Source organism: Cebidichthys violaceus, unplaced genomic scaffold (genome assembly GCF_023349555.1).
Source record: "Cebidichthys violaceus isolate CVI_PGR_0920_01 unplaced genomic scaffold, fCebVio1.0.p SCAF_21, whole genome shotgun sequence".
Lineage (NCBI taxonomy): Eukaryota > Metazoa > Chordata > Actinopteri > Perciformes > Stichaeidae > Cebidichthys > Cebidichthys violaceus.
This window is the reverse complement of record NW_027176384.1, coordinates 7,351,230-7,423,318: the sequence shown is the minus strand read 5'-3', so window position 1 is coordinate 7,423,318 and position 72,089 is coordinate 7,351,230. Positions and strand designations below refer to the sequence as shown.

Genomic DNA, 72,089 nt, shown 5'->3' with positions numbered 1-72,089 from the left:
CTACTCCTCAGTCCAAATATGGTCACTTCAAGTTCACTGGTTGCAAAAAACACTCTCCACTGACCTAGAACAAATAACTATGTCCAGTTCTTGTATACAGTCTATGTACATAAGAAGTAGACGCCTGCTCGCCAGGCAAGTTGAGAGTGGGAGTGTGTGTCCGTTTTTTAATAAGGACCAAAAAACTCTGCCGCCATAGCTTCCTCCTGAGTCCATCGTACGGCGTCCCTAAACTCTCTCCAACAACTCGGTGTCTTTAGAGTGTCATAGTCTTGACGCAAAGAATCGTACAAATGGGGATAACAGCGGACACTTTCAGGCGTCTCTCCTCGAAGACCTTAATGCTGTCGAACTCATTTAAATGAATGAGCTGAGATATAAACCCGCCCACTGTCACAGCTCCGGACACCTGAACGATCACTGTATAAAGTGAGTGAGGTTGTTGAATTTTTGCTTTCAGAAAGTTACAAAAATCGTTGGACGCAGCCCCCTCAATATTACCAAAAGCAAGGTTTCAGATGCTGGCCTCAGTATAGACAATACTGAGGCCAGAGACAGCTGATAGAAGATGTGGTGAAAGCAAACTTAGGTCTTTAAAGCTGAAAATATTCTGGAGAAAAGCACGCTGGATCTCCTGTCTTTGCATGGTAAGAAGAAAGAGAGTAAAGAAAATGTGGTCTTAAAATGTCCACCTGGTGTTACCCAATTGATTCATAATTCTCTCCGCCAGCCTTGGAGTTGGATTCCGTCTAACCATTCATTAAATTTTCAGGACCTTGGGTGCCGTTGTACGATATAAATATCTGGCTCACCTCAGCACCGGTGTGGAGTGTGACTTTGAAGTTGTGCCTAATGAAGCAGCTGTACAGTTAACCAGCTGAACAATAAGGCACAGGGCAGATCCTAGGCATGTGGATGACAGCTAATGAAACGCAGACAAAAAAAGCAAAGAGGTAACATCTTCAACCGGAGACACTACTGTATCTAATCAGGCTGTAGATATGAAGCTCTCCAGTATAGTAGGCACACAATGAGTACAGAGACACACATGCAAACACTGTGTGTATTAACTGTGTCTCCAACTAAATATGTTATATACTGTAAATTAGCTTTCTCAGATGTTGAGGAAACGTGTTTGCTGGGAGGATGTTGTGGTGGATGGTTGGCTGTACAAACCACAGCACTTAAGCATCAGGTTTTTTGCTGTGTCCCATGTGTTCTTATAGGTGTAGGAGACCATGTTGTGTACTTTCAACAGAAATGTCTCGTTATCTTGTTCAAAACACAATCTGGGAGTCATTGTGTTGGTTATTGGTTGTTTGCCAATGACTCTCAAAACGAATGATGGCCTTTGAAGAAAACCAGCATCAGATGCACGCTAGGAAACGGTTTCAGTTTTAAACATGCGATTTACGCTGTCAATTGAAACCAATCTACGGGGTTAGGTTTGGGCAACAGCTGCATAAATATGGATTCAATGACATTGCATACAAATGGTTAAAAAATGATATCTCCAACAGAAGACAGTTTGTTTGTGTTAATTCCAGCAAAGCCAGACTAATATGTGGGGTTCCACAGAGGTCCATTCTTTCCTTCCCTTATTTATATTAATGATTTGTCTGATGTGTCAAAAAAGTTTGCAAATGACACAACTCTTGTTCTCTTTCATTCAAATTTCAATTCACCGATTATGGAAGCTAATTCTGGTTTAATTGCCTATGCTACATGGTTCATCTTTGAATATGAAAAAATCTAGTTTTATTATTTTCAGTGGCAAAAAATCTTACTCTAAGGATTTATCTAAAATTAAAATTGAGTGTCATTTACAAAATTCCTAGGAATTATTGTTGATGAGAGCTTAATAAACATATTGACTGTGTTAGTAGAAAAATAAACAAATCTACTGGAATAATAAGGAGGGTTACACATCTTGTCTCCTTATTCTTTATTACAGTATAATTTATCCCTATCTTTCATATTGTAATGCAGTTTGGGCAAGTACCTTTCCTACTACTCTGAAAAAAATGTTGGTCCTCCAGAAACGTTTTGTTAGGATCGCAACCCGATCAGAGTCAGACATCTCATCTGCTCCTCTATTTCAGAAACTGCAGATTCTTACTATTTATGACATCAATATTTCTCAAATTTATGTTTTTATTTATAAGATACTTTTAGGTGAAGGGAATATTCCTGATAATTTCAAGACCTACTTTAAAGTCAATTCACAGTTTCACTCTTACTCAACTCGTCAATCTTCACATCTTCATCCTCCTAAATGACTTACTAGCAGAGGTCAATGTTCATGTATTTCTTGGGTTAGCTGCAGGTAACAAGGGTATATTGTAATGCCGACTAACATTCTGTGATATGCGCAACTAACGGGCTGTAAAGCGTAATAAAACACACCTCATTTGAACTGAAAAAAACCCGGTGATGTATGCAAGCAATTGGCTCAAAGTTGTCATATAATACACTTACAAACAATCTTTGCAAAAAACAAATTGATCTCACCAAGCTGTCCGCCCGCTTAGCAGCAGCTGAGTTGCAGAGAGGTGCAGTCTACTGCTGAAAGTGTTATTACACTGCTGTCGTCGCAGACTAGCGAATGGTGGGTCTGAGTGCACTTAGCTGTGATCTATATCGTTTAGGCTTTGCCCTCTAAGAGCTGTAGCTATTGGGTCCATGCCCAGTCGTGAAGATTTTTCTTTTTGCGGCCTTCTTTTACGTCCGCACTTGCGACATATAACCACTTTGCGACCATAGTTACGCTCTCATTTTTCCTTCAGCATCAAGCCTGATCGACTACATCCTGCCATCGAATCTTCATCCCTGTTGCTGAAGCTGCCTCCGCACTGTCCACGCCCGGCTAGCACTTAACCCCGCTCGCAGGCCGACTTGCCTACTGAGGAGCATCAGGGACGAGTAGAGACCCTCATGGCGCTTTGTGTTGAAGGAAGCGGGGTTGCGTGAGGATGAAGGCATCGTCATCCTGGAGGACACCACCCCTGTCAGGATATAATTCATCACAGGATAATAAAATCACTTAGATCTTTACCTCTTGCGATTTTAATCCCAAACCTGGTCATTTTCACTATTTTTAATACTTGTCATTTTGCTAAATGTTAATTGTTCAATTGTACTTGTATTGAAGATTCTGCTTTTGTTATGTTTCACCTCAAATATATTGTAGTTGATAATTGATTTCACTTGTCTGTATAGCCTATATACTAACAAACATACATATACCTAGAGACCATACAGACTATGACGTTTCTAAACCAGCATTGCCAAATGCAGAAATATAGTACTCTGTGTTCATGAACTTTTTACAGGCACTGTGCTCTCCCTGAAGACCTTATTTAGATATAAGTAAAGTGGCTCATGTCATCAGTGTATGTTTCTCAGTGTGTGTGCTACACTGATGTAACTGACTACTATAGCAGTTTGTCTGGGATCATTTCAAAATGTCTTCGGGCCGAGGAGGCATAGACAAATCTGCTCCAGAGTACAGGAGGATGTCAGAGTGTTGGTTGTGTTGCTAGCCCTTTGACAGATCAGATTGGGGGGGGGGGGGGGGGATCTGTCAAGGCAACATCCCTTATACACTGTGGAGATGTCATTGATGCTGTGGGTGGGACTGCAACGCTGCACTTGGGAAAAACCAGAGCCACTGAAGTTTCGAGCCTGCTGGCAAAACTGGGATGTGGAAATGGCAGCGCGAGGGAGAGGAAGATAAAGACAAAGCCTAAAAAAAATTGCAAACAGATTTATTTGGCCTGTACGTGGTGTGCTCTGGTTTTCACCCCGTGGTGCTCACAAATCAATAATTGAACAGAGCAAGGATAATAGCCGCTACACACATCGCACACTCTGAGCATGGTGAGGAAAACTCATTTGGAGAGAAAATAAATTGCTGCTTGTGGTCCAGAGTTGCTCATCACCTGTCTCCTTTCTGAAGGATGGATGGAGAGTGGTGGAGGTTGAGCACACGTTAGCTTGTATGCTGGGATTTTTGTCAATGCTTTACATGTCCTCCAACACATAAAGCACTCCTCTGTTTCCTCTCCCACTCCCTGTCACAATAACTCTACAAGGTGTGACCTGATCCCTCGTCCCACAGATTAGAAAAGCAACCGAGTCTTGGAGACATACCCGTGGCGAGGTCTGCTTCTCTAGTCGTTCCATAATGAGATTGTGAAATACTGGTTTTGGGAGGCAGGTACATTTTTGAGCTGTATTTGGGGATCACGACACTAGAAAAAGATATTCTCAGCTGTTCTGGGATGTGGGAATAGAGCCGATGCTCTTTGGGATTTGTAGAGCAACTTACTGTAATTCTGTTGCACACCGCTTATACGTCCTCTGCTATAAGCCTAAACACATGCTTTTACAAAATGACGTTAAAAGGACGATGACAAAATGCTCCTTCCTTGTCCTCTAGTGGTAGCCTTTTTGTTAAAAGACGAAAAGGAAAGTTTTGGTTGGGGCGATGGATGGACTTTTCTTGCCTGCAAATTAGTGGTCTGTTAAAACAACCAGCAAACACAGAGCAACATTAGCAGCAGACTCGTCTCTGTGCCGAATAAAAGTCCAGTAACCACTTCCCTTTCATCTCTCCACCATCGACTGTTTATAAAAAATGGATGTAGTCACCGTGACGTCAATCAAGTGAGAAGAAGGGTCATATTTTCTCATAGACTTCCATACAATCGGAGTCGCCCCCTGCTGGCCAATAGAAAGAATGCAATTTTAGGGCACTTCCGCATTGCCGTCTGGAGGTTGCCACTTGGTCTCCACCAACTCCTGAGAAAAATATCGGACCTTCCTCACCCACTGGTGCTGAGCAGGCCGTACAGTGGGTTCATCAAAGCACTGTCGCTCAGCTACTGAAGAATTTGTGGACTGTAAAACCAAATCAATGAGCATAATGATGCTTTAATAAAAAGCCAGGTTGCTCTTCCTCCTCTTCGTGCTCATGGCATTTGCAATATTCCACCTCGCCCAAAGAAAAACAACCAATCAGAGCCAAGGAGCGTCTTACGGAGCTGTCATTCACTGCCGGTGAAGCTCGTTAATTCCAAACAAACTCGGCCGCAAATGTTTTCAGAATCATATTTTAGTTTGCTGTATAGCTGTAAAATGAGAAAGTCTGCTTGGTGTTGGCTCTACTGTTTCCAACATGGCAGTCGGGTCACAAATCTTCTTTCTTTCATTTACAAGCTTCACGAGCAACGATTGGACAGCTGCGTTAGAGACTCCTCGGCTCTGATTGGTTGTTTACCTTCGAGCTCAGTGGAATCTTGAAAAAGCCATCAGCACATAGTGACAGCTGGAGTAAATATGATTTAAAAAAGTTATTTTATTGTTTATTTTTAATCGTCAGCATGTTGTTTGATCCACCACGTAACGCTTTGGTATTAAAGGGTGTAATGAACATCACAGCCTCTAGATGCTGCTAGTGGGAGTTTTCAACCTGAAGCGTTGTTATTCATGTCAATGTGGTGTCGTCCATTTTTTTCAACCAAAGGTCTAATCTACAAATGTATAGAAATATCTGCAGTTTTCCTTTAATCCCGTAAATACACTTCTTGTTTCTTCATTTAGCTACAGCAGTGTCTGAATAAAGTTTTCCCTGCGGCGATAATACTGTAAAAACATAAATAAAGTGTAAGAATTAGCATTTAAGAAAAGTCTTAGACTACATCCAGAGAAAATCAAAAGGGAACAGGGAAGGTTGGAAAGCAGCACAGACTAACTGCTGTGCTTTCTTTTCTTTCCACCAGCCTTGGCAGGAGGAGCAGAGAAGCAGATTCATTTTTGACGACGGGATCAATAAAAAGATTCTTGCCTTCTTTTTCCCATCCTCCTGACACAGACACGTCTAATTTATTGTTTACCTTGCACTTATTGAGTTTTGAACATTGTTAAATCATACCTTTCAGCTGTTTAATTTCACCTTGCGCCAGACCTTCATTCCCCCCGAGCATTCTGCCTTTATACGTGCTATCTGCTCCAAGTACAGAAGAGGGATGGAGAGAGACAGAGAGAGAGACAGAGAGAGACAGAGACAGAGACAGAGAGAGACAGAGAGAGAGACAGAGAGAGAGAGACAGAGAGAGACAGAGACAGAGAGAGAGAGACAGAGACAGAGAGAGAGAGAGAGACAGAGAGAGAGAGAGATGGATAGAGAGAGAGGCAGATGAAGCCACCCACAGGGTGCTAAAAAATCTTTCCTCTCCATTATTTGGTCTCTCCTCCCTCTCCTGGCTTAGGTGCTCCTGCATGAAATGCTGATGTGTTCCCCCCCTTCCCCCCCAACCCCCAGGCCTTTCTTCTCCATCTTTTCCCCGTGGCAATAGATCAGATTTCCTCCAGGGAAATCATTACTTGGCATCATTACCATTCCCAACACTTTTATCTACTAGCCCTTGTTTCCTCACTCCATCGCTTGATTAAGTTTAGGGAGGGGAGGAGAAAAGGGGAGAAAAGGAATACCTTTGTAACGCCAGCCCAATAAATAGGTCTTGGAGGAGTTTGCTTTGATTGGGGTACTTTGAGGTGTGGATGCTGTCTTATGGGACAGCTCCTTTTTCTATCCAAATTTGAAGTAAAATGTTTTCAATGAGAGCCACGCAAAATTATTTATAGGCCAACTGCCGCGAATGTTTCGGTTCAACCTTTATTAGCGATAGTGGTGAATTTAGCAGGCTGCTGAATATGTGGAAGATGCTTGTTACAGCTGAACATTACTAGAAGCTTTGGATCAGCATGACTTGGTGACAGGAGTGACAGTGAGTCTAGAGCAAGGAGGACGTCTTAAGACAGATACTAGTGGTCCAACTGGGTTGGAGGACATACAGTGTATCCATAATTATGTCTACACTGTATATCCTTATATATCCTTACACACACACACACACACACACACACACACACATCTGGCACAAAGTCTAAATAATAACACATTTTGTGAAAACGATCAAGCGTAATATTTCTCTGTATTTGGGGTGTTGCGATATGTTGTTATTGACAATTATCAGGATATTTAAAAAAACAGTAAATAGGGGCATGTTAATGTTAATAATGCATATATGATAATATTGTGTAAATAATCCAGCACCTATAAATCACGCTTTTTTTTTACAGTTATGGTATCTCTTTACTTCCTTCACTTGAATTCTCAGAGTAATTCATTAGCCAAAAATGAAACAAAATGTAAACAAAGTTAAAGATGAATTAGACTGGTAGCATTAATATTTTATTCAGATTTTTTTTAATATAAAACAAATTATATTATCCTTGATTCTTTTGGCCACAATATTTGTGTATTTAATTTTGGATACTGTGAAAGCCTGACTCTGTATTTTCACTATTAACTCTTTATCACGTAGCTACATGTTCAGTACAACACAGTACACAGAGCGATGGATAGGCCACCATGCGCACGCACGTGTCAACGCAACGTGAACGACACTGTAAGCGTTTTGGTGCAACCAAAGGACATCCTGGTCGACGCACAGCGACACATTTCAGAGACAAATCAACTGCAGATCCACAGTGAAACTCAAAAGATCCTCCAGACTGAAAAACAAGAGATGAGAAGTTTTAAACACAGCGGTTTGTATTCCACATGTGCATCAGTGAGGCTGCGATTCTAAAAGACTGTGTGTTATTAATTATTGCTGTGTATTGTATTAACCCTGTGTAAGAGATATGTCCATGTTTTGAACAACTGTTCACTGTTACTGGTTGACCTGTAAACAAACATGATGAAGTGTATTTTGGAGTAGGTTTAACGCTGAATATTAATGGGAGAAATTAGATCACTTTTAGATTTTGGTGACATATGATCACTGGTCATTACAAATATTGTGGGGGTCAGAAGTCCATATTTTGATATTTATTGGCGCGCTGTGTTTATATGCTCAATCTAGATCTAGCTGAGTTCCCAGTCAGGTTTGCTGCACGACTCATTTTGCATTTTCTCTTTGCACTGTTCTAATTCGATCCCGACCGATAGAATGGAGAAATTCAGCTTCTGACGAGATCAGTAACAAGGCCAAGACAGGTTCTTCTTCTGATGCTCTTCCTGAGGTTTCTCCCCATTTTTTTCCACTTTTTTTCCATTATATTTTAGGTTTTCTCACCATTACATTTTTTTAAATTTTGGTTTAACATTGTGCATTGTGACTTAAGGGACTCTTGGATTGGAAAGTCATACCTGGGTTTTACCCAAGCCACAAATAAAACAACTTTGACTTACCTTGCAGGTGTTAACCTATTGACCTTAGAATGGTGAGTAATGACTTCTGATAGAAGTCTGATAGTAAGGCTACTTTCACACTATATCAGGTTATTAGGACAGCGTTGGTTGGCTGTGTGGGAGCGTCACTTAATGGCCCATTAACACCAAGCGACTGCATGCCAATTACCGCCTTTCGTTACCTCATGCGCTGGTTCAAATGAATGGGCGAACTGGCGTTTTCGCCACAAACCGTTTGATTCTCAAAGCACCTAAAGGGTGAAATGCACCCTTAACTGTGCTGCCAAGCCTAAAGCGTCTTGGTGCTCCTTTGCTATTCGCACATATTTAAATGAGGTAATATGCAGACATTCATAATAGAATGAAGCCCTTAACCCTAACCCGTCTTCAGAGAGCTGGTGGTAACTGAAGCACATAAAGGCTGCCACGCTCAGACTCACCGCTCATCATGGCATATCAAATCCTAAATAGGGTTTCTCCCTGTCATGTCTAAATATCTTGCCAGAAGTTTTGAGGAATACCTTTGCACCTTATCAGTCAGGACCTGTAGCTCATTTCTCTTTTTCTATAAGCCATTGTTTTGCTTACTGTGTTTTTGGCTCAAAGGCGACATTTATACATTGTTAATTACAATCAGATATTGTATGCATTGAATGCATATGCACTCTGCTGCAAAACTTTCTTGGCGTGATTGTGCTGTGATATCATGAGCGCAGTATCTTTTGTGAACTGAATTTGGAGGTGGGGCTGATAGCAGTTAAAAAAGATGCACAAATCATGGTGCTATCATCTGAAGAGAGATGCAGCCATTTTGTAAAGTTTGGGATTTGATTTGGGGGGGACTCCACTAATTTTACAAATGACTATAATTCCAATTGTTATAAAAAAGTACTACTCAACCAGTGACAATAGTTGCATAATGTCTTCTGTGGCTCTGGCAGAGCTTTGGCAAAGCTGTGAAAACAACCCTGATGATGCCACAGTGATGTCATCAGGGTTATCTCAGGTTGGACTTGAGACTGTAGGGAATGGGGATGTGGAGTTTGAAAGACTTTGACCAGGCAAGGATGATAAGTGATGTATGTGGAACTTGTAGCATCCAGTGTTTTATGAGCTCGGCCCACACAGGTAAACGTCAGGATACTCTGCTTCTGCTCTGTCAGTTTTGCCAATTCTTATTTAAATCTGTGTCTAGCAAGTTTAGAGGCTATGTAATAATAAATAGCTCAAAATGATCTCTTAAGGTTAAGTCTAGCAACATGAAAAATATGGCATTTATTTATTTCTTTATAAGTACCAATTGTCCAAGGCAACAAGCTAACAGTGTACCAATTGTTTTCTGTTGGAGCCTGACCGATTGCACTAATGGAAGAGAGATAGATACATAAGTATTGTACTCACTCTATGAATGTGCTGTATACAGAGAGAGAACAGAACGAGTCAAGTATAAATGATAGTGATAGCACCTTCAGTGCATCGTCTTTAAGGAGAAATCTTTTATGAAACATGTTGATTACAGCTGAAACTCACTCCCTGTCTTGCTGTATTGTTAAGCAGCTTCCCTTTGTGCCACATATCTATAATTCACGCTCACAGTTTTTGGTTTCTTTGTTGTCCCTGCAGGCAGTCCCAGGTAAGTCCTGGTGCCTCAGTAGGGCTGTTCGGGGCTGGGAGGCCCCGGGGTAGAGCCTCAGGCAATGGCTTTGGCCCAGCCGCTCTCCAGAGACAGCCCTGCTCAACTGGTCCGCTCCGTCTTCAGAGACAAACTCTAACGCTCCAGTCTCCATCAGCAGCCACTCTGTCTTTGCTTTCTCTCATGTTCCGTTCCTCTCTTGCTCTGCCCACATATTCAACCCAAAGTGATTTACACCCTGCGAATGCCGCGTGTGGGTGTGCTCTTCAAAATTGCGCAAGTGGGGTCAAGGGGTCGACGGTGGAGGCGGCCAAAAGACTTCTTTCGTGGCTTCACCCAATACAAATACATCTCACCAAACAAACTCGGAGAGGAGGGACAAGCTGATAGTAGCTGTGTGAAATGTTAAAAGTAAATGCTGTAATCTGAACACACATCTCTCTTCCCTGTGGGATTGAATCTAAATCAACTGTCACAACAGGATCTCCCCAATGACGCTTTGAATCCGATGCTAATCCGAGCTAACGGGGCAGTTTTCTGGGTAATTTCTGTGACAGACCCACAATCCAACTGACTTTTCACCAACTGATCAAAAAATTGAACTCTCTCAGCCTCTTGGCCTTTTGGGCCGGGGCTTGCCGGGGTAATAGGGGTGTCAGGTTTCGTGACGGGGACTGTGAACAGTAATTCCGGCGAGACCCTGGCCCCCGCAAAGATCCCCTGGTGTCAGTAGGACAGCGCTGGATTGGCAGGAGGAGCACCAGCTCCGGTGTCTCCAGAGGACCCATTAGGACAAAAGCCCAGTGTCCCTGATCAAGCCACCCCTGTGCACTTCCACTGCACAATTCCAGCTAGGCCCGCTCAGCTGTGGAGCTCACTGTTGTTTTTAGCGTCACCTCAGTCCACAGCCTCCTTAATAACACAGTCAGTAGCAAGAGCTCGCACACCAGCAGCCAGCAGGGCGAGACGTGCAGGTTGACTTATTGATGAGGGTTACGGCTTCCGTGTGATGCTACATGAGATCTGATTGGAAGAGAGATCCTGACCTCGTGGTGCACCGGACCTGTTGTTGAAAAAGCCGGCTGCAGGCTTTGTAATTGCTCAGGGTTTATAAGGATAGTTTGGGTTTCTATTCCATTTAGGACACATTCTGGCCGTCTTGCTACTGAAATAAAGACACATCAGCTTTCTACTGAGAGTTAAAGGTATTATCTTGTTATTGTTTGCATCAGTTTGTCAACATTGCAGAGACATGCAATAGTTGAAGAAGAGATTTTGAAACCAATTGCAACAATCTGCAGCTAGAACAATATTTTGGAACCTGGCTGCAGGAATTTGCTCCCTTGCCAAGAACTGTAATTACACATCATTTTGCGTTTAGTTTATGCTTCTACTCCTCCACTACATTTCAGAGGGAAATATTGTACATTATATTTTACATGTATATAGCTACTAACTACAACATTTAATTGCTGCGTACACATTATTATATTAGTGATAATCCATTAATCCAATTTAAATAGAGATGAAAGAAAGATATGTACTTTATTGAGTATAAAAACCACAATGCAACATATACTTAATTAGAAGTAATGTACGTCCTGCATTCAATATTATACTTCAGTGAAAGTTCACATAATATTATCAGCTTAATTTAACTAAAAAAGTATCAAAAGGAAGCAATATATAAATAATAAAATAGTCATTATGAAGAAGGATTTGCTTCATGTAGACGACACACAAATCAACACACAAACTATATCACCAGGAGACTATAATCCCATACAAGGGCTGGGTAAATGCATTGAACAAATCAACAACTGGATGTGCCAAAATTTTCTTCAATTAAACAAAGATAAACCAGAAGTAATTGTTTTTGGTACCAAGGACGAACGATTGAAAGTCAGCACTCAGCTTCAATCACTGATGTTAAAAACCACAAACAAAGCCAGAAACCTAGGTGTAGTTATGGATTCAGATCTCAACCTGAACAGCCATATCAAGACAATTACAAAATCAGCCTACTATCACCTGAAGAATATATCAAGGATTAGAGGATTTATGTCTCAACAGGATTTGGAAAAACTTGTCCATGCATTTATCTTCAGTAGACTGGACTACTGTAACGATGTGTTTACAGGTCTCTGTAAAAATGTCAATCAGAAAGCTGCAGCTGATTCAGAACGCTGCAGCTCGAGTCCTCACTAAGACCAAGAAAGTGGATCACATCACTCCAGCTCTGAGGTCTTTGCACTGGCTTCCTGTCCAACAAAGAACTGACTTTAAAATCCTGCTGTTGGTTTATAAAGCACTGAATGGTTTAGGGCCAAAATACATCTTTAATCTGCTGCTACCCTATGAACCATCCCGACCCCTTAGGTGGTCTGGGACCGGTCTACTTTCTGTTCCCAGAGTCAGAACTAAACATAGAGAAGCAGCGTTCAGTTCTTCTGCTCCACATATCTGGAACAAAGTCCCAGAAAGCTGCAGGTCTGCAGAGACCCTCAGCTCCTTTAAATCCAGACTGAAGACATTTCTGTTTGCTGCTGCCTTTAATTAAACCACATTCAAGGATATTAATCAATTTCTGCATTTTACTACTGTATTTTATTTCTTAAACTGCACTGCACTGTTTTTAGCTTTTTAGTGTTTTAATGACTGTTTTTAATGTTTCAATGAATGTTCTTCTTTTGTTTTTAAATCTTCTTTTCTTTTGCCTTATGTTTTGATGCTTTTAATGGTTTTATGTGAAGTACTTTGAATTGCCTTGTTGTTGAAATGTGCTATACAAATAAACTTGCCTTGCCTTGCCTTCATAATGATTCCAGAAAAAACAAGATGGAGACAGACAAAATGCTAATCTCGAGGCTTCAAACCATTAGTCCACAAATCAATGGGTGACGTCACAATGACTATTTTCACTTCATATGTAAAGTCAATGGGTGTAAAAAAGATGCAGAAGACAGCGCCCTTAAACCAATTAAACAACCAGAATCACTTCACTTCACAAGATTTGGCCGAGCAGACAATGAAGACCTCACATCAACGATTGTATCGTATTGTTGGAGAATATCTAGTCATATTACAGTAGCTTCATAGAACACATCTATTACCACAATATTAGCCATTTCCAGCTCCACTGGTCCAGTCAAGCCCATGGCAACACTGTGGCAAAAAAAAGGAACAGTCAACGGTCAGATGGCAGGGTAGTTAAACTGTAGTTTGTGTGTTTCATGTGCATATTTTAATTTCTATAATTACCACAAAGGCAGTAGAGCTTTAAGCTTGAAGATGAGGGCCAGAATATGACATCCAAGTCAAGACACGAAAAAAATGCACATTCGAAATGTATGTTAAAATTGGATGTTTAAATAAAAAAAGAAATCAAGTCCGAGGTTTTAAAACAGATTTTAGAAACAGATTAAAGGTACAATATATGACATTCTGAGCTTCTCCTTACGTTGACATAGCCTGGCCATGCATGCTTTTAGTGCATGTTAGTGCATGTGAGCGTGTCCTATTGGCCTATCAGGGGTTCTCCTTCTGTTGTGGGAAAAAATACTTCAGCCATCCGTGGTCACCCAGAGCTCTACGATAGTACAAAATACAACTCTATGTGTATAAATGGGTGTATAAATCATAGACCTATATGGTGTAAACTCCATTCAAAAAACAAGCATTTTAAAACTTGTTTTCTTGTCGTCTTGCGGACAGACCATCGCATGAACTTAGACTTTTTATAAATTTGTCATCATTATGTAATTATTTCGGCATCCTTTTTAAAAAATCTGTTTATTGCAATAAAATCACAGAACAGTTGGTTCATCGGCTCATACCGTTGTAGTAAAGCAACTTTTTAGATACAGTGAATACAGATCGGTGAAATTTCCAGATGATTTTATGAACCCAGACTGGACTATGTATCTGGGACTTCCATGACATGTACAAACCATGAACACACCATATCCCTTGAACAAAGCATCAGTAGGCCAAAAGTATACAGGGTTGTCCTCATACTTTTTGTCATATACTGTTCCTTGCACATATACCTTTTGATTTCCATTTTGTACATTTAACTGCGTGAGTTTGTGAGCTGTGTATGCAGGAGGCCTATTACTTTCTGTATTTTCTAAAACTGCACCTTTGTTTATCGCTGATACACAGTTCTCCTCAGATCCCCCATCTGTACTGTTTGATTACACTCATCCTCCAGAGAAAGAGAGGAGGAGAGAGAGGGAGAGGGAGCAGTGCCTTTGAGTCTCCTCCGCCATTTCACACAACAAAATAAGACGTTTCATCGCACAACGCGTCTCCACCAAACGAGCTGGGTGGGTTGGAAACTGAGAGAGAATTGCCTTTTGAATAATCCACTTCTTGATTTTTTTTTTCTTTTTTCCCTCCTGAAAGGTTTTCTGAAGGTTATTGTTGAGAATAATGCAGCTCCTGCCCCCCTGCAGATGACAATCATCTTTCCAATTTGTTTGAGATTAGGTCATATGGAAACAGCGCATCGTAAACACACAGGGTCGGCACGCTGGTGGTGGAGGATGGGGAGGGTGGCACCGTTTCCCCCTGTTCTGGGTGCATCCAGCCTTGATTGCCATGACACTGGCAGTAGCAGAAACCAGGGCAACAAACAAACCGAAATCCACAGATCTCTGTTACTAACTGGGAGAAGGAGAGAAGCTGACGACCCCCCACCCTCCTTCCGTAGCAGCATGACCAGATTGGATGTTTGATTTGCGGCTGGATCAGTAAACACACTACGGCTTTGGCTGTTGCTTTTGATTCAACATAAATCATATCTGAACAAACAAACGAGTTCTCAGTGTTTGAGATACGACGGCATTGACATCAGCGCCGCCATCTGAGAAGAGCATTAATATTTCTCTTAGCAATACTAGAGGCCCACTTTCATCACTAAAACACTTAAAATAGCATTGCAGTGCATGTCTTCTGTTGGTCAGCTGTGATGAGTGTGTATAGGAGGTGGATTGCATTTTCCCTGCATGGGTGAGCTGGTAGACTGAGGCCTAAATAGACATCTGGTAGAGGTTACCCTGCTACATCAAAAGACAGATTTCTGAGACCCATGAAGCTGAATGGCTGCAGAATCCTGCATCTCACCGCCCATTAGCATCGTGCTATGCATCCTGACCGTACTGTGGCAAACAGGCGGATTCCTCAGCGACGATAACTCGCCTAATGCGCTCCCTGAACGGAGGATCAGTTGACTGGGTCAGATTAGCGCTGGAACATGTTCGAGATGTATCTACACAATCAATGCGGCAGTAATTGTGTCTCAGGGACATTTGACATGTTTTGCTATCTAGAATGTCAATACTCAACCGGGTTAACTTGTGACAGTGCATCAAATGCTTCTTCACTGTAGAGACAAGATTATACCAGAAAACCTTATAGTAAAAATCTGCCTGATAATAAGACATAATACAATTCAATCTACTGCAAAAGCGGTGTAAAATATTCAAACACTGTGTGTGTTCATTGTCCATAACAGCCTGCTATGTGTTTGACAGAGTAAACAACATTCTGATGTTGCTGTTCTTAGAGCTCAGTCAGCATTTATTATAGCCAAATTGGACTTAATCACTTAATTTAAGTGGAACTTCCTGCAGTTAGTTGATCCACTCGCGAAGTGCATTCACCTTTGCAGAACTCAACTCTGGTGAACTCTGGAAGGTATCATATCAGCTGTAACTATTGCACCATGCAATTGTACATAACCTTCCTAACGACAGCACATTCAGGCCCTGTTCACACCTGGCATCAACATGCTTTTTGGCTGATCCTAAGTACTATGGTTCACACTTGGCATTGGTTTTGTAAATTTGGGTAAGAAAATGAGTGAAAAAATCACAACAATATAATTTTAATATCTCTATCCAATTCTTGCCGTGTTCCGGGCAAACCAAATCGCCAAAGATTTGCATTTGAAATATATCTCTATGGGCTTTTTGAAATTCTCAAAAGCCATGGCCAAAGCTGCCAAATGAGTACTTTTGCTTAAGCAGAGGACGTCAGTTGAGTAGGTGGTCCTTCAGTGTGGCCCAGGACACATTGGAGTACACACTGCTAAAAGATTGTGGCCATCTGTAGCCCAACATATCTTACAGTGTGGTCTGAGCCATCAGACCTCAATGCGTCCCCAATGTGTCTTTGGTGCATTCACACCTGCTCTTACAGCTGTCCAGGTCTAAATAGTCTTTAGTTACATTTAGTTATGCCACTTTCTGGTGTGACGGGGACCTAACACTGCATTGCTAGTGGGACTGTATACATTAAAACAGCAACAGCATACGGCCATTAAATGGTTTCATCTTATTGTGAGCATAAACGTACTTATCAACTTTGAAGGCAATCTGCCATTTGAATTATGAGACATCACACAAATATCCATATTCAATTCTCCATGATGGGATCTCTCTACCACTCAGTAAGGGCTGTCAAAGCAGCTGCTTTCCATCAACCGTCAAAGTCAAAACAGCTGCTTTGACAGCCACGACTGAGGTGTAGCAGCAGCTGCATTTCTAACGCCACAGCTGTTATCTCTAAGTATTGCTTATGAAATTAAAGAGCATTGTATAGAATTATTTTACTGCTCTTTGCCCCCTGTTCCCTCCCTCTGTTGCGACTGCTATGGTCAAAATCTGAATAAGACCCCAAAAATGGCTTTGACTGGCCCTGAAAAGTGCCACGCAGATGGAACGTCTACATAATTAGTGCTGAGCTAGTTCTTGAAAAACTTCAGAGATCTACAACTTTGGTACAAACAATCATTAACCAGACAATTATACAGTCATTTGATGTTTGTCTTCTTTCAATAGATCAAATGTCATCATTTGTTTGGGCTGCCGGCCTCTGATTGGTGAAGCACTAATGGTGACCTGCGTGTTATGCATTTTTACTGAGGACTGACTAATCTTTCAGAGGGCTGTACTCAGTTAGGAAGTACACTCAAATCAGACCAAAAATACAGAAAGTCCATTATCACTGCAATAAAGAGCTAATGACCCAACAACGGGAATATATTTGCCAGGGCACCCATCTTCTTGAAAGGGCCAAAGGATAAGGAGTCATTAAAGCAGTGTTATCTGGTCCAGATAGCATTGGCATGTCTGTAAAGATCATTATTTTCGCCCCTGGAGCCGTTTGGTAAAGGAGAGCAGGGCTAACTGCACAGCCAGCGCTAACTCCAGGGTCAGCTGTAACACAGGGATGAAGACGCTAATGATACGCAGCCTGGCAGCTAATGCTTTTTCTAAATGCTCTTAATGACTGCAAACCCTAATGCGGGAGAGTTCAGGATCTCTGTTTTGCTTTGTGCTTCGTCAGCTCACTGCAGCTGACAGGGACTTGGCCAAGTTGTTGCTTTTTCATTTTCTGTACTTTTTTCAGGGTTTTTTCTATTTTGATGTGTATTTTTATTTATTTTTTTGCCTCTTTTCGGGTGGAGGGAGTGGAGTGCACGTCTCACTGAAGGGCCCAGTGAGCTGCAAGCGGCTGATATTGTAATAAAGGCTCTTAAATAAAACAGTCTTGCAGTCTAGCCCTCCCTTTGGTAAAGCTGAGTGTTTATGTGAAGGACTACTCCAAATTCAGACAGACACGAGGGAGCAAGAGGAGAAACAAGTACCTTACTCAAGCAAGCTGTAGACAGAAGAAATGTTCAATGTGGTTTACTTCCCTCTCTATTGAAATACAATAGTACGTAGCCAAGTACTTTTCAAGTTCTTTCATTTAGGGCCCCTATAACAACGACAGTAGCTTGGAAAAATTGCAATACTGAATTTGATGAATTGACTGTTTATCAGAGCACAAATGAGACAATAGTTAGCTAGCTAGCACACCAACGGCCCATCTGCCTCACGACCAGCTGCTAGGAGTCTACTTTGTAGGGAGGAGAGCGGTCGGCAGGTCCAGACGGCCCTTCAGTTAGCGGCTAGAAACTGGAATTTCAGCCAGCGCAAAAGACAGCTCCAGGTTCACAGCAAACTAGTGGCCAAGGTCAGCGCAGGATCTAACCTGTGTAACGGCAGCAACAGAAAGTTTACTGATCCGTCGGGAAGTGTGGGTTAGCCGGTAACTCTCTTACTACTGACCACTCTCTTCCTGACGAGGTAGGCTCCTAACAGGGGGTGAGGCTGCGGTTAGCAAGCAGCTAATCCTTGTCTCATTTGTCCTGTCTCTTTATTTCATGCCAGTCTCGAAATAAAATTCTATAAACCTCTCCCACGGGTGTGTTTCACGGTCATTTGACATTATTGAGATTGCTATTATTATTTTGATTTTTTTCACATTGTCCTAAATGTAATCTTTTTTCATCCACGTGATTTCCCACCAACTTTTAGTTGATTAAGTATTCTGAGCAAAGTATTAGTATCAGATGATGTATTGCAATAGTGACACTGGCAATTGCTTGTTTGGATCAAACCAATATGATTCTTAAACTATCTGCATGTAAGTAAAGAATTTAGGTGAACTTAAACTTGAAGTTTAATTTGAAGACATTGTCATTTTTGTGGAAAATACATCATACTTTGGTAATTTTTGAGTCACAAAACATGAGCTATTGACAGGTTACATTTCAAACTTCCATGAACCGGTCTTGGTGAAGGTCTTAAACACGCATATATAATCTATGTAAACCTGTGTGTTGGTGGGCTTATTTTAACAAAATTCTTTGCTGCCAAAAATGATTCTCGAGGGAGAGCTTGCAGGTATCAGAAATGCTAATTTAACATCGTTCACCTCAAGGCTGAGCAAAGGGTTTCTTACATTAACAGTATATTTTGGGCTATAAGCCCAAAATCACGAATCTCAAATTTGCCTCAGAGGGCTTTACAATCTGTACACATGTGACATCCTCTGTCCCAGGACCCTCACATCAGAACAGGAAGAAGACCCCCAAAAAAAACCTTTAACGGAGAAAAAAAAAAGAAGAAACCTTATATCCTTCAGTTTTTAATATATCTTAATTAATATCATCCTTTTATATTTTACGTGTCTTCTTGATCATTTGTTTTAGTTCTAAAATAATAAATCTGATCCAATTACAGAAACATGCATGATAATATGCTATTTTATGTTTGTTGTTACACTCTTACTGGTCTATAGCTAGATAGTCATTTTAATCTGGATTTCAGGAAACCATCGTTTTCCATTTATTTCAATAGTAGGTACATCCAACTGTGTAATCCATTTCAGAGATACAGCCCTCACTTTGGTTATACAAGGGCCGGATGGCTAAACCTTTTGACCCAGCTGCATACTGTTGTGCCAGTGTGTTGCATTCAAAGGTTCCAAGATAACAAATACATAAAACTAAGCCTATTCATTTTTTTTTGTTGGTCTTATTTTTTTTTTCTATTCATGGGCTCTGGTTAACTCCAGCATGTGAAAACATTGTTTTCCGACCACAGTGGTCATAACTCCATCTGTTATATGAATAAGGGTAAGTGGTTGCAGTATTCTTCTCCTAGGCCATCCAAAGACCTTCATTTGTCTGCATACGTTGTTGCTAACAGCCATCGCTTCGTGTTGCATCATCCCCGTGACGCCAGACAACACGGCGGTAATGATGCTACTTCATCAGCAGCCGGATTCAAGGGTTAACATCTGACTCCAGAGCAGCTGAGCCATAATAACACATGACACATGTCTGCCATTAGTAAGAATTCTCCCCATGGTTGCCACGCTTTCTTTTAATTTGACTAGGCTGTAACCTCCATGTGTTTTCATCTACTAAAGAACCTCTAACAGCTTGAGCCTAATCAAAGAGTTTCTCTCCCTCCTTTGTGTCTCTGGAAAAGGAAATTCAATTAGCTTAATTGGCCTGGATATTATGCTCTGTAATGTGATGTAAGCATCAGTGTCGACAAACTTCACAGGGCACTTTGCAAGCACCTCGCTAATTAGAGCAATAACTTTAATCCAAATGTTTTACTTCGACATTCCGGATGATTCTAAATTGAAATCCAGGTAATTAGCTGAAACAACCCACGAGGAGATAGCTGCGCCCCTTCTTGAAAGCTGCTGACGGCAACATATAATTGAAGCATTGGTTTAGTCTCTTGTTCCATGTTTGACACCTGACAACCAAAGTACCAAAATAGAAAATCCACTTTTTTTTTTCCTCTGACGAGATGAAAGCCCATTGTGTTTTTAGAGCTGAACAAAGGATGGATTTGAAAAAGGAATCTCATTTGAATGGTGAATTTAAACCCTGCAACCAACGTTCTTCTTTCTGAGGTTTTGTGAGCTCCCCATCACCGGGACAAAACTGAAAGGGGCATTTTACAAGCTGCAGAGACAACAAACTGAGGAAATGATTGCACTTTAGATCAATCATATATCATAGGCTGCAACATGCTCTGCTGGTTAGGTTAATGGACAGAGAACAGGCTCTTTCTGGCGGCTGGTTTGCATCTAACGCTGTGCCCTTGAGCTGGATACTTAACCTTAGTAGTTTCAGCAAACACAGTGACTTCTAAACGAATATGAAAAGTATGAAAGTCTAAACTTTCTTCAGATATAAATGTCAGCCTGACAAATATACAGGACAGAAAAAAGACACCACACTCACAATTAACACAATAAAACTGTATTACATTTGTGCTTAAAATTATTACAATTACAGTATTTACAAGCGTTGTCCTAAAAATAAACATCTCATGCTGGATGACACATAAAAAGAAATCATTGTACAATAGCAAGCAAAAATGAATATTTCTTTTATGTACACCCACAATTTACAAATTAAAGAACTTTTTTTTTTCCAGCTAAGAAATGGTGCTGAGCGCTGTTGCACACGCTCAGATGCTGATATTCACTACTGGACGTACTCCTCTGCAGCAGTGAGCCACCGTGACCGAGATGAGCGGCCCTTAGGGTGACTGACCTGCCGCAGGGTGCAGTTACCTGAACCCATAGCCGTGTTGAAAATCACACAGCCACCCTCAACGTAAGCCAAACGTAAATTGAGAAACCCTCAATTGGATTCAAGTATCAGCATGTCAAACAATGCCGAATTTTGGACAACGGGCGATGCACTGAATGCTTATCAAATAAATAGTGTACAAAAAGTAACCAACCCCCACCATCCCGACCAATCCCTACACCCCTAACAACCGCTACAACAACCTGCCGCCATGGGCATTTCCCCACATTTCCGTTTTACCAGTGTGAAAGAAAAGGTTTTCATAAATAGAAAGACTGTCTCCAGCAAAAAATACACAGTCCTCTCTCAGAACGTAGCCCGGGCTGCCCAAATACTGCTGAAAGTAGCTCTGACGGAATGCATTTCAGGAATGGAACGGTGACTCTTGTCACCCCATGACAGTCTCGCACAACCACGTGTTTGTCCACAGGCATTAGGTCTGGTCCATAACGTTTAAAAAGCCGCTTTAATTGTCTATTTTGATCACCTGGGGGCAGTAGAGCTGAAAACATCTGAAAATACTGTATCGCTTTTGTTGCGACGTGTTTGTTGCCTCTTTACATGATTTACATCTCCTTGAAGCTATCTTTGTGTACACCTGATGAATAGAAGTCCAATGATTTAGCTCTGTTTTGGTCTCCATATGTGGCTTTTTAGCTGCTAAATGCTTCAAGCAGTTGCTAACTTTGACTGCCGTTGCTGAGCAGGCGAGATAACATAAAGCTCAGAGGAGCTGAAAGTTGTGAGGATTTTTTGGGGCCCAATCCAAAAACTCACTTTTCTGTGCTTGTACACATACATTTGCCTGGGGGCGGTGACGCGGGTCGTCTTCAAATCGGACGATTTTTCTTGCAAGCCAATCAGGCGGGATTTTTCTCGGGAGGGGGCCTTAAAGAGACAGGCACGCTACAAACGGAGCATTTCAGATAGAGGGTGAATACAGGTATATTCAGATACACAGTATGAGAAAAATAATGTGTTTTTTGAACATTAACACATGTAAACATGTTTTAGTAGTAACCCAGAATAAAAGTATGACCCTGAAAATGAGCATGATATGCTCCCCTTTTAAATAACAATCAAAACAGCTAAAAGCATGTTAACGCTTGCATGTGACACTAGTCTCCAAGGATCAATTGTCTTCTAGTGACATGATGGTCTCAAATATATGTATGTAGTGACTGTGAGAGATTCCATCCATTCAGAGAACACTGATTTTGTCACAAACTCTTGATGTTTTTGGCCCGGGAGCCAACACAGCTGTGTGATTTGGAAGTATGGCAATACTACTTGATATTTGTGATCACTTTTGGAATTTTAAGGTTCTGTAAGGACTACATGGACCAGACCGAGCCAAGACTGCGAGACGGAGAAGTCCTCAACACGCACACACACACACACACACACACACACACACACGCGCTCGCACACACACAGCAACAAATTAGTCATCAGCGTTAGTTTTGCCACTCTTTCGTTTACATTCACTGTGTTTTAAATCTGATATCATACAGTAAAAAGGTTGTTACCTCAAATTTACATTGACAATACCTCAGTGTATTTTAGATTCAAGTAGAAGTTGTCTGTCCTTTTCAGATAAGAAGAGACAAGACTGCTTTTGGGTGGGTTAATATATCTTGTTTTTGCTTTCCAACAGTCGGGATCAGCCGTTATTTAGAAATCGCTCTGAGGCCGGTGTCTGTTGGCCAGAAGGAAAGAGGCAGGATCCGTCACAAACAAAGAAATGGCCAAACAATTTTTTTTTCACACTTGTAGTTTGTTGTAGGCTCCCCGGGCCTTTCCTGCCACATGTGGCGTCTCTATGGCTATTCTGTACAGCAGAGTGTGTCCCCTCCCCTCCCGGGGAAGCTTGCTTAGTTATGTACATGTGGGGGACAGGAGCTGGACAGGAGGCGATAGTGCTTTTTGTTGTGTGATTGCAAGCTCTCCTTCAGGTCTCTCTCTTGCTCCCACTCCTCTTCCTCTTCCTCCTCCTCCTCCTCCTCCTCCTTCTCGTTGGCCTACGAGGGTCAGCGGACCTGGGGAGCGTAGCCCTCCTTCATCAGCCCCTCCTCGTAGTCGGTCTGGCACAGGATCATGTTGTTCTTCAGGAAAAACTTGTCTCCCACACAAAACCTGTGCAACACAAAGAGACAGAATGGAGGGGGGGGGGGGTTACAATTTACATAAGCATCAAAGCAAGAATCTCATCATTAGCACGGAGCTGTAGGCTAGCAGGCATAGCCAGCTGCTAGCTTCCTGACTATTGTGCAAAATCTCTACTTAAGCAAGCATAACCTCGGTGCCAACCCCCCCCCCCCCCCCTTCAGCTACAGCCGTATGCAGGCAAGGTTCTCCTCCAGGAAACAGTCAACTCAATTACAAGGGGGCGAAATGCAGGGTTGGGAGGGGGGGGGGGGGGGGGGGGAGAAAGAGAGAGAGAGATTATCTCTGTTCCAAGCCGGGGTTCCTTTCCACCTGCAGCTCTTACAGAAACCCCCACCGACCTCAGCGGCCGCCGGTCCCGTCCAGCTGGGGGGGTGGGGGGTGGGGGGGTTGTGTACAGTTACGCTTGACCTTTCAGCGCAGTGCCAAGTGGAGATTATGTTGAACGCGTAAGAGCAGTAACTCTCCCTGTATTGTCCTGAGGGCTGCTTATCTCCCTCACTGTGCAGGTTAGACAAGGTCGGCAAGCAGCGGTGCCAGTGTTTACCGGGGGGTGGTGGAGCCGGGGGTTTGGGAGGGGGGGGCAGCGAGCCTCGCCCCCATTTGACTTCCTTGGATGTTGAGACTGCCGAGTTCAGGGCTTGGAGCTGCACACACAGAGATGGAGGTACCTGATGAGCAGCATTTATTCAGGACTGCAGGGCAGATCGAGAGCATGATTTGTTGCATCCATTCGGGACCAATTAGCAGGATTCAAATACACTGTAGGTGTTGGCACAAAGTACCAAAAAGTGTGAGTGAATGGCATGTTTCTGGAAATGAATTCCAAATGCTCTGAGGAAGAGCTGACATGAATCATGTGAAGTTGCACACACTGACGCAGCTCCTTGAATTTAGTATTTCAGCGACATATGACATGAGCGTTACAGTGGGACTGTCACCTACACAGTACGTACAGTAGGTCACTCCAAGCTGATTTCACAGCACTGTAGGAAATGAATCAAGGGCCTAGTTGACTCCTTCTCAGAAGCTTTGTACACAAAACTCCTTGAAATGTCCTAAATTTCAGGAAGTACTTTGAAAGCTGTGGCCACATCCATAAGAGACATGCACATGAAATTAGTCGGTTCGATTCCTTATCGATACTACTTATCGGTTCGATTCCTTATCGATAATACTTATTGGTTTGATTCCTTTTCGGTTTGATTCCTTATCAATACTACCTATTGATTCGATTCCTTATCGATACTACCTATCGATTTGATTCCTTATCGATAATACTTATCGGTTTGATTCGTCATTGCTTTATTATTCTTGTATGTAAACAAATAGTCTATCTTGAGCAGCAATACAAGAAGATCCAAAATCTTTAAAATACATTCTCAGCTTAACAATTAGCTAAGTGGTTAGCGTTTATTATTAGCTCATTCTTATTAGCTGACTCCGTAGTTATCGCTAACGCTACCTGCAGGGGACGAGGACGGATGGCTGCTTTAGTTGGACTAATTTAGAAGCAGTTCCCGTTTAGAACCTGGTTTAGATTAGCTATCTTTTTCATGCAGAGAGGAAAGTTTATTCTGAAATACAATTCTTGTCTTACACATGTACAGTATTGTGGTTAATGCCGGGATACTTGCACTCCTTTATTACCAAACTTAACACTAATATCCATTCATGTGGTCTGTTTGACATAGTGATTAAGCCGAGGCAGAGGTGCGTTTCATGTAACGCTGTCATCCACTCTAATAAAAACGTCCTGTTAAAATGACACATTCTCTCCTCAGAATCTATTAGTGTCTGTCTTTTCTGAGGCCCAGCCCACTCCCACTTTAACTTGATTTCCCTTTTCTTTTTTTTATTACACCCTCTCTCTCCACTCGCAGTGTCACTCTCTCCCTCTCTGTCATCCCCTTCCTCCTCCCCCTCCTCGCAGCTCTTATCCCAGCCCTCCACTTATTTCACACGGCCAAATTGTTTCTGCTCGGTGAAATGTCAACAGCATATGTGACATCTGTGCACCAATTATGATGAGGATATTACACTGGGCCCAACACAGCCGTGTCTAATAAAGGACCTTGTGTTGCCCTAGTATTTCCACTTTCTTAAAAACAATTGCATCTTTTATACAGATCTATATGCTGACATATTGGTATGGTACGACTGGACGTTCAGTAAAAAAATAATTATCAGCTAGTTATTGGTGCTCAGTGCTGATATAATAAATGATGAAAGGATTTTACTGTATCAGCTTCAGCAGTATTGGCCTATAAAACCTGCATTGAAGTCTGATTCACCCTGCATTGAGGAGCTGATCACCCACTTTAGCCCAGCTCTCAGTGGACAAATACAGTTCCAGTTCCACATTGACACATGCACACGAAACAAAACATAACTGTAAAAACTGAAACAAAAAGATAAGGCATATGTCTTTAGGAAATCAAATCATCAGACACCTTTAAATGTAAATATTGCTGTCGTATTATCTTGTTTTATATCTGTTATATTATATTGTGTTTTTATGAATTTAAATGTCCGTAACTATTGTGTATGAGAGAATATCATGGAAGTGTGCAAAAAACACAATACGAACTCCATCTGCTTATGAAACAGTGGAAGGGTTAACACCGGTGGTTTTGACAACTTTTATTTTGTTGTTTTGTTATCTGTCAATGTAGTCTGTTGGCTTTGAAGACAACGTATAATGTCTGTTTGTATTCACATCTAACTCTGTGAATTATGGGTAAATTTCTGCCAAACCACAGTTGGTGATTGTTGAAACAGTGGAAAGACTAACCAAGTGTGTTTTGATGAGTTTTCATTTGTTTCTGTTGAGTTTGAAGTGCGTTTCGATGATCAGCGCGATAAAAACACTGTCAATGGAGTCTGTGGCTTTGAAAAGAGCATGTTAATTATACGTTTTGTACGTTATACATTTTGTACGTTAGTTTTGTACTTAATACATTTTAACAATTGTCCAAATCTCTGTTGATTTTTTTAATTATATATTCATAAAGGCGCGGGAATTAGGGTGTCCACCATGGTGTCATGTTTCCATCACTGCAGGTCGGAGCTGAAGCCGATAAATACCTGTGAGTCATTTGCATTGGAATTGATTCTGATTGTCACCTTTTCCACTGAAGACACGATCTAGATCTTAGTGGGTGTTAGTGTGTTTTTTTTCCAGTGGGAAAGGGGCTTAAACGTGTGCATTGTTATCAACAACTGCAACACGTCTCAGCTCTACCAATGTAGGTCTGTACTCACTGTTTACATTGTGTTCATTAGAAATATCTATATACAGTTTTGCCCTTTAGAGCCTTTTACACATTTTTGTAGGAACTAGTTCATTTGAAGCACGCCATGCTGCGCCAACATCTGAAGTTGGTGTTCAATTAGGGTTGAGATCTGTCTATGGTAAAGACCATAGCATATGGTTTAATGCAATTTCAAACTCATTCAGTGAACCCCTGCACCCTTTGTGGAAGCATCTGCTTTCATTATCTAGCATTTACTCAGGTTCAGGTTTTTCCCTTATTTTGCCACCCATATGTGCTTATAACATGTGTAACTGTGTGAGCAGCTCATAGGAGCTATAGCTCAACCTTCATTAAAGGTCCCCCTTAACACCACATCTGTTGGTATCTACACAGTTGGGCAATCATATCATGGCTTCTATCTTTACAGTCAGTCAGCTTCTCTTCCCCTCTCCCTGTACTGCCTTCACTTCCCTCCTTCCCCTACTTGGAGGTGACTGTGACTAATGAGTCTTTAGAGACCTCTTGTTGTAGGAGGAAGAGAAAGAATGGCTTCCACAGGAACACACTTAAAAGATGTATTGCGATGCCAGTGATTTGCCTCGGAGGCCCGTGTTAACTAGAGTATTCACTTTCCACTCAAATGAAGAAACAGGGAGATTGTCAAAGAGAGAAAATAGTCTCAACTGCACCAAATCTAATTACTGTTAGGATGCATAAAGGTTCAGAAACACTTGGCCCTGTGACACTGATTCTTAATTGTAACAGCATGTTGTAAATCTTCTTTGGCAGATTGCTGCTGGGCAATCAGACAGCTGCACAAGGACACACTGAAGATGAGGGAGTGTAATATAGAGAGTATCATTTCAGGAGGAGACTGACGTGTTTTTGTCTGTATATAAATGTCTGTAACTGTAGTCACTGTGCTAAATGTCTACTGCTGTTATATTTGAAAACGCTTTGTTTTTTTTCTCATTCTGTCTCACAGATGTCTGGTTACTGTACAACCCAAAAAATCAATTGTTAATCAAACAATGTGGCCACAAATGGACAAACATCATATTAACTGTGTTGCACCAGCCAATTCAATATAACCCTGCCCTGCCAGAGTATAAAGACCACGAAAGACATGCAACACTGTCATGAGACAGGAGTGGATGGTACAAATACTACCTTGAATGATGTGTGTTAACTTACTGCCTCGTTAGTGACTGTAACAAGTAGTCCCTACGTCGCCCAACAAGGAAGTAAATATCAAAAACGTCCCTGATTAATATTTAATTCAAACAAATGTAACAAGATAACAGACCCTAGTTGTCAGATGCCTGAATAGAAAAATAGTGGAACGGATTGTTGTGACTTCTAGATTTAATCACTGTATGTCACAGCAACCCTTTCCCTGATACTGGAGAATAAGTATTTTTTTATTTTCAGATCTTGACTATAATATGCGGTTATGATAATCACTGGCTAATGTATTTTTGCAAACAATTTATACGCTAAAACCATTTTGTCACTCATGAATGGCTGTAGAATAAAAAATTAAATATAAAATGGATGAATAACAGCGCTACCTTACCATAGCAGCAGAGGTGCAGAAATTTCTTTTAACATTGAGGTGAAAAAAACATTGAGGGAATCAATTTTAAGTGACTACTAACAGAAACACGTGTTAATAATCCCTACATATAAGAAGTAAACAGGACCTGACTTGCTGCTGTCTTGACGAAGTGGTCTGGGAGGATTTTCACTTTTGCATAGCAGATAAGCCATTTTCAGGTTGCAGAGGTTTCTGAGCACCACACTGTTGGGTCTAAAATACTTCCACACTTTCGAGGATCGAGGTTTTTTTAGCAGCAGCTTGTTCTCCGGGGAATGGATGCTTTCACCGGGCACCATCGCACGTTATGTAAATCCACGTAATTTTGTTATTGATGACGACAATTATATCGACGAACCGCACCAGCCTTACAAGGATGCATAAATACATTTTCCTGTTCCACTTTCATGTCAGTATTTCAACACATTAGATCTATCCTAAAGGTTCTTCCAAATGCATTCCCCGTTTGCATCCTTTGGAACAGACAGCCCTTAAAACATGCACATTACTTGTGAACCCATTATGACGAGACCCTAAGGGATGTGACCTTTGACGGAAACACATTTGGGGTCTTCAGAAAGCTCAAAATATCTGTAGTGGTTATTGGTTGAAACACTGTTCTATCATCTCCATGAGCGGAGATAAACTGACATTTATTTGTAAAAAATTTGTCATTTTTACTTGAAATTGTGGAGGATTACGCAGTAAAATTGTGTTCTCTAGTAGGCTGGCTGCACAGGCTCCCAGTTCTCAACACCAATCATACACAAAGTGACAACTGTGTCCCTTATTGGCTATTAGGCCCCTGTCTAACAAGCCTAACTTGTGACATACAAGGCACCAGTGGCTGAGTTTAGCTGTGCTGAACCCAATTGGTGTCAGTCTCTCCTTCCAGGGCTCCAGTGTGGAGCATCCTCCCTTATCAGCAGTGACCTTCCCTTGCACTGTCACCCATCCTGCTCTCCTCCGCTCCCCTCTACTCTAACCTTCCTTCAGCCTCCCTAGACTGTGGCCTCCAGCTCATCAGGGGGAAATTGGGCCAGCACTGGCTAGATGATGAGGCTGGACGACAGCCCCATCGATTAGCTGTCCCCCAGGGCTGATCTGTGGCTAACTGCTTGCTGGATGGAGTCTCATATCTCTGTCCTTATTCCCAACACCCCTACCCTCGCCAACAGCTCCTTCTCCTTTCAGAACTAGCCCCCCTGTCCCTTTGGCTCCAAGACCACTCCCTTCCTCCAGCTCAGGTAGGAAAAATAACAGGTCTGGCTAGTGGGAAGGTCACGACGGTAGATTTATGTCCAGTTTAACAGAGTAAGGCCACATTTGGTGCAGACATGAGCAATCAGAGCCAATGTAGGATCCTATATTTCCACTGATAGACCAGGGACAGGAGCTATTCACTCCCCTCAGCTTGATACCATTTCAAAGTCGTGCACGGACCGAAGAGAGGAGTGGGGGTTGGGGGTGGACTTTTGCTCTCTGGCAGATACACAAGTAAGATAGCTGGTGAGGCTTTTCCATTTATCTTATTCCCGAAGCAGATTCAGCTCTCAATGCTTCTTTCGTGGCAAGCAAGAGATTGCTGCCAATTTGATGGCGATGATGACAAAGAAGAAGGAAGCGGTTGCGGGTCAGGATTGCCGTGACATGTCCACTCTAAGCCACCGGGCCGGCCTTTCTGTCTGGCACAAACTGGCCTATAACTTAAACAAGGCCCTTAATAGCTTAGTAATGACCATTAGAGTCCTGCAGAGAGCCTGTGATGAAATCAGAATAATCACTGTGGGATAGAGTTGGGTGGATGTACCCAGAAAGCAACTGACGGCATGGATAGATGCATGAGTGACTATGTTTGTGTGCGGTGGGGGGTGGCTGTATGTTCACACTTAATTGTAGCAATCCAACCTTCAAACAGCAACACAGACTGACCCGCAGGAGCGACGGGTAATTACACCGCGGGACCCATGCTGACCTCGCGATCGCCTGCTCTGTTTATCAGATTTCACATTTTCTGATGATGTTCCGCAGAGAAATCTCTGGGCCATTTGTGAGATGGATTAGATTGCTTTATTGAAGGGCCCGTCGGGGGAAGGGGGGTCGACGGAGGGGAGGGGGGCTTTCATGTTTGTTTGAGGTTGGGAAACGAGAGGGGACAGAGCGGGTGTAGATGAACAAGGCGGCAGATCGGTATGCCAGACAAAGACCAGAAGCCCATTTCCAGGCAACGAGACGCTGAGAAACTATTCAGGAAATCTTAAGTGAGATCTCCTGATAGATCTCAGGCTGAGGCTGGGAACATTTGTAAAAGGTCATTCTATTAATCTGGATATAAATGTTGAGAAACTCGCTCAGACTAGACTTATTTAGTGATGTTGCGTTCATCGCTGATAGCATTAAAGAGACAGTTCCCCCCAAATCAAAAAGACACATTTTTCCACCTGTAACACTATTCATCATCTTAGATTGTTTTGGTCTGAGATGAGAAAGTTTGAGATATCGGTGGTAGAGATGTCTGTCAATATAATGGAAGTAGATAGCACTGGGCTTCTGGTACTCAAAGTACACAAAAATATGAATATTCATCAGACAAGTTTTTAGTGAACACTTCTTTCTGCGCGGTGAAACAGCTGGCCAGGCTGTTCTCATCCAGCGCTCGTAGCTATACCTACGAAAAATGATGGCCTTAACTTTTGTAAGATATCATACAAACCGTTGTACGAGGATAAGTTGAGCTGGTAGGTGTAGTTAGATAGAAAGAAAATAGCTCCTACATGAAGCACAACAAGGTCTGTGGATTATCATGAGTAACAGGGTCATGGTTTCTGTTGATTTTTCTCAAATTATTTTTTTGGTGCGTGGAGCACCACAAGCAGAGGGCCATCTACTTCCATTATAATAGAGAGAAGGCAGAAATCTAAATGGCAGATATCTCTAACACTCTAACCCGGACACCAAAACTATCTAGATTGATAAATAGCACTACAGGTAAGAGGAAAGATATGTCATTTGGATCTTGGGGTGAACTGTCACTTTAAACCTGCTCTGAATTCCAAATCTTCGAGACTAAATGTTGTAGTGGCATAAAACTCCAAAAGACTTTCTCTCAGAACAACAGCCTGCTAGTAGGCTCATGTTTGCAGACAGAGGGTAAAAAATGAATTTCTGCATCAGAGCTTTATTTTGTAAGTTTACACTCCCATTGAACTATCTTGTCTCTAGGATGTGAACTCATGAACCCAATGCAAACAGATCGATTTTTTAAATTCATATTCCTGCACAGATGTTTCTCCCCCATTATAGAGAAACAAAATGGAAAACAAAAAGTCAGAGCTGAGGAACAGCTTCAATTAAAGCTGGTGCCACACCATAAATCTTGGCCGGGCCCCGGTGAAATTGTGATGGGCATCTGAACGGTGCTTGCGAGGCCACAGCGGACCATGTGAAACACACTGACGTCGATTTTATTCAACAGTTCATCAACTGGCCTAATGTAAAAAGAAAGATTTGCTCGCGCTTTATTGGGTTTTAATGTGGGAGAGCAGAGTTGGCCTGCCTGGGTCTGGCTGATGAAGATTAGCTGACTTCTTCCATTAGGAGAGGCTGTCTGGTGCAGCCGGCTGAAGTGGCAAGACAATAACCGAGTGCTAATTGTGCGTAACAAGGTCCTTTGCCTTTAGCATGCGCAATGTGTCTGGGTCGTGTGTGTGTGTGTGTGTGTGTGTGTGTGTGTGTGTGTGTGTGTGTGTGTGTGTGTGTGTGTGTGTGTGTGTGTGTGTGTGTGTGTGTGGGGGGGGGGGTGGCTCAGTGGTAGAGCATCGTTCTTCAGTCAGAGGATCGGCGGTTTGATCCCCGGCTCTGCTAGTCTATGTTGATGTGTCCTTGGGCAAGACACTTAACCCCAAATTGCTCCTGCAGGCTGTTCCTGCGGTGTGTGAATGTGTGTGAATGTTAGTTAGTTCTGATGGGCAGGTGGCACCTTGCATGGGTTAGGGTAGCCCCTGTCATCAGTGTATGAATGAATGTTGTGCGAAAGTTCATTAGTTTCAAGAAGATTTTCAGACAGAGTTCCATCAAAGAAACGTGGCAGCATGGATTCTTTGAGGCTCTCCTGTTTGGACAATGTTCCTGCAATGTTCCCAGAACTATACAAAGAAATTTAACATTCGTCGAGAAGACTTTTTGGGGCCCAGGGCATGCAGGGCTCGAGGCTTTAGTAGGTTTTTCATCAAAGAGTTTGTGGGATCTTGTAATGGCGTCTGAAAACCTCCTTCCGACAGCATTTAAGGGATTTGCGGTGTGTTATTCAAACAACCAGTTCTTCCACATGTGTACAACTACTAGCAACACATTTGTTTTCTCATCCTCCAACTCGTCAGATACCAACGACTTGGTTAGTGGCCCTACACTGCCAACTATGATGATCTAGTTACTACTCTAGAGGAGGTTTTGGGCGTGTCAGGGACAGTCTGTTAGTTTCTCGTTACATGCATACATCTTTTCAAATACAAAGACTTCCCACAGAGGTTTACTTAGATGTTAGATTTACTTACGCAACAAAACTACTCAGATTCAGGAAAAGATCATGATTTGGGTTGAAATATGGATGTTGGTTTTGTAAAATTAGAATGTTTGTTCTATAACTAGCGTAACTTAAGTATGGAAGTTATGTAAAAAAAAAATACGGTATACACCGACTTGGTTTTACACGGGACAAGAACAGCTGTCTCCTGAGTGAAAGTCCTGTGTTTGTTTGACCTATCCAACCTACCCTTCCTACTACCCTGCTTGGACTTTCTTGCTCTTTATACTGTGTCAGTTGCTCTAATTCAGACTCAAATCAGTCTGCAAAGGAGTTAGTTGAAAGCAGACATTAAAGAGTGCCTCGGTGCATCGGTATCAGATGCCGAGGTGTACTGACCAGGCTTCAGAATAGGTATGAACACTGTTGCCTTTAGACATGGTTGTCATAAAGTGTCATACATACTGGTTAATTTGAAGGAGACACTGCATACCGCTACAGAGACCAATGTCCAACTTGGCAGTCGTGTTTTTTCAAACGGTCCATCAAACACTACACTATCACTGACAATGTTTCTGCGTCACTGTGAAACTTCTGTTTTAATGTTTCTAATACTCCCTCCATGTATGGAAATGAGGGTGGACAAAAGCACTATTACAATTCAATCCACAACCAATAACTATGAACTCAGATACTGAATATTATAGGCTTTACGGAGAGATGACATATTTTAGGGCTGTTGTATTGGATTGTAATAAATTGTAACAATGTACATAATAAACCCATTGTACGGATACCAGAGAGGTTCAGTAAGGGTGACACTAGCTTTTATTAAACAAGGCTTTTTCTATCACAGAGTTCAATGCTTCCAACCAGCTCCCTCTCCTCTGCTGCTGTATGTCCTAAAATCTCTGACCACATCCTGTCTACAGAATGCAGAAGGAGGCTTGGTCATGAAGACTGACGAGGAACATATGTATGGACATGTAACTGCACTTGTCGCTCTAGGTGGACAGCGTACAGCAGTAGTGTAGGATTGTAATCACTGCGCTAGGTCCAGCAGGTGTCCCCAAGGCCCCGGTTGTGTCTTCTTGGCCACTGGTTAGAGTGATGAATCTACAATGTGGGATCTTTCTTTCCACTTTCAGCAGCACTTGAGATTCACCGTGCTGCAGTCTCGCTTCCCTGACCGGCCATCTGCCTCGACGCAGGTACGAGAGAGGAGCAGGAGTGCGGGCCAATCACTCACCTCTGATTGCAGAGCTGGCACGCAAAGCAGTCCAGGTGGTAGACGTTCTCTTTGGCCCTCATGACCATCTCGAAGGCTGGAATTAGCTTGCTGCAGGCCGCGCAGTTCCCTGTAACGCCAAACAACCTGAGATAACACGAAAACACAAAGAAGACACACGATGTTAGTCATTCCCCCAAAATCTCAGTACACAGCAGGAAGTCTGGGAGGTGACTTCATTCATTTTTATTTTCATATTCGCCAAGGGGTTTCTAGTCCAGTTTGTTTGCCTGTTTGTCAGCAAGATCATGGAAAAACTACTGGTCATATTTTCATGAAACTTGGTTGAAGACTGCAGCATGGGCCAAGGAAAAAACCCATTACATTTCGAAGCAGATCCAAATCATGGGGTGGATACACACATTATGTTTTACTTATAGAATAGCCTTGGCGGAGGTCTGGCCTTCTAGTTTTACTTGTTATGTAGGTGTGGGTCTTATGGATCTTTTCCAGAGCGTACAGGTTTCCCACTGACTGTTGATGGCATGATATGCCATTTAATATAAAAGCTCACTGCTGTCATACGTGCTCTGATGAAAAGTCGTCTGGGGATTTGTCAGTCCATTAGTTTTAAATAAAACCAATAAAAAGTAGAAGGGCACTGGGAGAGAGCAGACCTCCACCAAGGCCATATGCCCTATCTAGCAATGATAAAGAAAGTGAAAAGTAATGTGTATCGGAAAAATGTAATGGGTTCTTCTATGGTCCATGCTAAGCCCATCCACCAAGTTTCATCAAAATGGGGCCAGTAGTTTTTCCGTAATCCTGCAGACAAACAGACAACTAAAGCAAACCAAAAACACAAACTCTTTGGCAGAGGTAATGATCAAGACATGAGATTTCAGTTTTCCTAAATGTTTTGGGAACACAACAGTTAAACTCCATTGTCCCAATGGACGAAACAAGTCCAGAATTTGTGCACTTGACTCCACCCACCACTGTGTCCCACACATTAGAACAGAATTACAAGAGGCCGACTGCTTGTGATGCTTCTCGGTGCCTCTGAGAACCAGAGTGACAGCTGTCAAAGAGATTGCGGTAAACACACTAACATGAGCTGCTGAGACAGATAGAGTCTCTGAATCAGGCACCAAAATAGGTTGGACAGAGCCGGGCAACAGTAGCGCAGTAAAGAATAGCAGGGCAACAGCTTGTGCTGTAGAAATAGATGGGCCATGGCTAGCACTACTGCCCAGGGAGGACCCTATTATTTCTCCTCCTGCTCCGGGGACATTAATGTGAGTATTCATTACGGATTCAGGGCTGTTACTTCACAGCGACCTAGACCAGACTAGCAAGGAAAAAAAAAAATCTGATAACGAAATCATATAACAAAATAACCTATTAGGCAGACTTCTTCAGGCACTTTTAGCCGTCGTTGTTAAAATGATAAAACGGCATGCCACTCTCAGAGTCTGTAAGAGATCGCAATCTGATAAATGATCTCAGGGCTCGGGATATTCAGGGTTGTTTATTAACCTTCAGAAAGTATGTTTCCCCGAGGCAAAGGAAGCAGATAGATTGTGCCCTCATGAATATCTACAGAATTAAGAGCCACTGTCAACACACCTTGAGACAATGAAGGATATCTCTTGTAACATGGTAGGTGGGAGAAAACAAAGAGGGCCAATTCCATGGATTAGTGCTGACTTAATTAAAAGAATTATGCCTTTTCCTTTGAGCAATCTAAATTTAGATACATTTGTGGTATCTCTTGTCCTTTCTCTATTCTGCACAAATGTGCATTGCCGGAAGGCCTTCACATGAAATAGATATTTCATCTGTTTCTCTCCTTACAAAGTCGAGTAATTGATCTAAAAAAAAACTTTAAAAAAAGAGGAAGAAATGATAGATTTAGTGCAAGATAATGAGCGTGTTTGAGCAAAATAGCAGCACTTTGTATGGCATCTTACAACTCAAAGAGTCACAATGCAGCCGCCTCTCACCATGCAGGGGCGAATGTCCTTGTCTTCCAGTAATCTGAGTCATTTTCAGATAGCATGCACTCAAGGCTCTGTATTATAAATGATGGAAGGTATTCGTGTAAAAAAGTGATGTTTTAAGCTTTTTGCCTGCCAGCTTGAATCAAAACAGTCCTCTGTTTCACTGTTCGCCGTGTCTGTCCTCGCTCTTGTCTCATCTCTTGCAAATTTAAGGTGGCCTGCACGGCTGAAAAGACTGTCACACTATTTTGCTCTGAGAAATTCTGGGTGAAGATCTTTTTATCTGTGAACAACCAGTGTTTGTGTGTGTTTCTGAGATAGATAGGATGGACGGAGACAGACAGACAGACAGATAAGGTAGATAGATAGATAAATGGTAAATGGACTGTACTTGTATAGTGCTTTTCTAGTCCGACCACTCAAAGCGCTTTAACACTACATGTCATCATTCACCCATTCACACACTGATGACAGGGCTACCATGCAAGGTGCACCTGCCCATCAGGGCTCTAACTAATCATTCACACTCATTTACATGGATGGATGGATGGATTAGCAAGAAACACAATGTGCGAAAAACTCAACTATAGTTTAGTTATTGATCAGGGCAATCTATGTCTCATTAACTGAAAGTTGAAATGAATTTCTTACAGGTAGTTGTATTAGGCAATGCTATTGCCTCCAGAGTGGACACCAACATTCAAGCTGAGGTTATTGGACTCGGAAAAAATTCTATTCTATCCCTGAGAATATTTTTATGGAATCCATCTAAAAGACCCATTCAATAACATAAAATCAAATACAAATAAAACAATTTAAAAAAAATCCAAAGACCCCCAGGGTTCCCAAACGGAACATCCAAACTTCTGGCTGCTTCTCATCCACTTTTTTTTGCTGCATAATTCATCTCGTACCTTCCTGCGCTACTTTCACCACTACTGTAAATGATTAAACACCGCCTTATGGGAACAATACATACATTCATTACATACACTCAAATCTTCAATCTTTTTTAGTGTCTTCGACAAGCTGAGCTAAAGAAGTGGAGCGGCTGATAAGGCTCTTCAGAGATTTGCCCAAACTGTATCTGTGGCAGCGCCAGCCGGCTCGCTGGGCTCTTGTGTGGCAAACACTCCTCAAACCGGCAGTGCACTGGAAGCCCCGGCTCACCCTTTGGGGAGGGAAGATGGATGGAGCGTACCTGCCACTCGTCTTTTACCGCTCCGCCAGTTTGATGCCACAGACGCTAATGGCTCTCAAGGGAGGAGGCAAATTAAGCGTGGTTTGGTTGCAATGAATTCAAAGGCCCAGGCTCCAACACAATCAGAGGATGACGGTTTAGAGGCCTTGTGCCTGGGACTCAGTGCCTTCAGCACTGGATTATAATATTATAGTTGGTAATAAATATATACATTTCTAATGCATCTCTGTCAGGCTTACAACAGCAGAGCTGTCTGCCATATCTAGAGGGCTTCTAACTGTGGGTCTGCTTAAAAAAAGAAAAAGAAAACAGAATAACATATGTAGCAGGCTTGACATACACTTCATATCCATGGCTGACAAGACAGCATGTATATTTAAAGAGGCTGAGGATACAACATGAAATTAAAATTCATGCTTTGCTCAAATCTGAATTTGAAAGAGAACCGAGGCAGTCAATGCCCAATACCTTGTTTCAGTCAAAAGGCATTCACTGTGCATTACAGCCTGGTACGGCTCAGTGGTACCTATTTGATGAGAGAAAAACAGACACCAATTAAATTATTCCACAAGGCTTTAGCCCAGTGGACCCCAAAACCCAATCTGAGAGTGCAGGCCCCCGCCCATTGTGGAGAATGCGGGAGTGGTGTCATGCCAAAGCTTTTTCTGAGCTTTGTCAAGCTAAATCCCAAATACAATGACCGCCCAATTACTGGGGTGTAGGAAGTAAAATGCATAATGCTGGAATACATACATGGAGGCACAGATACTGTACGAAGGCAAGCATGTCTGATGGTGAAGTGATTATATATTCCGAACTGTCTCAATAAATGTGTTGTGGATTAATCCGTGGGGAACGACAATAGTCAGGTTTCTATCCAAATGTACCGCAACGTTTAATAGAATTTTGAGGAAATATGCAAAAGAATATGCAAAACGAACACCTGTTTCCATCTGCTACCGCTTCGCGTTTAAGCAGTAGGTGGTTCCAATTCTCAAGTCAGAAAGTCATTATACCATTGGAGACGAGGGGACACAACCAGATGACGTAATTGAAAGAGCGCCAATCGACCTCCAATGCTGAAAAACAATAAAGAGAACCCAATGGAGGACTATTTGGAGAACTCAGTGGAATTATGACATTTCTGTTTGTTTCATATATTAATGTCGGAAACGTTACATTAGATCTGTGTGGAGCGCTCAGGACGCTGTTTCAATTGGACCCAATGTATCTGTGTCCACGTTGTCCCATTTGTCGATACACCAACTTTTTCAACTTAGCAAAGCGTAAAAAAACCTTTTGTACGATATTTCAAGATTTTTTTAAATTTTGCGACATTTCCACTTTTTAGTTAAAAATGTCCATAAAATAGTTGGATATAAACACACTTACTGTTTCTGGAGATAAATGTAGCTGTGAGCATGGAAAATAAATTTGATTCACCTCCCATCGACTGAGATAGAGACTTCTTAAGAATCTTAAGAGACAGACCTGAACAAACAAAATCCAAACTAGACAAAAGAAAGACAATATGTTTCGTGTGATTTGGGTGAACCAACCCTTTAAAACTACAGTAGTTGTAGAAGGCTGCTTACTGAACAAACGTTTGTCAAGATGATCAATCAGCTCCTCCATCATTTACCTGACTGGGTATTCTTGCACCACCAAAGCCAATTTTTTTGGGGTGGTTAATCCATTTTTTAGAGCGGGGGGGGGGGGGGGGGGGGCACTGATAGCACGAGCCTCTCCAGTCATTGTTTGAAATTCCGGAGGCGCCTTTGCTCCCCCCCCTCCCCCAGCCTCTCCCATCCCTCCCACCACTTCAATTGCTCCAGCCTCGGCATGCATTCATCAGCTGCCGGATTAGAATTTGTTTCCTCTCAAACCATTGATCATCGGCCTATTACTAGGCAAATGACAGTTAATTACCCACTACATTAACCACCGGGACCCGGGGACCGACTCCCTGTGCCATCAGTCAACATGATGAATGTGGCAAGTTCAGTAATGCACGGCCGTTCCCTCGTCCGCCTGCCACGCGGAGAACAACCCCTGGATCTCACTTCCAGGCAACCAGGGAAAATCTATGGCAATCTGCATAATCACAGGCTCAGGGTTAATAACAGACAAATGATTCGTTGCATCTCAACATAGGCTGTTTAATGGGTATGTGCTTTGTCCATTTGATGATCCACCCTGGCTGGAGCCACTCTGGTGTCCCACTTGAAATTTAATCACAGTGAGAAGCTAGTGTTTTGTCCATAAAAAAATTGGACAAGAGAGGCAAGTAATAGTTGACATGGTTTGGCCATCAATGCTTCATCTCAAGAAAATCTAGACATGAGCGGGAAAAGAAACAGAAAGGTAGGGCTGCAGAAATCTGAGAGGCTGATGTGAACTGTGGCAGACGGGGGGAGGGGAGACAGTTAAGGGTGGCAGATATAATCAGACTTGTGCGTTTCTCAATTTTGTCTACCCTTGCACGTGTGATTGTCAGTGATTAAACAACTCTGGGGGCAAAATTATTTCAATTACCACGGGCATGACCTGGGAATTGTCCCTGGGATAAGATTTTCCTCCTTGAGTGCCCCGACTTGCCTGGCTGCCGACTCTATCAGTTCTCATCTGCACCTGGACTCTGATATCCTAATGATGAATTATGGCCTGCTTTCTGAGAGACTGCCGACCATACAGAGGAACATTCCCCTGAACTGTCAACCTGAAGAGCAGCTGCAGAGTGCTCCCTAATTAGCTCCTATAGAAAACTCCTCAAAAAGGTCAAAAAACACTCGCCATTCCACATTCCACGCTTCTCTGAAACCGTGAGAAGAAAAAATAAACTACTGGTGGCAGTCCTGTCCTCAGTTACTATCATCAAAATCAAACCCTACCCTACCCTTAACAGATTCTCGCTTATCTCTAACCCTTAATCTACTCACACTAACCACATTATTTCTGGTCAAAATTTACCAAAGATCCATTGTTCTTAAACAAGAAACAACTCTTTAAAAAAAAAACATGCTTCAAACAAAGTAACCAGGAACAGCTTTCAGCAGTTTGTTGGCAGGGCAGTGTTTGGGTCCATTTTGAAGAGGGTGTAATGAAAGATCTGGAGTCCCGCAGGGGCCAGATGTGCAGTTTGATAGGCACTTCCCCACGCCAACCCACCTGCAATCCCAAGCTGGGTGCCAGGCTGTGACACACCAGCCCTGCAATTATCTGCACCAAACACGCACGGTCCCATGAGTCACTGCTCTTCACAGCTAATTTAGCTAATCTCAACTGGAGGGGACGGTCCAGCAAATAATGTGTCCAGGCGACTGAACTGAAGCATTTTAGTACAAACCAAAATACCAGTGTTGTGTCCTGCATGGAGACAAAATGGTGCGCTTGATTGATCAAGGAAACTTTCCTTTAGAAATTAACTTCACTTAATTAATTAATGCATTTTGAATCAAGAAGGAACTGGAACAAGGTTTTGGAAAATACTGAAAGAGAATAGAACCGGTGCAGCATTATGAAAGTTTTAAAATAAAAAGACCTTATTCTTTATACAGCAGTCACCAAATTAACCATGATGTGTTAGTTTGTTTCTGCATACTTACTAATACAGCATACTTACATACTAATACTCTGACTTCCTTACCCTGCCTGACTGCTGCTCTCAACCCCAAGTCCATTGTTTTCTGTTGAACACTGGAATCTGCCCATCTAAGTATGCACAATAACAACAGAAAATACAGAAAATGCTTCTTTTGGGGACTATTTTAGCATAATTAGATTCATTAAGTTAATCAAAATTTTGGTACTCTAGTGAGTATTTCCAGCAGCCAGTTTCTCGTTCAAACGGATGAAACCTAACGTGTAACCTCTTCAAATAAATTTGAACGCGACCAAATCACCAAATCCCAAACTATGTTGTAGAAGAGCCTAGTTCACTGATATGACAACAGGCAGACTGTGCATTTTAGGAATGCCTCGCACTGAGTTACAAGACACGGGACTATAGATGTTCATATGGTCACCTGGCTATTATCTTTAAGGACCACTTTGTAGGACTTGAGATCTATTGGCCGAAATGGAATAGATATTCAAAACTGTTTTCAATATTTTATAATCCCCTGAAACTAAGAATCCATGTGTTTTTTTAGGAGTCAAGGCAAAGGCCCTGATACCACGCCGTTACCATGGCTTTGCACTCAGCATCGTTTTCTAAATGATCTCTGTTCAGACTAAAACGCCTGAAAACAAATATCACGTGACTCTTCACGTACACTGGGCATGCGCCGATGTAAACAGGAAGTAGATTGGTTGCTTAGTTAAAAAAAATATGACAGAGTAATAAAGCACTCTTTAATAATGAAAGGTCGTGTTTGATACTTAAGATCTTCTCTAAAATCTTCCTCAGACTCAAACAGACACATTTCGTGGAAAGTTTTAGAAGTTTTATTTTTCAGACTTAATGTTAGTTACAGTGCTGCGGGTCTATCTCTCTCTCTCTCACACATCAAATTTACTTTAAAATCAACACTTACACATAATAGTTTACTAGATTATGGGTCCATAAATGTGGTCAACACACGTCTCTCACTCGTTCCCTCGGTTTCATTGTTGTCTGTTCTCACTCTGCTGGTGGCTGCAGTCTGTGTCTACTGGAGAGAGATTACTGCTTTTGTTCCTTTAAATTGTATCTGCGGACTTCAGAATAGTTGTGCAGAACAAAATTAGCATTAATAAGAAAAGGAAAGTCCTCTGTTTTGTTTCCGTCCTCCTCAAAGCCGCTAACGTGACTTCAGACGTCCGCTCCGTAGGTCTGATAACGCCGCTGGACACAACGCTCACTAATCGCTCCAATAACAGCTGTTTCCTCCGCAGACATGCAGACTTTAACTGAACAACAGCTGCTAGTAAAGACAACAAGGTCAGCAACACCTGTAATCAGGTGTCCATGTTAAATTAACCTGGTAGTTGATCGATAATCAATACTGTTGCTGTTTGTGAATTTCCGGGTAAGGGTCACGTGATAGGGGCGTGACGAATCAGGGAAGGACACGTCGTGACTGCTAAGAACCAATCAAGTAGCGAACGCCGGTGTGGGCGTCATCGTTTCCAAAGTTATCCGTTTTTGACTGTCCACATGACAAAGCAACTCTGGCGTTTTCAAACGTATCCGTCCTCGGTAGCATTTTCAAACTTCTCTGTTTTCGGTGCTCGAAACGTAGTGTGGATGCTCAGTGTAAACGTAGCAAAACATATGCGTTTTCAAATGGAAACGGAGTTGTGTGGACATGGCCTGAAGGTCCTGTCATTTGTTTTTCTTCAAACGACATTCCTTCTCTGCTTTTGGGAAACAAAACAAAGGCACCCCACTCTTGACCTCCCCTTAAGGACATGTGACCTCTTCGGGACAATTAAGTGCTGGAAGGAAACACGACCCTCCAGCATTTGTGACCCTCCTTCAGACTCAATCGCTTGTGATTACCGGTGCCCAGTTTGACCCCATAGCATTTTCAGATTACATGTGAAAAGCCCAATTTAATTACAGGAACTTCAGAACACACGCATTTGCAAGCTCGGCCATTATTGCTGAGGTAATTGCTAGACGTGTGAAGTGAAATGTGGTGTTGGGAGGTTAATGGCAGCCAAGCTTTCCAAAGCACAACATAACAATTATAGAGTGCTTTCAGAGCTTTTAACATCTATGTGCCATTTCATTAAACAGGGTACACACACACACAGATTTATTTGTATAATATTATCTGCTATTTGAACCTTTAAGGGACAGAAAAAAATAGGACAAATAATTGAGAATTGAGAAACAAACAAATGGAAGAACACACCAAAGAAATCCAACAAACAACTTCCTGTTTTCGGTTTGTAGCTTGTGATGGTCCAATCCAGTCGTCTGGTCCACAGTGGTTCAATCATTTTTTTCTCAAAGTATCTTTGACAGAAAAGGAATGCATGTGCAGCTGAACAATTCCAAAGCCAAACAACCAGAGCTGAAGCATGTTATTGCACCTCCAAATCAGCATCTGGAGGATGCGGGTATGACACGTGACCCATCAGGTGAAATCTCTCTGATTGACACATTGTTGAAACACTGACATGGAGAGGAATATTATAAATATTCAACAACAAGCTGTCAGCAGCCATGTCTTTTTCTTATTTATTGCATGTCCTTATTATCCTATCTGCTACCCATCAGAGGAAAAATCTGAACAATCTGCCATCATTAAAGGTCAACACTTTCTTCCGACAGTCATTCTTAGATAAATACTTGCTTATTCTGTCCTTCAAGATAATTGGTGGAAAATACAATACATCCTTTTCTTAAGAGAGCTACCAGTTCAACATTACGTAATTCATTACCAGTAGTATTAAGCATATAGCATATAGCTTATAGGATTTTAACATCGTGAACAATTCCAGATGGCAACTGCAATGATTTTTTGTACATTATGACTAAAATCATATTTCCTGCATTTAAATACAATTATATCAACCTAAACATGATCGTGATGAAATTGGTTACGATGCTTTTCCCGGCAGTGGGCCTGCAAAATAATGATTGTTATTGTTGTTGTTTATCTCCCATTTGTTATTTTGTATTCCTCTGCGAATTGTTAAGTGTATATGAAGTCAGAAAACGGTGTAATAAGCTCATCAAAAGTTGACATCCTCAAATAGCTTTCATGGTTCCCCCAAACCATTCCTACACAGTGAAAGAAAAGCCGATACTCGCATCAGTGAGGTTGTTTGGCATTAACCAATTAGAAAAACTGCTGCTAATTACGTTTCTGTTAACTATCTCATCATGTTATCCTTTTCAAATCTAAATGCATTCTGACGTGGAAATACTTATGAAAATAATTATGCATTTTCATCTTTTCCTTCACTGATTATAATTTGTTGCATCTAACTGAATAATGTCTGCAGATGTCCCTTTCAGGTCGTATATTGTTCCAACAACCACCAATCAAATGAGACTACAAAGTTTGTCGACATTAAACGTCATCGTGTTGGACACAGAGACTCATCTCCTTACTAGTCCGCCTCTACAGCCTCGTTGTGTTTACATTCCCATTTGCAAACTATTCTAACTGAAACTTTTCAACTTGTAGATTTATCAATTTGCGTGCAAAATGAAATTGTTTGGAAGCTTAGTGGTGGTGGCGTTAAGTCATGTGACCTTGGTGTAGTTTGTTTAATGTTAGCTTTTGCTTCTAGCGATTTATGCTTCAAAAGTCATAAAAGTGGGTTTCAGTTGTAAAGATTATCTTGCTGAACAGAACTTGTAAGTATCAACCATGTTTGTTTGACACCCTGTGGAAAAATCTCATTGGCATTTTGTCGAGGGAACCGGGGCGATGCTGACTTTGGGGTTACGTCATCCCTGCAGCCCTGTGAGAGGACACGGTGGTAAGTGACTAGCATGGCTGCTGGATCAGGGTGGCTGGATCAGTACGGAGACACTGTTTAGGGATCAATCAAAAATCCCTAAACAGGGGAAGGAAAAGGATTTAGAGTGGAAATCATGCCATTGACTGAAACACATTTAGTCACTGATACAGTGATTCTACTGTAATTGTAATTCATCACATAATGATGAAAACAGATGAACTCTCAATACTTTTTTTCTTCCAAATGTTGGAAAATCTAAATATTCACATCAGTGAGTATCAAAGGCATCCCTGCGTTATGACTGAGTACATCTGGGTATCACAGTGAGGCATTGTGGACAGGAACGCCCACATTTCCTGGGGTTTAATGGCTCTTTATTGTACGAACAACGTGGTGATGAGGCAAATGAAGCTAGGCGAGCTGTGGAACAAAGGAGATCTTGATAATGAATGGACCAAGTGCAGCCAATTAAATTAATGAGAGCCTCCAAAAGCCTCAGGTCTGGCCAAACCCAAATATGGAAAAACCATTAAAGTCTGAGAGGCGTTCTAAAGCACTGCTGCAGTGCAACTTTATACAGCTGGAGTAGAGCTGCTACATCATGAGCTAGAAAGCATGACTAAACCATGATTAAGACCACTTGTCATATCAAAACTGTGTTTGTTCTTCAAAAATATATACACTATGTAACTATGTTCATTTACTTTACTTTGGTTTTTTAAATGTTCTCTTGGACATTCAGTGGTCAATGTCGGTAAACAAGAAGGGAAAAAATATATAAATTATGGAGCTCTGAATTTCATTAGAAAAAACTTTGTAAAAATGTGGTAAATGTAAAAATCACAAATTTAAAATAAAAAAAACAATCTAACCACATCACTTCACAAGGTTGGATTGACCTGATCAAACCACAGACACCGCTTTAAACACTGCGGCAAAGTGAGTTGCAGATGGCAAAATATAATAATAATTATTTATTTATTTAAGTTCATAAAAGAACACAAAAACATCAGAGGGGAAACTTTAGGATTTATCTGATAACCCACCGGCAAAATGAAACATACAGCAGGTCTAACATGAGGTTTAGTACAATACATCGCAATGTCAGCATTATGTTTTATGTATTATGATCTCTCTCAGAGGCTATCCTACTTTAGTAGAACCCTACTTTAGGCACAACAAAATTCAGGTGGCGGCTGGCGTTACCACAGGTTTGCACAAATTTATGAGTTGTATCTTAATTTTTTTTGTTGAATATTACCCTGCACCCCAGCTCTGTATTATTTTAAACAATAATGGCTCTTATATAAGGATGTACACTAATGTGGTATTTGCTGTGGTATTTTTCTTTTACATATTTTTCTTTTTTTCAATATATTTTCCTCTAAATGTGGTCTTTAAGCCTTATTCATTTTTTCTTCAATTTTGACGCTTAGTGATAAATGCAATTCATGTCCATATTCATTAATGGTAAGTACTACTTGATCTTTTTAAAAGACAAGCAGTCTAACAACACATCGGCAAATATGGATCAAGTGACAATCAACGCAGAGAACACATGCACATCGTCATAGAGGAAATGAAGCAGAGATGTTATTTTGGCTCTGTGTGATGTGCTGTGAAGTCAGCTGGCGGATGATTTCTGCAGCTCATCACCATCTCTGTCCTGAAAACCCCGGCTCTCCCACCCATTGATCAGGCGTCCTTAATGCTGCGGAGGTGGCTGTGAAAATCACCAGACTGACACATGGACGCCGCTCTGACAGCGCGGCTGCAGATCGCTTTGATTGCCTCTTTAGCATTTCACAGATTAAAATGGTATGGAAAGCTGGTGGAGGGGGCAATCAATGCGGCGGCAACAGCAGCCCCTCTGCAGTCACTGTTGTGTCCCCCCCCTACTCAGATACACATCAGATATACAAGAGGCGGGCGTGACCCCGGCAACACATTGATTCTTTTATACCTCCAAAACCAATTATAGATTGGATGTCTTCTCAATAATGAGTCTTTGTATGGATTTGGCCTGACAGATTTCTTTTTAGTTTCCAGAGTCTTGGTTGAACAAACATCCTGAGATGATGCCTTAAAACACATTTTAAACTAACACTTAGGTCAAGTCTGAAAATGTAGCAGCAGCCTATAGCTCTGGCATTAGCCAGCGCAGACAAAGTGACGCCGTCAGGTGACTTAATGAAGTTGTTAATTCCTTCACTGAGTGACTTGTTTGTTGATGCGCCCCTGGGCCAAGGGCAAAGCAGTGTGTAGCATTAGCATTCCTCTCCTTCTTTTGGCTTCCTCATGAATAACTCAGGCTGTTAAAATTGTTGCATTTACATCTCATTTTACAACGAGCTCACACCAACTGGCTCGGCTGGAGTTTACGCAGAAAACGCTGCTCCCCTCCCTCCTCGACAGGACGCACGTTATCACAGAGATCCAGGCCGGACGCATCACAAAGCATCACACTCTGCGGTTATCGTGGAGGAGAGCGCCACATCAAAAGCTTCTGCACCATGTACACAAGTTCTTTTCAGCTCTCTGACTCCCACGTGGTGTTTTTACCTAAAAAGACGGCTGACAAAAGGATTCTATCGTAGCATGTTCACACCGAGTCGCACAGAACGACTTGACCAGCTGCAGAGATCCGGGTGGCCTGCGGCCTGAGGAGGAGGAGGCGGCTGGATCGGGGATGGGTGGTGGTGGTTGTGTGTGTGTGTGTGTGTGTGTGGGGGGGGGGGCGCACAATAGTGTGTCTGGCAGTTCCGCTAGGCCGCCCACTAATTGAGAAGTCGCTCAGGGGTTCAGCGCAGGCCTCACAGCTCTGCCTATACCATCCAAATAACGCCTGTAAGTGGGGCTGACACCGACCAATCAGCATTTTGAAATCCTGTTTTCCACAGTGCTGCCCCCCCCCCCACCACCACACACACACACACACACACACACACACACACACACACACACACACACACACACACACTCCTCCCCTTCACCACTCACGGGTCTAACAGCTGCAGCTAGCTCCAGTCACACTGTCTCCACGTCCACCTCTCCCGCATCCCCCCAACTTCATCTCCATAAAGGCCTCATTAACCAAGGGGTGGCACAGAAGGCCTGGCTGAAGCCCACCGCGTCCACACACACACACACACACACACACACACACACACACACACACACACACACACCACCGCGCTAATTGCTGGCAAGCTGAGCAGCTCAGGTTCACGCGTGCAGACGTGCTGCCTCCGTGCTGCCTCCGTGCTCCCACAGCAGAGCTGGAAGTCCATGGCCCATACTTACATTAACACTGTGAGGAGACCTCCTCAATGTGGAACACCACCTCTGACACAAGGGGGCTGCAGGACGACCGCTGTCACAGTCCAATGTCCACGTTGTTTCAGCCAAATTTGAATTTGCTAATTTTAGACACTAGAAATAGTGAGAAAGTAGCTGAAAGTACGCTGGTGGAAGAACAACGCCACAATATAAAGACACTCCATTACATTCAAAGTTTTACTCAAACTTTAGTGTTAGTGAACACGAGTGCCATCAAAGAAGTCCAATAGGTCAAAAGACCTGAGCAGTGAGACGACCAGAGGGAAGTGAGTACAGGTCACAGCAGAAGCAGGAAGTGACCTGTAAACTGGGATGTAGTACCCACATCGTCTGCTCTTGTTTCTTGTCCCGTCAGAATACTTTTCAGTCACGTCAGATCATTTTTTTAATTATGTATTATATTATCAGATGATGCAGGAAGTGCACAGTTTTGTCAAGCAATGTTAAACTAAAAACGTCACTTTTCTCAGTGAGAAGGCTCACGTGGACAGAGCCCTACGTGACACGTAAATTCACATACTCTGTCTTTTCTGTCTCTGGACATGTTCCATCCCACAACTAATTATCTGGTAATTGGAGTTCTGTTGAGGCTTTAGCCTACAGCGATCAGTGGAACCCCCGGTGAGCCCTGAGCAGAGGGGACGGAGGGGAGAACCATGGAGCTCTGCAGGCCACAATCACTGGTTCTCTGAACCCACAGCAGCAGCATCACCTCGAGCTTGACCGGACCTCGGCTGATCCCAGACCGGAGCCCTGGTGGTCTCGGAGCTGCTCTCAGCCCTACATCACTGAGCTGGTAACTACACTGAAACATGCAGAGGTCGAGGGGGAGTGTTTGACTAACAGGTGCCCTCTCTCTCTCTCTCTCTCTCTCTGTCCGTATATCTCCCTCCATCCTTCTCACTCCACCCTCTCGTCAGCGGGCACAAAGCCAGACCCTCGTCTGCTCCGGCGGGGCCGCATTAATCATGCATGGTCGGGTCTGATCCCGCCCGCCACAACACATCTGCTTTAGTCACTCGGAGCGTTTGGGCATCAATAGTTGAATACGGAGAGGAGTGCAGGTTCACTTGGGAGAAGGGTTTGTCTCCCCTTTCAGGCAGGTTCCACCTCGCTCTGCCCCCCCCCCCCCCCCCCCCCCACTGTGAGAGCGTGATATACAGGATGAGAGCTGTGGATGATTCCCAAACACACATCCCCCCGAAACAAAACAAAACCCGATGCCAAAAGCCTGTGGGGTTGGCAAAGGGGAGGGGGGGGAGGTTGCTGCTGCATATCACCGTGTCCAACAGCAGCGCTGTTATCATACTCTCACATGCCTGCAGAAGAGAGGCGGCAGCCAAATATGTGGCAGCCAGCGGTGTGTTCCAGACGAGGCACGGCGCCGAGCTGCAGAGGTGGTGACCACACTACGCTGCAGACACAACACCAGAGCTCAGCCTTCATGTTCTTCCACAGGATCCGATCATCGCACACAGCGAGGGCGGGGCAATGTATCCATATGGTATCCATATCCCTCTTGATTGCTTATTTGTGTATTCGTATATTGATGTGCAATTGCCATGCATACTTTTTATTTGTTTCTATCACGCATTCCTTTTTTAAAAATTCTAATTCTAAATTCTGTACTAACACCTGCAGCAAACGGATTCCTTTTACACATTTCATGAATTGATTCAACTTTGATTCTCGAGGAAATTGAGAGGGAAAAATACGAGTTTAAGGAGGACAAAACACAATCACTTAAAATATACTTCCCCTTAACAATTGGAACTAAAGTCTGAAGCATTTCTGCTTCTTCTCTATCAAAGAACTTCCAACCTAGCAGATTAAAAACGGGCAATACCCGAGACCCAAACCTCTCCTTAATCTGCAAAGCCTTGCGGATCATTGCCTAAGAGGAAAAGGGAGGAGGGCGAGCCATTAATATATGCATGGAAATGACCTGCGGCACTCCCCATAAAGAGGGGCCAGCAAAGGTCAAATAGCCTCCAAACTGCTCTTGAGTTTAATTAAAAAGACAAAGAAGAGCATCATTTAGGAGAGGACAGGCACAATTACTGTTCGCTGAGAAGGGGAGCTGGCTCGGGCCCTTTCAGGAGGCCCCGCGTTCCCTTCCCCATAAGGCATAGCGTCATCTTCCCATCCCTTTGATGTCAATACAGACCATTTATTAGGGCCATAAAGGTTAATCTGGAAGGAGGGAGGATATCAAATAGTCGGGAAGAGGAGAGAAATCCACACGAGCCGGCACCGCTGAGGGAAGTTAAATTTAACCCAAGTCCAGTCAGCAGGTAATGGAGTTACCAACATCAACTTCTACACTGTTTGAAAATGAAATGAAAACCTTGAACGCTGACACTTGGGCTCCTCCGCGACCAGAGCGGGGGGGGGGGGGGGGGGGGGCACGGCGGCTTTCAGACGTTTTAAAAGGCTTGATTTGCTTGAATGAATTGTACGCAATACGAGTCAATATTCATTACAAAGAGGTCCGCCTGGTCGGAGGGGGGTTCGCGACCGGGACGGTCACATGATTTACAATATTACAAAGCGTCGGGAGATGATGGATGTGTTCAATTGCGCAAAGTAACTGACTCAATGAATTTTTCATTACCCCGGTTGATGTGTTTGGGACAGTGAATTAGATAAGCCCCCTGATGAAACACAGAGCCGAGGCTGTGTATCAGCCGGCCCTCAGGGCCGTACGGGAACATCCCAGTAGACACAGAAATATGATCGGGTTTGGGTGGACGGGACACCAGGCTGTCCATGTTTACAGCTGAGCATGACCTGAGCCACAATGACTGATAGAAGGCTCCATGGTAACACTGAAGAAGTGCTCCAATAGCCACATGTCAACACAGAGGAAATAAGGACTACTTTTCCTTGTTTCTACAGGAAGTAAAGATGGTGGGCAACAGTATTCAAAAGAGTGAAATCACTTCTAAGAATTATGCTGGAGTTCATCCAGATGATCTAAATCGCTTCAGGAGTTGAACTGAAAGTGAGCACACCTCAAACGCCTCCAGTGATGAAACCCCTTTGAGTTGGCATTAAATATTTTGTGACTAAGTCACGGAAATTAGAAAGCCAGAGCGATTTCTTAAATGACATAAAAACATAGTAGGATTTGTATTTTATTGCGATATTACGTGACCGGTGGCTCAGTTACCGCTAACCTGAGCCACACAGAGTAAAGGGAGGTCTTCATTTAAACAGGTGAACCAGGACCAGGACCAGGACCAGGACCGTCAGACCCTGCTGCAGTAAGAGGTTTTTTAAAGGGAATCTGGTGTTCGGAAACACTACAGCTTTTGTCCACAGGGACCGCTAAATGAACATAAAATGAAAGTTTCTTGCTTTAAGTAATATTTTTACATCTATTATGTTTGTATGGGTTTTTCACTTTAAATTGGAATACAACTGCACTTCAAACACGTAGATAGCTAAAGATATATGAGCTTATACCATGTTATTCTGCACTCTTCTTTTACTGGGTCTTAGCTGCTTGTGATATTTCATCAATACATTTGTAGTTTAAACCAAAGAAATCCCTTCATGGTTAAGGTGCACCATGTAGGGGGATCCATTTACAAAAAAATAAATAAATACTATAAAGGAAATTGAATGATTGGAAAGCCAAAACAAAAAAAGTCACTTGGTAGTTGGTACTCTCAGTTTCCCCCCAAAAACCCCCCCAAAAAAGCCATACCTTTAAGTGATTGTATTTTCATTCCAACATTCTGATATAGGCAGAAATATTTTTGTAACCTAGAGCGGGCGCCCTGTGAGCCCTGACAGCAGAAACCCGGGTTTGAGTCCGACCTGCGGCCCTTTGCTATTGTCTATTAAAGGCATAAAAGGCAAAAAAAAAAAATCCAAATATAAAGGATAAGACATAGAGCCAAGCAAATTCTCCATTTTTATTTATTTATTTTTGCAACATTGTACCGCAAAATGTGCACCTTGAACATTCCTTTGCAGAATTCTGCTAAGTAATTTAATTCACAAACAGCAGTGAATATAATAGGACCATTTTGAGCTAGCTCTACTTGCGTGACGACACCATCACAACACAGACGTGTCTCAGGGAGAAGATGTGAACCTGGTGGCCCCTCTGGTGAAGCTGTACGATCTCCAACCTCTGAGAATGACATAACTCCACCAGGACCACGTGGCTGTGAGGAATCAACACAACAACAAGAGAAGCCTGCACCAGCGCAGCCCACTCAACTACTGAGTCATGTGTCCACCACCTCACCTCCTGCTCACACTCAGCGTCAGGAGAACACAAACTGAAACCAAAGTGTGAGGGACCAATCAGCGTCCTATGAGGCGCTACTGCCAGCTATGGGCGGGTCTTAGGTGTGCGTGACACAACACGAGAGGTTAGCGTAGATGCTGCGATAGCATCCATTATATCACAAATGGAGAGTGTTTCTTCTTCCGACTCACTTCGATAAGAATTTAATTGACAGATGATTCATCCAATCACCTGCCAAGCTTTCATTTTTGAAGGTGCCTGTTCTTTTCCAAACAGTTTCCAATGACGGCTTCTCACACATCAGGTTGTTACCTATAACAACATGATGAAATAGGACACAATGATGTTGCAGGAATGGACTGGAATCGTACTTTGCCATGTTTCAATTGGTGTTACGTTACATTTCCTGCACATATGTTTCCCGCTCAAAAACCTGGGCACAGTCCCTTCCCTTGGTAAGCTTTTAATGTGAATAAAGTTGCACTGCTTAGATGTAGATAAGATACAGATATATGACGTTGTACCATGTTATTCTATGTTCTTACTGTATTACTCCTGATGAAGGTAAATCTTCTTTCCCTTGGTCGAATTATAACTTCCTTAGCTGACTGTGATATTTTAAGAGCATTAAATATAACTATTTTAAACCAAAACATAAGAAATGTAAAGGTGAACCAAGTTGGGAGATACATTTACAACAAAAAATAAATATTGAAAAGGTCATTTGAATGAATAGAAAGGAAAAGTCACCTGGTGGTTCTGTCAACTCTCAGTTTCCTAATCTTCAGAAAACCATACGTTGAAGTGAAATCATATGTGGGAGAAAAACAAAGCATCTTATGTACACAGGACTGTTCATTCTTTACCTCCAGTATGAGGCTACATCACTGCTCTGGCTACATGTCAGGCTGTATTATCAGTGGTAGAAAATACAAGCCCATAATTGGTTTCTTAGAGAGGATCAACTGCCGTTCTCAGGGATCTAACAGTTAACAGAATAAATAATGTAGGAGTTTTTCCTTTCAGACAATCTTGGAGATCATCTCTCTCACTGTAACAGTCCGAGCCACCAGACTCTCCTCTCGCTGACCGTGTGGGAGGAATCACCAGGACTCATCTCAGTTCCCTTCAAATCCCCAAAACAAACACCAGAAAGTAATGCAACAATTTAGGCCTTTACGCCGAGGCAGGAAAATAGGAAGGTGTACGGGGTAGAATTACCCCCGTTCTATTCCTCGGCACAGATCAGATCAAATCATAACATGGACCACTCTGTGAACCTTGACCCCGCAAAAAGCAATTTCATTCAGAGGCGGAGGACGTTGAAGCTGGATTTGTGATGCATGCAAACCGAGTGGAAAAGAAATCCACAGGAAACAGGAACGGGTGGGATTGAGATACACTGCGTGGATCGCGCTGTCAAGTGACTTCCGGGTGCGAAAACACTGTCCTGCTCTGACCTGCATTTACTCCGAACATTTAGACCACGCACAGCTGAAATGGCTATAAAACCCCCATGAATTCCACTAACTAGAGATGTCCCGTAATTTGACTGGCGATTAGCATTTTCTTCTCTGCCCCCCCGCGCTCACACGCCATTTGAATTTAACGCCGCCATCGAAGTTTAACGACAAAGCAGGGAGAAAGACAGGGAGACGAGGGTGTTGAAAGTTATAGCCCCGACCTATTCATATTCTAATACCTTCAGCTCAGTGGTGAAGGTATGCTTAAAAGCGCCAGGTGGTGACATCTTAATTTTTCACGGCCCCGAAAAATGAGGCTGCGCGGCTCTCCCCTCTCTCCCCCCATGCATTATTCTTGCTTTAAGCAGCGCGTCTCCTCAGGGTGAAGGGGGGGTATTGTTTTACAACACACCCCAGCTGCGGCCTACTTGCTTCGCCCGCGGTTCTTTTCAAGGAGTTGTCTTGGGTGACCCCTCTCTCTGGCAGTTATTAATAATAACACGTGCCGGGGAATAGTTCACCTTGTAGCGCTGAGGCCGCCTCGCTGCTGCGCGTATGACTGGCCTCATACAGAGGAGTCTCCAGGGGAGAGGGGGGAGAGAGGGGTGAGGTGGGTATAGAGGAGAAGGGGAGTGAAAGCTATAGGAAGCCAGAGCGAGAAACGCACAAAAGACATCAAACAAAAGTTCCCCCCTTGTATGTAATTAGAATCAGGTAATCATCTATCTACGGCTCCTCTAAAGTGATGGAGAGCCTGATTAGCAGCATCAAAGAAGGCCGAGAGGGCCCAGACTTAAGAGGGAGATGGAGAGGTGCACGGTGTGTGTGTGTGTGTGTGTGTGTGTGTGTGTGTGTGTGTGTGTGTTTGAGAAAGATGATGGAATAAGAAGGTAAAGTGGCAAGGCTGACAGACCGAGTGCTGCATTCTCCACCGTTAAGTTCCATTAAGAGCTTGAGCAGGAGAGGCCCTTTCTGCATGCTGAGTGTTCTATTGTAATAACAAGCAGCAGAGACGGGATTCAATCTAGGGCCCGAATGAACCGACGCATTCCAGGCACATTGTCCCCCTCAAGTGCTCAAGTGGTTCCAAAAGAAGAGGAAGAAAAAGGATAAACAGAAGGCTGCTTCTTCTTTGAGGCCTCAAAGAAATGCATTTATCTTTGCGGTAGATTCAAACCTTTAGGGTGGGTTTGTGCCATTTACATGATACTGACTTCAGTAACCGGGAAGGGCACTTCACCGTTTCAGAGATCAAATAAGTGGATGAACCGAAGCCTGTTGGTCTGCCGGTATGTGACTCAACTTCTAGATTTAAACTGCGGTTAACAGAGCGCTGTTCTGCTGCTGTCACGCCAAAGAAAGAGTAAAAAATGCGCCAAGGCACAAGGACAGAGTAAGTAATGATGGTGGCGTTCACTGACACAGCAGGCACGCTAACCTTTTAGAGAAAAAAACAAACCCTCCCCATTCTCCTCTTACCCCCCAGCACAGGTGCAGACATGGGAGAGTCAAACATAAAACATTATATTTGATGTCACACATCTTTCAGTTAGCGCATCGAGCTAACCAGCTAATATCTCATGGTTTTATATCAATAACTATCCAGTCCAGATTTTCTAATTTGCACCGTTCTCACTCCCAACTCATCAAATGTGTCAAACTATGACGCTCTACATGCTGGTGTCAATTTACGCTCGTTACATGCGTACGCTGTCCTTTCAAAATAAACTTCTGTGTTCACAGGAAACAACTTTGTTTCCAGATCGTGATTCATAAGGAGACGCTCTCTGCTGTCTCGTGTGAAACCAAAAGTCATGGTTGATTTAGTTTAACTTACTTTTGTTACATAACTTACATAATAAACATACTTATTTGACATATGAAACATGCTTATTTTATGCAACAAACATATAACTTATTTTAAACCAAACCCACGATCATTTCCTAAACCGAACCAAACACTTTTGCTGCATTAACAGGTTGTGCACTGGTTGGCGTACTCATCATTCACGTTGTTGGACAGTCGGAGGAGAACGCACAAAAGATGACAAATAACTTTTCAGAAGATTTCATACAGTCGTCGTATGAGGATACGTTGGTAGACTGGATCTCAACAGTCCTTCATCTCCCACAGGTGATGCTGGTTTTAGGTGGTTAGTTTAATGGCGTACCAGTGGGTATACTGGTCGCACTCCCCTAATCATGAAAATGCAGTTTCATATTTTTTTTGACAGACTGAAGTTATGTCATCACTGTGTGGCAATTAAAACAAACAACCTCTGCATTAGAAACTGTAAGAAGAAAGCCTGGCGTTTACCAGTGACCTTGTTGCCAGACAGAACGCTGATTACATTCAATAACATTGATTAGAATACCTGCACATTACAGCTACACTATGGTATGTTGATGGGACTCCAGTCTCCAGCATAAAAGTGGGACAAGTTGCTCATCTACCTCCGTTGCTGGATATTCCTTCAGTATGAACATTATTCCTAGCGATAGCAATAAGCTTTTCATGGGAAACAAACATATAAGAAATGGTCAGCAGTGATGTGAAGTACGGACTTAACGGTATACACCAGTGCTGTGTTTCTCCTCTCTCAGCAGAGCGGTCATTGACCAGCGGTCTTCCTGCCCTTCAGCGTTAGTCGGGAGAACGGCTGAACATCTGCGCATTAGTCGTTAGAGAAAGAAGAGCTGGCCTGAATCTTTCAGCCTGCAGAGAATCAGGGAGGAGAGATGCTGATGACAAACTACACCCAGCTTCCTGCACATCTCCCAAGGAGCGCGGCGCTCGTCGGGTGAGCGCGACGTTGTGCACTGGCTATTGTGAAATCGCGGGGCCTTCGGGTCTTTGGTGGATCCGTTTGCCATCCGTCGCAGCCGTAACAGTGACGGCTCTGCAGCTGGGAGGCCAGGCTGCTCTGAGGAATGTTTGTGTGTGTAATTTGGTTAGAACTAAGCTGAATCTTTAGCCTGATTTTCACGCTGAATGGACATTTAATTACCACTCCATTATTCAGTCTGACACTGACTGCTCTTTGGTGCTTCCTCTATGTCGTTAGTGGAGAGAGTTTTTATTTTTCATAACCAATCACTACTGAGTGATGTGTCCATCATTGTCAGTAAAGCTACATTAGCCAGTTAGCAACACAAACAAGCTTGTAGTTTAGTCTTTCAAAATGGCTGTTGTCAGTGTTACTGTTACTGTAAAGCCAATTACAAACTTTTTAAAGCCATCTTTAAAGTCTACATTGATCGTCTGTACTCATACAACAGATTCGGGGTGTGTGTTCAGACTGAATGTGAAGCTAATGTTAGAGACTGTGTATATGAAGCTCGTGCAAAGATGCGAGTGGATGTGAATTTGCTCTGAATGTGTACTGAAAGTTTCAGCTTTCGCAAAAAAACAGCGTGTGTATCTTGAGGCTTTTGGACTCCAAGTCATTGAGGTACAGAGAGAAGAGGAAATGAAGACGGGTGGTCTGCAGCGACAGAACAAGAACGTTCTGGAGTCTGTGTTCTGAGATCAGCTAGAGGCCAAGCGGTTACACAAATGGTGAAAGACCTGCCTTTATATACGTAGCATCTTTCTAGTCTTCAGACCGCTCAAAGCACATTTAACCATTTAACCACACACACAGGTTAATACAGAGGCTGCCATATAAGGTGCCACCAGCTCATCAGGCTCTAATGTAAATCGCTCGTTCAAACACACACTCACACACCAATGGCAAAAGCTTTGGGAGCAATTTGGGGTTTAGTATCTTGCCCCAGGACACTTCAACGTGTGGACTGGGATCAGACTGCCGTCCTCAGATTAATGGACGACCCGCTCCAGCTCCTGAGCCACAGACACCACAAGCACACATGCGTACACATTAGCTACAAACGTAAATCAGGCACATTTTGGGGTGATTAAACACAAGCTGCACACTAAATTATTTTATCCTCAACGTCAATCTGAATACACATTAGGCTTGTTTGTTTTGGGAAATATTCCGAATACACAAACAAAATAACATTTTCAAGTTAAAGAAGGAATATATGTGTGCAGGTCAATGTCACTTTCCGCTCACATTAAGCTGTATGAGTCAACATTTGAATAATAATAATTAAGATATGTGGCGGAGGTGAATGTTGCCACGAGGAATGGATTCAGAATCTGGCCTCGAACACTTCATTTGAATGTGTGCGTCTGAGCTAAGAAAACTATATTTTCGCCACTTTGTGAGTAACGGCACAAAAGGTGTGACACGTGTTCATAAGGAAGAATGTATCTAAATGAGATTTCTGAAAAGAACAGATGAGTTTCAGACAGCCTGAGCCCTTTTTTCTCCTCACTCCCTGCCGGTCCCTGGAGATAAAGCCTGACTTGATGTCACAGTCATGCCTGATGCCGACATACAAACTGACAATGCGTCACAAGCGCGATGTGAGATGAAAAAAAAGATACATTTTTCATTTACATTTACATATGTGGTTATACAAGGTGGCTGAGGACTGCAAAGTTGATCCTGAAGGAGGGGGGGGGGGGGGGGGGGGGTGTAAGTTATTACATTGAACCATGCTCTACATGTTGGTTATCTCTCGCTGATAGCCAGCTTTCCAAAACGTTAATAAATCCAGCCGTGTTGACGGCTCTGTGAGTTTGCTTGCATTTACAATCTTAGTAAAACCACTGTAGAGGAAAATTGAAGTTGGATTAAAAAAAAAAATGAATGAATAGATAGATAAATAAATAAGTGTTCTCCTGGTGCTGTCTTTAAAATGGATGCCTGGAATTTACAGTTTTCCATTAACTGATGCCCAACAGCTTTTTTCACGCCTGCACCCGGCCTTGGAGCCGGCGCCGTGTGTGTGTGTGTGTGTGTGTGTGTGTGTGTGTGTGAGAGCGGGTGGCACTCAGCAGGCCGTCTTCATTTCCTCAGCGGTTTTTTAACTTAAACGTGTCAGTCTGTCTGCTCTCCTCCCTCCTCTGGGGCTTTCAAACATTATCGCTCTGTGCTGTGGAAATCACACATCAGCATAAACAGTGGCGTCGCGCTATTACCAGCGCCATCAATGGAAGCCTCCGTTTCAAAGGGGATCATTTGTTGATAAAATGTTCTCGCTGCGTTTTCTCCACATTCGGAGAGAGCGAAGCACAAATCAAGCTCCAGGAGATAATACCTGTAATTATGTTTGCAGTTGCAGGTTTATGAAGGAATGGCTTAGTTACACACACACACACCTCTGTACATCATATTTGATCACTGCTAAAGTTTTTTCTCCCTGTATTTGTTTTTATTTTCCTTCCCCTCAGTTGTTTGTGCATGTGTTGCGATAAAGGATTATTATTTCTCTGCTGGTGGGATCACATCGCTCATGGTTGTAGACCCCTGAAGAATTCTATTAACCCTGGTTATGTCAGGCCTAATAACATGCCACCCTGCTTAGCAGAAAAGGATTGACTTGGAGGAGGGGGGTGGGGGTGTGTGATGAAGGCCCTAGTAATTTACAGTTGAAGCCAATGGAATTCAAAAATGCATCCAATGTGCGGTTGTCCTTATTTTTTTCCTCTCCTGTCGCTAACCTGGGCTGACAGACTGCGATAAACATAAGTAGAAATAATACATTTGAGGTCGCCTTTTGAGTAAGGGAGTGTGTGTGTGTGTGTGTGTGTGTGTGTGTGTGTGTGTGTGTGTGTGCGCGCGTGTAAAATTGTATTGCTTTGTGATGGTGCGGCCGTTGATTGCCTCAGCGACGGACCCCGGCTTTCTTTGTCGCTCCGCAGATCTGATGCCGAGTGCTGCGGTTCGCTATATTTGCCATTCATTAGCCGGCAGTGAGGAGATGTCAGGGCGCATTCGCCGGGACGGGCCACTCGCGTGAGAGCGAGCGTCAAATCAATTCAGTCACCTTGAACTTTGAAGATGAAAGAATAACATGTTGGGATGGGTCTTCCTCTTAGCCTGTTCTATAACGCCCCGGCCCTCTACCTCGCTGCTACTGAATGCATTGGCGTTGGGGAAAACAACGTCCACATCAGCTGATTCGTTGATGACATTTACAGTTTTTGTGTTCTGGAGCTCAGCTATACGATAGCCATATCCGTGGCCCTGGTACCCAGCTTGATGTGTGGATATACATGACAGACTAAACAGCCCAAAAAATGCTGGCATTTCTGCAAAGCACGACTTTTCTTTTTTGAATGTGGACATTTGTAAATTTGGGCAGAGTTAGTGACGTAATGTACGGAGCGAGCGTTATTGGAAGTTACGTGTCAAAATTACAAGTATATTATTCAGACTCAAACCATGATGTTTTTTCTAACCTTTACAAAGTAGTTTGAGTCACATCCAGGGATTGCCATTCTGTATTTTCTTATTGTCAACAAACGGACATTTGTGTTATACATGTGTTAGTCCTTCTCTCAATGAGCCCATTGATTCCTACTTAAGAAGGAAATCTTTAAAAACAGTTGGGCACTGTAGTTTTTAGCAAACGTTAGCTGGAGACTATTTCACGTGGCCGATTAATACATTAAAGCAGCAGGACGGTGTGAGTGTTATTAAGTCAAAATGAACTACAGCGTGTTCAGGAAAGTGTCACCCAGTGCAACAGTTGTTTCAAGGTGAGCGTTGTCACTGGGTGGAGATAAATACGTGGTCTGTGTATTGGTCTGTAGGACACAAACAGAGCAGGAGTTTCGCATCAGTAAAATTTCAAATCAACGTAGGATGATTTAAACTAAATATAATTTAAATAAACATTACATTCCACTCTGCACTGGGCAGATATGCAGTATTTGAAGACTCAGATTGTTATCCAAAAAAAGTGTGGTCATTTGAAACCACTCTGAAGTGTTGTTGAATAGTTAGAGACCCCGACCTCTGATCTAATGTGTTGTTTGACACTTTTTACCCCTCAGTCACACAAAGTGGGAGCAAGATGCAGTTCAGTGTTTTTCTCAATATGTGGACAGGGCGAGCCACATCAACCCACCTTCCAAGGAATGGATGGTGAGAGAGAGAGAGAGAGAGAGAGAGAGAGAGAGAGAGAGAGAGAGAGAGAGAGAGAGAGAGAGAGAGAGAGAGAGACGTTTCTGCATTAGCCTCACTAATTTTGGTCACGTGTGAAAGGTGCATAGACGGAAACATACTTTCTGATAAAAAAGGGTCTCAAATGTTCCACCAGCACCAGGCTGCACACTGAGCCGGTGTGAGCGTGCACGCTGAGTAAGTGAGCCTGACTGTAGGTGGATAATCCAGCAGTGAGGCTCCAAACCTTTTGGATGTATTCTCTGGCACAGCAGCTTCTCCTCAAAGCATGCGAGTGTGCAGCACATAGCAGTGTGTGCCAAGGCCTGCAACCAACACACACACACACACACACACACACACACACACACACACACACACACACACACACATCGTCCGACATACATTAGCTTAACAGCGGATTTTACAGCAGCTGTAAATTATAATTTTTTTCAAAAGAATATGAATTATTGGGTCTATAAACAATGTATTAAAAAAATGTTTTTTTTTTATTTATTTGAATCTAAAATGATTTGTGTCAGCTACCATACAATATTATGAACTGTCTACTACACAGAAACAACAAAAACAACAAGTGTCCTCGCTGCCTGATAGCTACTGCACATGTGCAAACTAATACTACACACCTGTGCTTTAACACTCTTGTGCACCCTCATTATTTCTATGATAATGCTACATTGTGAACAACAATTCTGTATTGAAATTAGCAGGACGGCTAGTTAACGTTAGCTGTTTTTAATGCAAATAACACTGAAGGTGACAGTAACGCCGTGAAAGGCTTTGGGACGGTTGAAATTACGAGATAAATAAATGTGTTTTAACGCAGTGCTGTCACATTGGAATCCATGTTGGAACATCTCTACTGTCATCCCTTTGTATTTTTAATAAAGAGATGTCTGTCACACAATGTTATTATATTAAGTACACTATGTCACGTTAACACAGGCGCCTCTCAGAAAGCCGGTTCTGAATGTCTGGAACCTTTCTCCAGCTGAAGTGAGGTCAAACAGGAATCAGTCTCTGTGTCTGCAGAAAGCTTTACATGAGCCAGGCCTCCATGAACTACACATTCTCATGTAAACTACTCTACAGAGCTCTGTACGCCAAACCCACCAGACACAGGAACAGCTTCTTTCCACTGGTCGCCACTCTGATGAACAATTAATTAAGTCAAACTGCACTTTTACCTCTGTTTGCACTACTACCACCACTTGCACTAATCACCTCAATTCCATTGCCATTGTTGTTTATAGTTTTATGTTCATACACACATATATATACATATATATATATATATATATATATATATTTATTTTTTTTGGGGGATATATATATATATATGAACTTATATTGTACATAGTTGTTAAATGTTTATACCTATATCTGTTCTACTTTTTTTGGTTTATTTTTTTTATATATTTTTTTCTTGTTTATTGTAAACTTGTGTATATGTACATTGAGAGCGAAGTGGAAACAGGAGTCAAATGCCAATGAAGCTGATTGTGATGGTTTGTCTCCCACCAGGTCTCAGTGTGACCACAACACTGAAACATGACCCTGTGCTCAAGGACCGAGAAGAACTCTCCCTCTTGTCCAGTAATGCAAAAAGAAATACTGAAATGTGTTCAAATTGACAGTCAGTGAGGAGAGATGATCCCTTTGATCCATATTGGACATATGGATTTAAATTGTTTTTAAAAGGCTCAATTTTGACCATATAGTATACTCACATGTATTACTAAAGAGTTTGTTAAAGATGCAAAAAACAACAAAACACGCTGCACTGCAAATAGAAAGACCCGAACTTCTATTTCTTGGAAGTTAAAACAATCTTTTCCAAAGAATGAACAGGTGAGTGAACTCTATTCCAGCAAATAAATTCAATTCAGATAAAAACAGAAGGAAACGTAGAAGTTAATCCTATCAGTCACAATGACGTGCTGGTGTTCCATAGGTTAGGCTTACGCTTGAACCGATTGGTGCATCGCTCTGTCAATCAAGATGTCCAGAGTGCGGATCCTTATCTTGATTGGTTGTAACGACTCGTTGCATTTCACAGGTTTGGTTACGTCCCAGCCTCCTGACACGTGGACGAGACTGTAACTGGTTTGTTGTCACGTTTGTAAACGGACTTATTTATTAGTCGTGATGCTTTTGAGAATAATTGACATTCTTGATGTAGCCTCTCGACCCCACTAATGTCAGAGCGTCTACAGGAGAGTTAACATGAGCTAGAGTAAAAGAACCGTTTATTACTCGTGATGCTCATAGGTTTTGTCACTTTCACTCACAAGCTGCCGTATTTCAAAGTTGTATTTCTTTTAAAGACAAACCTATACTCTACAAATCCATAAAAACATTTTTTTGAAACAGCCCTGGTTTTCCTGAAAAAAATGCTGCCTCAGCATATTTTCAAACTAATTTGAGACTTTGACAGGCGAGTAAATACAAACGGTACAAAAATGCAATTATAGAAATGTTATATTAGTGTTCTCTGAATAAACCGAAAATAATGATATTAATAATAAAAATAATACGGTAAAAATAAAACAACACAAGGAACAAAAATGTATATGATTAAATCGTCTGAATTTCCATACCATAATTTGCATAAATTTGCAACAGTCTAATTGCTGGGTTGTGACCCAGCCTTAAAATGGCAATCTGGAAGATTTTCATCTCAATAAATGTCTGTTAAGTCTCTATCACTGACGGATGTGATTCAGTCCCACTGAACATATTCCAACACTTATTTGCAGCATTACAAACTGGTTGCAGTTTTCCTCGATTGTATACACACAAAAAGTACTATGCACACAAGTGTGAAAACGTGAAGCTCATGTATCAACAAAAAGAGCCCAGACTGCTAAACTCTCTGCACACTTCCACTGTTTTCACTCAAATAGAGATTCTAAATCACCCTGGGCTCAAGTCCTAAGGACTGTCACTTTAAAACAAGGTCACAGGTCACAACCGAAAGCCTTCTGGTGAATAAAAACTGGCTTTATTCAATTCCACAAAATACAAGAGAGCTCTGAACTCTAAACGTTGTAACCAGACGTGTGCGTTATCTGTATGGCGCGTGACGTTTTGTCCAACGTGGCCCAGACGGCGTCTTTCTTACCGTAGGTAGTCTCTCCGGCACAGGATGAGGTTGGCTTTGGTGTAGAGCGTGGAGCCCACCTCGCCCAGCCTGCAGTCACAGCAGGCACACTTGAGGCAGTCCTCGTGCCAGTACTTATCGAGGGCCTTCAGCAGGTAGCGGTCCTTGATCTTCCGGTTGCAGCCGGCACAGCCTTTTGGCTTGGTGTCCGGCTGGACGGAGAGCATTTGTATACCTGTGAGAAGCACACAGAGAGAGAGAGATGGAGAGAGGCTTCAGACGCTCGTCCAACACCAGCGCACTGACGGACGACGAGGAGAACGTTTCCAAAAATCATAAGACAGGGCGAAGCTCAAATGATCAAGAAAGGAGTGTGAGGCTTTAGAAATACTGTTTAACAAGCAAGAGGTATTTTTAAAGAGGTTGTAGTTGATAAGTGAAATGGTGGTTGGATAAGGGGAATAAAACACAGTTTTTCACATGCTCTCATTGTGCTCCTCGATCTTTAAGCAGCAGTATAAAGCCAGAACAATATTTACGTATTTAACACAGATTTAAAATTAAATAAGACACAAGTTAAAACGAGCATTCGTAGACGATATCTTTTGCTTTCTTAATTTTAAAAAAAAACACAGACTTTAACCTGGACTGCAACACTGCAAATGAGGTTTCATGCACCGTATGTAGGCGACGGACATTTTCAAATGTAACAAACACACTGATTCAATTCTTAAACAGTGGGTCTCGAGCCATGTTATAGGAGAGACCAGTATCTGGACTACACAGATGAAGTACACTCACAAAGTTAGCAGACTTTGCAGATATTCCTTTGCAGACTGTGAAGAACAGAACCACTTCTTCTTAGGGAAGAGTCTCAGTTTAGCTATGTCTTAATTAAAAACTACACACTAATTGTGAGCAATTAGTGTTCGCACTAAGTGTACTAAAAATAAAGTCCAGCGTACTAAAAGGTGAAAAAAATCTTAAATTAAGTGCAGTCAAAAAATGAATGCAGTATGCATACTTGGAAGTTAAACGATTGTGTGGATATCCTGATATGAGACTGTGCAGTATAAGTGCTGTCTCTTCTTTAAAGGCTGCATTACAGGAAGGACATTTATTTTCAGCTGTTGTATTATTTTATATCCACATTACTGATCAGTATTTATGACAAATTTACTGTGTAAATTTTGTAAGAGCACCAACAGTTAACCCTACAATATCACCGCAATATGGAGGCAGTTGGTCAGAATTATTTTGATGTTTGATTTTCAGCGCTAGCAGTATATCTCTCACGTAGAGAACACACACCAGCGGTACCTTCAATCCAAACCCTTTGAAATGAGGATCGCTGTACTGTAATTGTCATGGAAACGTTAACTGATTAGCACATTACTCAAAGAGGAGGATGTAGTCTTTGGTCTGAGAACACACACACACACACACACACACACACACACACACACACACACACACACACACACTTATTGCACTTTACATGGAAAATACTTTGAGGAGCTCCCTGCACCAGGTGTGGAGGTCATTTCATTGTAACTCAAAGCAAACACATGTCCATAGTGTTGTTATGGAAGATAACGCTAATAGTCTATATCCAATGAATCCTAATTTAAAGAGGCGTTAAAGAAACACTTTAGAAGAATGGGGTTTATCGGCCGGTGTTGAAGGGACGTAGTCATAGTCCCTGTAAAACAACAGCCGGGCGCAGAAAGAAGAGACAGTGAGATCCCAACAGCTGCCCTGTGTAAGTGCAGTGAGACCCACACGAGGCCCACACAGACACAAAGCCACAGTTTCACATTTCTGCCAGGACACTTTTTTTTACATTGACCTCCTCTGTGTTTAAAGGGGCGTGGCTACAGGCGAGAGCTTTGCAGCAGCCTGTATTGTTTGGCCTGAGCTGACCGTGGAGAGCCTTTGTTGGCCCATTGGGGGGGCGAGGAGGGAGGGGTGGAGGGGGGATAATGTGGCTTCGCACCAGGCTGGAATTAGTATTCTCCTACCATTCCCCGAGGAGAGGCACACCCCCACTCCCCTTTGTGCCCCATTCAACACACACACACACACACACACACACACACACACACGCTCGGTGTCCCTTAGATTTAGTCATTTTAAATACTGGACTTTCTATTTCACCATTTTAGCTCAAAGAAGTTCTCACCGTGTGTCATTTCCAAGTACAAACACACTTTTTAGTGTCATTGCCACTGACCATTGGTAAAGGATGCTGTGCTGTTTTACTTTTTGCGGGATTTAGTTGTTTTGTCTTTCTTATAGAAACCAGTGGTTTCCATTGATTGTACCAGTTAACGTGCAGTAAAGTTGTACAAATCCCGTCAGCTGTCACTGCTGTGTGTGAGCACAGACCTGGACAGTCTGCACTGACAACACTATCTGGAACCTGATGCTCATCGTCCTCAAGCGACTTTCTACTTCTATTCGAATGTTGTAAATAAATACACTAGTACTCCTGGAAGTAGGAAAAACACACGTGTGTTTTCAAACTAACTGAGTCGCGTTAAATAGGCTTCAAGCATGCAAAACACTGGTACGGCGCTGAAATTAAAACATCTATCAGTACACATGAAGATCACTTGTTGTCACGTGCCACACAGTCTATATGTTTGGTGATAAATCATCTGCAGACTCCATGGAACAGGTCGCACTGCTCTCTGCGGTGGGGCTGTTCATCTGTTAATTGGCTGGATTTTGGAGCGCGGCTGCTCGGCCGGCTGCGTCCGTTCAGCGGCACTGATCCGTCCGGGCCTCGTTAACACTACAAAGTCCCGCTGCTCATTACCAAACCAAAAGAGGGAAGAGATTCGACTCCCCCCTTTTCTCTTATTTTTACTATGCAATCAACTCGGGTGAGACGGGGGAGAATAGAAGAAGAAGAAGAAGAAGAAGAAGAAGAAGAAGAAGAAGAAGAAGAAGAAGAAGAAGAAGAAGCATGGCAGGAATTTGACCACTTCGCTCTTCCGACTGCCGAGGGGAAGTGGTGAACAAAAGCCTCGTTTTCTCCATGAAGGGAATCACAGCTGCTCGGAGCCCTAATCATATCTGTTTTGTTTGTGCTCCGGCTCGTATCCCCCTCTCTCCCTCTCTCCCTCTCTCATTGTGGACTTCAAGGCTGCTGCTGCCGCCGCGCGTCCTCGGCCACATGTATCACCATCCGAGCCGGATGGAGGATGATGGCGAGGGGCACGGAGCGGAGCTGCTATTTCAGTCCCAGCTGTTCGGCGGCAGAGAGATGCTGACATTTCACCCTATCAGTTTAATTACTGTTGCCATGGCAGCGGAGCGCTGGTAAAAGGCCAATAACGGATTGAACACAGAGACTCAATTTGCCATGCGGCTTTGACAAGCAGCCTCTCCGGAGCCGCTGCGCACGCATCGGCTCCGCGATCAACCGACACGACATCAGAGCACGTCCCCGTGATGTCCCGATGAAAAGGTTATCAGCACGGAATAACGCGGAGAGTCGGCCGGCTTCACAGCAACAGCAGGTCGGACGTGTGGACGCGTCGCCCTCGACGAGGGAGAGAGATGCTGCAACTTGCAACGTCGCAGAGCACGCTGAACATACACACACGCGCGCGCGTGCGAAACGTGCCATTTTTCACACACAAACCGAAGCGCAAAGTAAGCGTTCTTACCGAAACTTTTCTCCCTTTTCTGCATTTGTTGAACCCGCTGAGGCGCCTCACCATGCAACACCCGCAAAGCCGCCTGGTCCCGGAGAGCAGCTGTCTGCAGGCAGGCTGGGATCGGGCGCTTTGTTAGAGGGAACAATCCAGCACGGCGACCAGCGAGCAGTGAGGAAAAGAAGGCGGAGGGGAGAGGAGGGGAGGGGAGGGGAGGGGAGGGGAGGGGAGAGGGAGGGGGGGGGGGGGCAACACAACGCAGGCGGATGTGATGAGGAGCTCGAGCGAGCTTGTTCGCCGCCGTCGGGTCGTCACGCGGCGTGTGAGAGAACGTTTTTTTACATCGCCGCGCGGAGAGACGCAGACAGCGAATGACAGGACGACAAAAAGGGAGAGACGCTCTCCCCCTCCGCGGAGCTCACACCTTCTAACCCCGCTACACGCAGCGGCTGCTGCTGCGCGCCGCTCCGCTAATCAGCGCTTTTGACGTAGAACGCCCGCCACCGGGGCACCGTGCACCGGTGGAACGGTTACCTCGGTGTCCCCCCCCCTTTCCAAGCATTAAACCTGACCTCCCACGACTCCCCTGTATTCACTCACATAGCCGGTGTATCTGTTTATCTGTGAAACCCTTCCAGCTTGGTTCTGGTGACGGAGAAGGTTTACAGCAGCAGAGGATGCTTCTCCAGCGCACTCACCTTTGTCAACAAGTGAAGCAGAAGTGTGAATGAGCTCCAGCTCCAGATCCTCCTCTGAACGGGACCAAAACAACAACAACAGCAAAAAGTTCACCAAACTGACATCGCGCACCGCGCCGCTCTTCAGGACGGGGAGAGAATGAGCTCCACGTGGGTCAGAGCGAACCGGTTTGTGGGAGACTACCAGCTACAGGTGTTCAAGCGGTGTGAGCGTGCGGCAGGATTGCGCGTGGGGCTCAAGCCGGCCGGTGTCCCCGATGCATCAGCGAGAGTGGCGAGAGACGTGGGGGGAGTCGAGCTTTATTATCTCCAAAAACACCCAATCCCTCTCCGGAGAAACATTACACCGCCACGATAAGGTCATCCACTTATTACAAGCCGCTCCACTATATGACGGAGAGGCATGCATCGCGTGCGCGCCCCTGGAACGCCCCATTTCCGCCCCCCTCAACGTCCTTTAATCTTGGAGTCGCGGGTGCGCGCGGCGCTCATTATATTATAGAGACAGGAACACAGTTTGTCTAAAGGCGCGCGCAGAGCGGTCTGAACGTCAGGACAAGTTTAGTCTTGAATTTAAGGTTGATATGATGCGTTCAGGGGCACCTCACGAGGAGACGTAAAACACACCGCTGAGTCCTTCTGACACCAACTGACGTGGTTGTTCACAGTGTTAACAACAGCGTCAAGTTAAACTGAGGTACAGTCACGCGCACACACACGCACATTGTGTTGGACTTGACTAGGCTAAATCAAATATTACTTTATTATTAAAACAATGAGTCCGTATGAGTCAGTCACTCGTGTGTTTCTGTTGTCAATGAGAAAAGTATAGCGCAAATACAACACGACAATTAGATCAATCTTCGCCGAGGTCACTGATTCCTCTTCCTCCGGCGTTCTGTCTCCGCGCGCGCGCGCTCACGGGCGTCATGTGAGGTCCCAGGCTCCACCGACGATGATCGCCTTTCTCCTCCACAGCCGTTATGTCAATGTTTCCGGTAATAAGAGGACGGGATTATTCTTTGTGCCTTGTTATTGCATACTTTGGGACCACGGCGAGGCCCACGGACACACACACACGCGCGCGCACACACACACACACACACACACACACACACACACACACACACACACACACACACACACACACACACCTGTTGCATATATACGCACCATTCAGTGTTCCATCACGCGGCCTAGACAAGTGTAAGTTAGTCCCTTGAATATTCTGGTAGGGAGAAGGAGGGAGGGAGGGAGGCTGTGGGAGGAGGAGATACAAGTCAATAGTTGGCATGCGGCTCGAGCCTAAAACGCAGCGATAATGAGATGGGTCATAAAATGCTCTCTGCGCCATTATGAGTGATGAGATGCATTAAAGCTGACAGGGTATTACCTGCCAGTAATTAGGTTTTGTCATGGATTGAATTATTTCAAGGCGGCCTATCTCGGTAATCATGCAATTTTCTGCCGCGCGGGCGTGTGTGTGTGTGTGTGTGTGGGGGGGGGGGGGGGGGGGGGGGCTGCCACCTCTCTCCCGGTGCCCTTCCGATCCGTTATTCATCCTCCCGTGTGAATGGAAGATGGAGACAGACGGCAGAGGGAGACCGTAGCGCGGCGCGCGGATCCAGTCCTCCAAAGGAAACGCGCGCCTGTTTATAACCATCAAACGTGTGCGCGCACACGGACAGAAAGCGGAGGAGAAGCTCGTCATATTTGTACCTGACCTCAAGCTTCCGCACGTGTCTTTAAATGAAGAAATAAAATGACAGCAGGGACCTGCGCCGAAAAAAACCGACGGCGGCTGCTTCGCGCTGTGTGATGAACAGCGGATGGAGAGGGGGGGCACTAGATGATGAAGACGCTGTGCGCTGGTGGTGTTTATGTCTTGCCGACACTTCACGCGTTAACAGCCCAGAAACACACAACGGGACCGAACACGTACCTTTAAAAGTCCAGCCAGAGATGCCCAAAACAACAGAGTCAGGAGTCGCTGCAGCGGGGCTCGTCTTCTCCGTCCTCTTGACTTTGAATCAAAGTGTCCACGAGGCAACTTTTTCCCTCGGAGCTCGTGCAACTCCGGGTTGTCTAAAAGAAAACTTGGCGACAGGATCTCAAGTTGTCAGATCAGCCTAAAACTCGGCTCCCCACACCAGCGGCTCTCTGCGCGTCCCGGACCCCGGCTCACAGGTCGTCTCTCTCTCTCTCTCTCTCTCTCTCTCTCTCTCTCTCTCTCTCTCTCTCCCCCTTCTTTTGCTGCTTCCTCACCCTGTCTCGTCTGTGCGTCTCTCTGGTTTCTCTGGCAGGGAAGAAGAAAGAAGCGGCGGAGAGTGGAGCCTCCTCTCCTATTTAAGCCCCTCCACCAGGTCCCCAGTCAGCAGCACACTCCAGCTCATCCAAGAAGCTGACAAGCACCGTTAGGGAAGGCAGCGCATGTTGCTCTAATGGACCTCATTAAGCTCTACTTACAGATGTTCTCTTAACATAATTGATCTGCAGCGAGTTGAGAGGACGGCAACCTATTCCCCAGCCCCCAATTATGGCCCGGTAATTAGATCCCCAACCTCCAGTTCTCCACGTTCACCCTTCTAACATTCCGAAATATCAAAGTATCTCTTTCTCTCAAAGCGACCGCCCCCCCAACCACCCCCACCAGCACCTCGCCCCACGTCTCCTCCCCCCTCCCACCCACAAGACACTATTGACAGTCAGATCTGCTAACCTTTGTAGTGTAGCCAGACTTAGCAGTGCACTCACTCCAGTTGACAGAGCTCACTCACTTTTCTATTCCTCCTTCCTCTCTCCTTGCCTTTTTTTTTTTTTGTACCCGTTGGGAGAGTGAGTGGCACGGATGGAGAGAGAAAGCGAGAGGAAAGGGAGGGCAAAAAGGTAAGTTAGCACTTTCCATAAAGGGTTGTAATGATAATATCTGTCAGGGGAGAATCTTTTTTCTCTTAAATAATTCCTCTGATGGCAACTTTGAACAGAGAGAAGGGGGGGGGGGGGGTAATAGTGCAGCTTTTATAATGTCAATCAGTGCCACTCCTATCACCCATCTAATTAGCCAGAGTGCTAAAACAAAAAGCACTTGGGGAAATGGTAATGTCACACTTTTGCTTGTTATAAAGAAGAACACCATTTTTACGGCGACATATAGAAAAATAATATTTGCGACGGGGTGTTCAAGTATTTCCTTTACTTAAGAGTCACTGCTCTGTGGTGGTGTGGTGAACACACTGAAGAATAACAACAACTCATAACTCTTTGTAAGATATCAACCGTTGTTTGAGGATACGTCATTTAAGGTGTGCAAAAAACATCCTCAAAATATTTAGAGGCAACATAACAACAGATAAACTCTACAGTCAGATATATGTTCAATATGTCCTTCTTTTATGTAAAATACCTGTAAATGAAACTGTACTTGAGTGAATGTAGTTTAGTTACTTCCACCATTGATTTTCACATCAACAGAGTGTGTATCTGTGTGTGTGTGTGTGTGTGTGTGTGTGTGTGTGTGTGTGTGTGTGTGTGTGTGTGTGTGTGTGTGTGTGTGTGATCTGTTTTGTTTGTCAATTAAACTTTCAAGCGTTCAGTTTAATGTAAAGTTTTATTTCCTGTTGATGAACTTTAAGTTTTTGTCTACTTCGTTGGCTGTTCCTCTATACCCACCTTTTTTTTCTTCTAACCCCCCCCCCGCAAATGTAAAACATATGAGAGAAATGACTCAGAGGGTTTTCTAGAGAAACAGCCCACAGACAGCAGGTGTTTCCAACAGCTGAAAGGAGTTATGGCTGTAGGAGTGTTGATATCATGCTGTCATGATCACCAGATGTGAGCGGTTTGTCCCTTCAGTAACGTTTCAGACGTCTGTCCTTCAGAGAGAGTCTCCTCACCGAGGGTTTTGACATTTACTAGAGGACACTCCAGCACCTCTCTGCTGTCATTCTCCCCCTATAGTGGAGCCCTCACAGGCCGACCAGGAGCTTAAGGATTGGATACTGCACTCTGGTCCTCCAGCCCCTCACACACACACACACACACACACACACACACACACACACACACACACACACACTCTCTTCTCCCCCAGGGGGATCAGCCAGGGGACTGTCTCCACTAACGACCAGCAGAGCCTCTCCTTAAAGTCACACTCAGTAATTGCTGCCAGTATACGACCTTCAAGTGGGGTCAAGGGATACGTAATTTTAATGACAACTTTTCCTCTCCCCCGCAGGCCAATTTTGTCTTTTGGCAGGAAGAGAAGTGGCAGAGCTAAGTTCCAG

The 72,089-nt window shown here is 43.3% G+C and overlaps 1 protein-coding gene across 4 annotated transcripts; it reads right to left on the bottom strand.

Annotated features, from left to right (window-relative positions):
- Positions 1–20,531: 20,531 nt before the first annotated feature.
- lmo3 (LIM domain only 3) lies at positions 20,532–69,912 on the bottom strand. 4 transcript variants are annotated; one of them, XM_068717116.1, is made up of 5 exons: positions 69,749–69,912; positions 68,980–69,064; positions 63,465–63,678; positions 33,645–33,770; positions 20,532–22,989 (listed from the first exon to the last, which is right to left on the bottom strand). In XM_068717116.1, exons 3-5 carry the CDS (start codon positions 63,668–63,670, stop codon positions 22,884–22,886), a joined length of 438 nt encoding a protein of 145 aa, XP_068573217.1. In that variant the 5' UTR covers positions 63,671–63,678; positions 68,980–69,064; positions 69,749–69,912; the 3' UTR covers positions 20,532–22,883. The 4 variants fall into 4 exon arrangements, with proteins under 4 accessions (XP_068573217.1, XP_068573214.1, XP_068573215.1 ...); XM_068717113.1 differs by lacking the exon at positions 68,980–69,064 and having other exon boundaries at positions 69,749–69,830; XM_068717114.1 differs by lacking the exons at positions 68,980–69,064; positions 69,749–69,912 and adding an exon at positions 67,807–67,874.
- Between the last annotated feature and the right edge of the window lie 2,177 nt (positions 69,913–72,089).

Bases quoted from the DNA above. Each gene is read 5' to 3' on its own strand.
- lmo3 (XM_068717112.1), bottom strand. From the start codon at position 67,145: ATGCAGAAAAGGGAGAAAAGTTTCG. The intron at 33,771-63,464 runs GTAAGAAAGACG...GTGTTATCTCAG, and splicing joins TGCCGGAGAGACTACCTACG to GTTGTTTGGCGTTACAGGGA. The intron at 22,990-33,644 runs GTGAGTGATTGG...TGTGTTGCACAG, and splicing joins TGCCAGCTCTGCAATCAGAG to GTTTTGTGTGGGAGACAAGT.